The 72,089-nt window shown below is 38.0% G+C and overlaps 1 protein-coding gene across 1 annotated transcript; it reads left to right on the top strand.

The window, feature by feature from the left end:
* The first annotated feature begins 15,701 nt into the window (after positions 1 to 15,701).
* On the top strand, positions 15,702 to 56,845 carry PCSK1 (proprotein convertase subtilisin/kexin type 1). The gene is made up of 14 exons (XM_041753894.1): positions 15,702 to 16,105; positions 18,939 to 19,043; positions 22,239 to 22,349; positions 24,839 to 24,985; positions 26,249 to 26,325; positions 31,734 to 31,822; positions 34,741 to 34,913; positions 35,911 to 36,123; positions 38,805 to 38,905; positions 47,462 to 47,695; positions 50,337 to 50,494; positions 51,786 to 51,919; positions 54,202 to 54,363; positions 56,038 to 56,845. The coding sequence occupies exons 1-14, from the start codon at positions 15,926 to 15,928 to the stop codon at positions 56,413 to 56,415; spliced, it is 2,262 nt and encodes a 753-aa protein (XP_041609828.1). The 5' UTR covers positions 15,702 to 15,925; the 3' UTR covers positions 56,416 to 56,845.
* Positions 56,846 to 72,089: the final 15,244 nt, after the last annotated feature.

Consider the following 72,089-nt stretch of genomic DNA (forward strand, 5'->3'; position numbering starts at 1 on the left):
TCTTTTTTATGGCTAAATAATATTCTAATGTAGACATACCACAATTTCTTTATCCATTCATCCACTGGTGGGCACTTAGACTATTGGGCCCAGTATTACAATATTGTAAATTGTAAATAATTGTACATAATGCTATTGTAAATAATACCACAATAAACATGGGGATGCATATAGATTTTCAAGTTAGTATTTTTATTTTCTTTGGATAAATATCCAGAAGTGGAATTACTAGATCATATGGTTCTATATTTAATTTTTTGAGGAAATTTTCACAACGGTTGCATCAATATAGTTCCAATGAACAGTGTGCATGAGGGTTCCCTTTTTTCCACATTATTGCCAACACTTGTTATTTCTTCTCAGTTTGATAACAGCCATTCTAACAGGTATGAGGCAATCTCTCATTGTGGTTTTGATTTACATTTCCCTGATGATTATTATGTCAAGCAAGTGTTTGTATATATGTCTTCTTTGGAAAAATGTCCTTTTAATTTAAATTTTTTACAAAATGTCTTTTTAGATCCTCTGCCCGTTTTTCAATCAGATTGGTTTTTGCTGTCGTTTGGTTTTGTTATTGAATTGTATTAGTTCTTTACATATTTTGGCTATAAGCCACTTATGAGATATATGATTTGCAAATATCTTCTCCCATTTTGCAGATTGCCTTTTTTATTTTGTTAATGGTTTTCATTGGCTATGCAGAAGCTTTTTAATATGATGTAGTCCCACTTATTTATTTTTGTTTATGTTGCTTTTGCTTTCGGTGTCAGATTCAAAATATCTTCACTAAGATCTATGTCAAGGAGCTGATTGCCTAAATCTTTATCTAGGAATTTTAAAGTCTCAGGTTTTACATTCATGTCCTTAATCCTTTATTTTTTAAAAGATGGTATTGGATTTATTCAATGATTCATGAATCAAGCAGCATCTCATCTAATAGAAAAGAGTGCTGATGAAGAATATAAAATGAAAGAATTTTATAGGTAGAAGGGATAAGTCTTTAATTCATTTTGATTAATTTCTGTGTATAGTATAAGATAGTGGTCAAGTTTCATTCTTTTGGATGTGGCCATTCAGTTTTCCAAACATCATTTATTAAAGAGATTGTCCTTTCTCCATTGTGTATTCTTGACTTCTAGGTTGTAAGTTAATTGACCATATATGTATGGGTTTACTCCTGTGGTCTCTATTCTGTTCCACTAATCTTTGTTTCTGTTTTTATTTCAATACCATAGTGTTTTAACTACTATAGCTTTGTAATATGGTGTGAAGTCAAGATGTGTGATGCCTCTAGCGCTATTTTTCTTTATCAAGATTGCTATGGCTATTTGGATTTTTTTGATAGTGCCATACAAATTTTTGGATTCTTCAATTTCCTTGAAAAATTACATTGGAAATTTGATAAAGATTGCACTGAATCTGTAGATTGCTTTCGGTAGTAGGGGATATTTTAACAATATTGATTCAATCCATGAGCATGGAGTATCTTTCCATGTATTTAGGTCTTCTTCAATTTTATTCATTGATGTCTTGTAGTTTCTTTTTTATTCTTTTTTTTTTGTAGTTTTCAATAGACAAGTTTTTCATCTCCTTGGTTAAACTTATTCTTAAAATATTTTTCGACACAATTATAAATGGAATTTATTACTCTAATAGTTCATTATTGGTATATAAAAATGCAACAGATTTTTGTGTGTTGATTTTGTATCAACTTTACTGGATTCATATATTAATCCTAATAGTTTTTTGATGGAGTCTTTAGGGCTTTCCATTATTATTATAAGTAATTTCTGCAAGTAGTAATAGTTTAACTTCTTCCTTTCCAAAAGAATTCTCTCTCTCTCTCTCTCTCTCTCTCTCTCTCTCTCTCTCTCTCTCCCTTCTGCCTAATTCCTCTGGCTAGAACTTCCAAAACCATGTTGAATTAAAGTTGTGAGAGCGGGTATTCTTGTGTTGTTCCCAATCTTAGAGGAAAGGCTTTAACCTTTCCCCATTGAGAATGATATTAGCTATGGATTTGTCATATATGGCTTTTTTCTCATGTTGAGGTACCTTCCCTCTATATCCACTTTGTTTAGAGATTTTATCATAAATTAATGCTGAATTCTGTCAAATGCTTTTTCTGCATCTATTGAGATGATCATATGATTTTTATTCTTAATGTTAATATGGCATCATTGGAATAAATCCCACTTGATCATGGTGTATAATCTTTTTCATCTATTGTTAAATTTGATTTGCTAATATTTTGTTGAGGACTTTTGCATGGATATTCACCTATCACTTTCTTATGATATCCTTATCTGATTTTGGTATCAAGATCATGTTGATCTCCTAAAATGACTTTGAAAGAGTTCCCTTCTATTCTACTGTTTGGAAGAGTATAAGAAAGACTGGTATTAATCATTCTTTGAATGTTTTGTAGAATTCACCAGTGAAGTCATCTGGCCCTGGACTTTTTTTGTCAGGTGATTTTTGATTACTGATTCAATCTCCTTACTAGTAATTAGTCTGTCCAGATGGTGTATTTTGTTATGATTTAGTCTTAGAAGATTGTATGTTTCCAGGAATGTATTCATTTCTTCTACGTTATTCAATTTGTTGGCATGTAATTGTTCATAGTAGTATTATTATGATCCTTTGTATTTTTGTTGTGTCAGTTGTAACATCTCTCCTTTTATTTCTGACTTAATTTATTGGAATTTTTCTTTTGACCAGTCTGATTAAAGGTTTGTCAATTTCATTTATTTTTGCAAAGAGCCAGCTATTAGTTTCATTGAGTTTTTTTGTCTCTACTTCATTTATTTCCACTTGGATTTTTTTATTTCCTTCCTTCTACTTACTTTGAACTTTGTTTTTTCTTTTTCTAGTTCCTTAAGCTATAAAGTTAGGTTGTTATTTGAGACTTTTGTTATTTCTTCAGGTAGGCATTTATTACCACAAACTTCCCTTTTAGAACTACATTTCCCTGCATCCCACAAATTTTGGTATATTTCCATCAAGGTATTTTTTTATTTCTTTTGGTTTCTCCTTTGACTCACTGTTTTTTTTAGTAACATTTTGTTTAATCTACACGTATTTGTGAATTTTCCAGTTTTGTTCATGTAATTAATTCCTTTTTTTTAAGGATTTTATTTATTTACTTATTTTTAGAGAGAGTGAGAGCATGCAGGAGCAAGCATGGGAGGACCAGAGGGAGAGGGAGAGAGAGACTCTCAAGCAGGCTCCACACTGAGTAAAGAGACCAATGCAGGGTTCAATCTCATGACCCTGAGATCATGATCTGAGCTGAAATCCAGAGGCAATTGTCCAATTGACTAAATCACCCAGGTGCCCCCATATAGTTATTTTCTAATTTCATACAATTATGGTAAAAAAAAATGCTTGATATGATTTCAGTCCTCTTAAATTTATTGAGATTTGTTTTGTGGCCTAACAAATGATCTACCCTGAAAAATCTTTCATGTGCACTTGAGAAGAATGTGTATTCTGTTGGTTTTGGATGCAATGTTCTGCATATATCTGGTAAGTCCATCTGGTCTAATGTGTCATTTCAGGCTGATGTCTCCTTGTTGATTTCTGTCTGGATAATCTATCTATTGATACAAGTGTGATATTAAAATCCTCTATTATTCGGTTTATTTCTCCTAAATCTGTTAATATTGTTTTATATATTTAGGTCTTCCTATGTTGGATGCATAAATATTTACAAATGTTATAGCCTTTTGTTGGACTGACCTCTTTATTATTATGTAACATCCATCTTTGTCTCTTTTTCTGATCTCTGCTTTAAAGTCTGTCTTGTGTGTATAGGTTACTCCAGCTTTCTTCTTCCTTCTGCATGGAATATCTTTTCCCGTCCCTTTACTTTCAGTCTGTATGTGTCCTTATATCTGAATCAAGTCTCTTATAGGCAGCATATAGATGGATCTTTTGGGATGCCTGGGTAGCTCAGCAGTTTATCATTTGCCTTGGGCTCAGCGCGTGATCCCAGGATGCGGGATCGAGTCCCACATCAGGCTCCCCTTAGGGAGCCTGCTTCTCCCTCTGCCTATGTTTCTGCATCTCTCCCTATGTCTTTGATGAATAAATAAATAAATCTCAAAAAAAAGACGGATTTTTTAAATCTATTCACCCACTTTATGCCTTTTGATTGGAGAATTTACTCCCATTTACATTTAAAGTAACTAATGATAGATATGCACTTACTGCCATTTTGTTAACTGTTTACTGGCTGTTTTTGTAGTTCCTCTGTTCTTTTCTTTTTCTCTTGCTCTGTCTCCTGTGCTTTAATGACTTTCTTTAGTGATATGTTTATATTCCTTTCTCCTTATCTTTTGTGTTTTTACCATAGGTTTTTGCTTTGTGATTACATAGATTATACTTAACAATTTATAACAGTCTAAATTGGAAGCTGGAACAAAAGAAGATACTAAAATGAAAAGGATTACTTGAAAGTCTGTTTTAGAAGCAACCAGACCCCTACCTCATCAGTCTCCACTGCCAGGAAACCAATAACTCGTTACCCCAGCCAAAGACAGGTTTTTTTCCCCAAAGAAAGTGAAACAGGGATTCACAGGCACAGCTAAAGGTGGAGGTTTCATATGGAACTAAGTGAGGTATAATGAATCCTGAGTTCTCCATGGTTTTTTTCCCTCTGGCAGCCAATTCCTCTCCCTTCAGATGGAAGATTTTCAAGTCTCTATAGAACCTGACTGACCCATGAGGAAATAATTAAAGTCTATGACTTCCAAATTTTCTCAATTCAATTATTTGGCTAGACTATTCTATAGCAAAGCTTTCCATTGTCAGTTCTCATGAAAATAATCACAACTTTTTTTTTTTTAAAGATTTTATTTATTTGAGAGAGAAAAACAGCATGAGCAGGGTGGGACAAAGGGCAGAGGGAGAGAGAGAAGCAGACTCCCCACTGAGTAGGGAGCCTGATCCTAGGACCTGATCTAAAGGCAGACGCTTAACCAACTGAGCCACCCAAATGCCCCTGAAATTATCACAATTTCTATTTGGCCTAAGCTTACCTTATTCTTAAACAAGGCCCAGCAACCAAAGATCACCAGAGATCAGAGGAATAACTTTGTTATGATAGAGGGAGCTGAAATCAAACAGAAAAACTTCAAAACAAAACAAAAACCCCAAAACAAGACAATCCCCCCCAAGAAACCTGGTATGAATATTTGCAAAGACATGGAAAAAAATATTGCAATCATAAGAGAAAAACAGGGACAAATACAAAAGAACATTTCTAAAACAAACAAAAAGACTTCTTGGGAATAAACAGTATGATGACAAAAATGAAAATGAAAAAGTCAGGAGAGAATGGAATATAAATTAAACAAAATTTCCCAGAAATAACTGCAAAAGAAAAAGAACTGTATATGAGAATGAAAAGAGAATTTTTAAGTATTATAGACAATGATTTGATGAACAATATTAGAAAGAAAAAAATTTTAATTACATAATCCAGCAGGTTTTGTAGCATGAGATAAGATCAGAAACGAACTTAATTTCTAAAAGGTCTTAAAAATACAGAAAAGCAAGTACTAGAACTCTATTAACAATCTTTCTAAATTAAACAAATTTTATGCCTGACAACAGCAAAATTTAAAAAAAAAATCTGTTACATAAGGCTTATTGGCAAATCATGACCTCGATGCACCTATTGTTGATGAGAACTGAAAAGGCCTAAGCCAGAAAAGCAGACTAGTACAAAATATATCCTCTTTATGTAACCCCCAACCCCCCCTAGTCTTTACAAGCTTCTGAAAAGGTTGGGGGAGCAATAGTGAATAAATTCATAATTCCTCTGGCTTCTCCTATGACTGCTGTGATTCAGCCAAGAGAAATTATTAACCAACAGACTTAACTTTTTTTACTTTCATTTATTATATTGTTAAGATTCATCTGGAATGTCTGTGAGGTTCTGTATGTTATTAGGTGCTGAGAGTATTTTGACAAGATCAAGTATATTCTAGCAAAATAAAATGGAGAACTGAGGCAATTAGGAAGAAATCCTAGGGGGCACCTGTGTAGTCCTAATCAATGTCTATACGTTGCAGAGGGGTGCAGAGAGCAGTAAGAATTGACAACCATTGATAATTGAATCTATAATGGAAGCTAAAAAAACACTTGGAAGCTTGTGCTTTGGAATGGCTATGTATATTTCGTTAAAAGCTGGTTACTGTCAAATATCTACTTTATTTTGGAATTTACAGATGTAATGCCCAAATGGGTGACCGTACTCTGGTAAAATGGTTTCATATTTGACACTTGGCCCTCTTCCCTACTTCCCTAGCACTTAAGTACAATTAGGTGGGGGTTGGAGTAGGATGTGGGAACTGATAACGTCTTTCCTGGGGTGACTGATGTAAAGCTAAAGATCTATATATGTAAGATTTCTGTTGAATTGCATGAATAATGATCCTAAATCTAGCTATGCATCTTTATAGGAAAGGCTTTAAAACTTATGGTCAGGGCATTATCTTCGGGTCTAACATTAATAAGCTCTAGAAACAAACGTGGATATTTTCTTCCTTGTGAGAGGGCTGGAGCCCTACAGTGAAGTGTGAGCAAATGATCACTTCAACCTAATGATTGTCTTTCTAATTGGTTCCAGGGAAGTTATATATATATTTTTCCTTTGAGTAATTACTCTGTATTTTTCCCCAGGTTCAGTGGCATTTTCTCTAAAGAGATAATAATAGAGCTAGCCTAATAGTGGAAAATAACCTCAGGCAGTCTATTTCAAATGGAAAGAAAGAAAAGAAAGAAAGAAAAGAAAGAAAGAAAGAAAGAAAGAAAGAAAGAAAGAAAGAAAGAAAGAAAGAAAGAAAGAAAAGAAAAGAAGGAGGATGAAGAGGTTATGATGACAAGACCACAACAGAAGAGGGGGGCAGGCAACACCAGTTCAGAGCCTTTCACTAGTTTCTCATGACCTCTCAGGGTATTTGCTAAAGTCTGCAGATTCTTAGGCCTGACATCATCCCAAAATCATGGTGGAAAGAGGGGTGCATTTTAAACAAACTCCCCAGGTGACTTTTATGCATTATAAGCTGATAATTATTGGCTGACCATAAGCTAGGTACTAATGTCAGGGATGCTATCCAATAGAATCCGTTTATCTTTTAAGCTTCCACCCTTCCAAAGCAACAAAGGGCAATAAAATTTCGAGATAATATAAACCCAGGGACATAGTGGTTCTGGGACTAATTTCAGACCATGGGCAGTTCTCTTTGATGTAAAGCCAATAAAGTAAGTAACAAGAGAAGACAGACCAGTAATCATGACAATTACCTCTACTGAGAACGTGACATGTGCCCAACCCTGTCCTAAGTGACTTACATGAGTTAGTCACCTTCAGTTCTCATAAGCGGTACTCAGCAATATTTTCCCAACTGTGCAGAGGAGGATGCCGAAGCTTCAGGGTAAGTAAATTATGCTACTTAACAATGCTAGTAAGAAACAGGACTCACACCCTCCACTGCTCGAACTATTACACATCAAACTAGTCCATGCAAATGGACAGAGAAGCAACGCAGACTAGAGTTGTAGCTTGAGCTGTGTCAGAAGAATTACGCAAACTTGGGTGGCCTCCCTGCCTGTGACTTTCGTTATTTGTCTGTGAAATGAGAATAGAAATGATGATGGAGTGAGAACCTAGTCGCTGTGAAATCTTTGTGAAAAGTATAAGGAGCCATATAAATGCCTGTTATCATTATATTCCTGTAATCAGGCTCATGTGAGCTAGATCTAAACCTTCCCACAAAAGTTAGAAAATAAAAATGAAGTAACTGTGTGACTGTTCAATCACACAGATAGAATCACAGGCTGGTTCTAATATCAGGAAGACAAGGTGGTGGGGGTAAATATTTTAAGAAGGTCCCCCCTTTGTCAATTTTCTTTGTGTGCCTCGAGGTCTGCTGACCGCTCTTAATGTTGACTGTTGGACACGCTGACTCATGTTTTCACACAATACATTTCCAGCATACTTCACCATATTGAGTCTTCTTTTTTTTCAGGTGCCATTTTCACAGAACGTGTTTAGAAGGAGCAAGTCTCTATGTCTTCCCATTACCTCTAACTCAGTCACTGTTTATCTTCCGCCATGAAATCAAATGCCAAATGTTCAAAGAGGAAGGATCTGTTACCCAAAGTCGGCTGTGTGAGCTGTGGGCAAATTACCTCACTCTTCTGCATTTCAGTGAACTGGAGCTAATCAAATCTGTCCTGCTTCTCTCAGCAGGCTTATGAGAAAAATGAACTGAGAATATGTAAGACTATGATAGAAGGAAATAAAAGAGGAAGGGAAGTGTACTGGAAACTAGTGAGTAGGAAAAGAGAGAGACAGAGGTGGTGCCAGAGTTAGGCAGGTTTAAGCTCTGAAATCATCTCCCTATCAAATGTCCCTTCACAACCCTACAACCTCCTCCTCTCCATTTGAAAAACAGTTTTGTTTTGTTTTTTAAACAAACAGATGTTTTCAGGGTGCTGTTTTCTAAGTAAAAATAACTATTATTTATTTGTACTCGAAAATATTGTAGGTATGTTATACATAATAACTGCATCAAGAAAGTTACTATTGTAGCTCCATTTTACAAATGAGGAAACTAAAGCAAAGGAGGATCAAAAACACATCAAAACATCCCCAGCTCTTAAATGGCAGAACTGGGATTCAAACCCAGGCAGTCTGGCTCTAGGGTCTGCTCTCATTTCTGTGCTTACTGTTTTTTGAAATAGTGTCCATCTAGATTTGGGGTCCAGTTTGTCAAATGCCAGTTTTTCCAGTCAACTCTCAACTAACCTTGCAAATAAAATTAAAGCCACTGCTTCTGCTGTGTCCAGCAACAGAGGACAAGGAGAAGAGAGAGTGGATCTCCAGCCAGGATACCCTACAAAACATTTTCTCAAACCCATTTGCCACCAGCTTTCCCACTGCCAAATTACCACCTTTACCCCTGTGTAGGTGTGGCCTCACCCTAAATCCCTGATTAGTCTGGACTGGAGAGTCAGAAGACTGTAAATAGCCTTAAATTGACCTCTTTGTCTTGCTAACATCCTTCACACCCCCACGTACAAGCTCATCTTTTTCCTAAATTCACAGCCTGGGAAGGAACTCTTGCCACCAGTTAGTTTCTCCCTAGGATTTAACAACCCAGATCTGGCGAATTCAGGTTTGCTTAAGATATTGGACCCACTGATCTTTGCCTCCTTGCTATGATATGGATACAGTATGGCCAAGTCTGGTATAGGAGAGTCTGTATGTGGCTCTGGGGAAAGAGAGGCAGACACAAATGTTCAGAGACAGGCAAATACCGCAAATACCGTAACAATGGAGTAAGTCAGACTTAAGAGAATATTGTCTTCAAACACTTGGTTCCCTCTGTTGTGTGTGTGTGTGTGTGTGTGTTTCCCCCCCTACTTTTGATAGAGTTAAGGATACCTAAACTCCACCATAAGAAAAAAATGTGGTGAATAAACGTAACTGCAGAAATTGACACTTTTTCTCTTCTCTTCAGGAACTGGGAAGTTCCTGTTCCCAGAGACATCATTAGTCAGGTAATCACCGTGTGGAAGAGCCTTAGAAATGAGAGCTACAGAGATGCAGGAACTGAGAAGTGAGGAAGAGAAAGAGAGAATGGAAGAAGGAAAGAGAGAGAGATACTTGCTATTGCTATTTAAGTCTCTGGGTACAGTGTCCTTGACCAGCTCTTTTTTCATTCTTCAATTATGCAAGCCAATAAATTTCTTTTTTCTTGTTTAAGTTAGTTTCAATTAGAATGTATGCCTTTGCCTTTTGAAACCAAAATAATTTTGATTCATACAAAGTGACTTTTGTTTTGATAGATGAAATTTTTTATGTATCAGATGATACTGTTTATACCAGTACTACCTGGGGCTGATTCAAGAGGAGGAGATGGGCAATATGGGTAAATTTCAATACAAGAATAAATTCACTATAAAAGGGAGGCACCTGAACTCAGTGTCAGAGATCATCACTGAGGAATATTAGAAAGCAGAAGAAGGACCACTGAAAGACTGGAGTTGGTCAAAAATTCTGTTTCAAGAATAATAAGGTAAATTCCATGAACCAGATCAGTGGACTACTATTAATTTCAGAACGAATCATTAAAATTTTGGTTTCATTACTAACAAAATAAATAATTGATCAGTGGCACCTAGCATGACGTAGAGCAAGTCATACTAATGCTAGCGAAAGTTAGTCCTATAGTCTCTATGTATCTAGACTTCAGCATGTCATGTGACAAGGTCTTTCTGCTATCCTTTTGAACAGTTACTAGAAAGGTAAATTGGTAACTGTTTTTAATGCATAGTAATTATTAAGTCAGTTAACTTGTATGGAAGTTTCTTGTGGCTCTGTCTTCTGTCCTGTTTTTGCAAATCTTTTTGTTAATCGTCTGAATGAAGACACCAATGGAAAACTGACTACATTTGTATATAGCATAAAGCTAGCTAGGGAGAATAATTGGATGATGAGATCAAGATTCAAAATATCTTGAGAGGCTGAAATGAGTCTTACACTTCGACCCCTGCCGGTATATACATAGATAACAAAAAACTGTACAAGTCTGGGTGAAAATGTGACTTAACAGCACCTGTGACTATAAATAGAGATTCTAGTGGACTCTAAGTTGAATAAGAAAAAAATTAAGCTAACTCAATTTTAGGCTATAGTGGCAGAAAGATAGTTTCCAAAAAGAGGTGAAATTCTTGCCCTAATCAGCTGGATTTAGCCAACAATACTATATTACATTTTATATGACATATTTTTAGAAGTATATACTAAGAGATCCTGTCCAGACAAGACCAATCAGCATGCAAAATCATTAAAAAGACTGAGGATGTTTAACCTAGAGTAGAAAAATGTTAGGTGAGATGTAATAACCTATCTTCAAAGTCTGAAGAGCTATCATATATAAAAGAGATTGAGACTTATCAGTGTGGTGCTCTAGGGCAATAATAGCATGCTTGAGTGGAAGTACGTAATGAGGGAAGATTTATGTCATTATAAGGAAGGACTCTGTAACCACTGGACCCAATTCAAGCTAAAGAAAGGACTGTTTTGGGAGACCATAAATTACCTCACTCTTGACAAGAATATTCCCAAGAAATGCTATATATTTGGGGACGTGGGGGTTGGGGGGCTTAACTAGATCAATGCTTCTCAAACTTTAATTGTATATGAATCACCAGGGACTTTTAAAAATGCAAATTCTGAATCAGTAGTTCTGGAATGGGGGCTCAGGGACTGACTTTCTAACAAGCTCCAAGTAACAGCTATCACACTGGTATGTAGACCACACTGACAATCAAGGAACTAGATAACTTTTAAGATCACTTTTCACTACTGAGAGTCTACAATTCTCATAGAAAAATGCACTTCAGGAACCTAGAAAGCAGTTATATCTTAAACTTTCCATATGAAAATGTCAGTGTTTGAGAGCATAAAGGAAGCAGGAGCATGCTTGGAAACAGAAGCAGGAATACTCCAAAACTCTCTCAGTAAATGCATGTGTTCAAAGAACTTGCTCTAAAGAAAGAAAAATTGTTAATAAATACTTGTATAAGACTACATTTAATTATCTACTTTCATAAGAAACGACCAATCATTTGGTCATTACAAAGCAATTGGAATTAATAGCACTTATTTCAATTTTAATAATTCAATTCAATATTAAAGCTGAAATTTTGCCTAGTTTATTCAACAAAGTCCTACATAATTATTCATCCACCTCAAAGTCTTTCAATGTACAGACTTTACTTTATTATCTCTTACTTCCATTTCTGTAGATCAGAGCTTTCCAAATGGTGGGATTATAGATGTCCCTTTAGATATTTGTCTTCTCAACCATTGGGAAGGCCAAGCAAATAGCTTTATCTTAGGCTCATGAGAAGAAGATCCAACTAGATTGGCATTTAAGCATTTATGATTATCACTCATTGGCCTGGCCTCAAGGCAGTGAGCTCAACCTAGCTGAATGTCTATCACCTTGATATCTACTTCAGCAACTTGCTGCAAGCATATCCCTTTTTGTCTCTACTTGTGCAAATAAAATTTTGTGTTGACAGCAGCTATAAATAAATTTGAAAAGATCATTGTTTAAAATTGTTGATTAGCAATGATATATAAGCTTTCAAACACAAAAACTGAGACAAAAGGTTATATCGATGGAAATATATTCGTATTTCTAAACTTAAATTTATCTGAATTCAATATTATATCTTTCCTTAAATATTGTATTTTATTTTCTTATCAAAGTTGTATCATATAAAGGCAATGTGATGAATCTCTTGCCATATGATCTCAAATCCCATACATATGTCCCCAAATTTCTTCCAGTTTACACCAGTTTGCCATACAAATACTGATATTTTCTTTTTTGAGAAATATTACAATAGGTAGATTCACTACTCTAATATGTTCTTTTACCAAATATTTTCTACTTAAATTACAGACTAGTTATTTACAGATTTTTCTTAATATATAGTTACTGTTACTCAAAGGAAACAAGTAAGCTTACATGACCACTTAAAAATCTTAAACCTAAGTTATTTCCTTACTCCTCCTATGCCTCTTGAAAATATTGAGATATGGTTCTGAAAGGCTAGCAATGTTCTTTTTCTTGACCTGAATGGTTACATAGTGTTTACCCTGTCATAAATCATTGCACACATGGTTTTGTGCACTATACTGTACATATTTTATGTCACAGTAACAAAAATTTTTTTAAAATTTGTTTTCTAAGACTAAGAGATATGGTGCTTATAGATCTCTGAGTATATTCTTACTTCCTGCTTATACTAGCCTTGCTTTTATTACTTGCCAAGAAAACTTAATAAATGATTAACTGTATCGCTCGGCAGTTGCAAGCAGTCAAGAAAGGCATAACACTCACTTGATAATTCATAATAGAAACACTGTTCTCTTTAGTTTCTAGATTATCCTGTTTTCTATATAAATTAATCAGATGAATCAAATGCTGTTCAAAGCAACTTAAGTGTGATAATTGGCTCTTTTAATTCATGGTATAAAATACAACACTGATGGGCCTGGAGGTTATTACCATTATGCACATAACAGAATAGGGCTAGCCCTTGATATGACAAAGACGAATTCTATACTTATTTGCATCTTTTGCTTTGGCAAACGTTCATTTCTTCTGCATCCCAGAAATTGTAGTAAATCAGGCCCATAAGATAAATTGAGACAATTTCCAAATAAGTTACTGAGATTATATATATATATATATATACATATATATATATATATATATATATATATAGTTTGGATGGCAATATTCTGCTTTTGCTATGAGAATTTAGTTTATCCTAGGAGGCATATCAATCAAATATTTCCTCCAGGTTTGTACAGTGCGCCATTTAACACAAATGCTTCACTAATGAGACACTCATTGCCCTACACTCTGCCAACCCTATTTACTTGAACAATAATAAGAAAGAGGCAAATATATTCCTTCTCTAACCAAACTTACCTTTATTAAATATGTGCCAGGAGTTTCTTTTGCCTTGCCAGCACACAGTTAGCTGTGAGAATAAATATCCTAGAGAGCTTGAGAGCTTGAGGCCACAACTCAAGCTGAAACATGAAGGGGAAAAAAAAGAAAGCTCACCCAGCCATCAACACTCACACATGTGAATCTACAGGATAGAAGAGCTATTAATCTGAGCCCATTCCACAACACCTTAAGTGAGAGTTAAAATTATTATTATTATTATTATTATTATTATTATTATACACTTAACTGGATCACATGCCTTATTAACATTAACATTTATTTTTTAAGAAGTTTTATGTTTAAAGAAATTATTGATCTAGTCTACATTTCTGAAAACATGAAAGCAAATGAAGAATTAGCACTACTCAGTCTCATCCTCCACCTAGTCTTATTGCTTCCTTTCTCCTCAGTCTCATATGCCCTCTTTCCAATCTTATGCTTTTTCTTCTTTCTCTTATAATAGGCTGCGCCCCCCGGTGGTTGGGAGCTTAAAAAAAAAAAAAAAGAAGAAGAAGAGAAAAGAAAAGAGAAGAGAAGAAAAGAGAAGAGAAGAAAAACCTTTCACAGACAAGACATTTAACGCTTCACAATTCTACTTTTGGGATGAGTCCATCACGCTCCTGGGAGCTTGAGGTAAGTAGTCACGATCAGGAACCGAACCACACTTCCCCCCTGCAGTCAGTTTCCTATTTTTTTCTATTTAAAGAGGGGAAGACAGATCAAATGAGAAACAGCTTGGTTCTGGAGAGCTGCACAAGGACCTCAAATTTGTTGAGGCTCAGCAGGAAGGGCCGCCCTGGCCGCAGCCGCGCGGGGCGCTGTCCACTCCGCGGTGCTGAACACTACGCCCGGGGCTTTGCCAGGCAGGTTAAATCCCTCAGGACCCAGAGAGGCTCAGCCAGCCAAGGCAGACTGAATTCATTTCTGGGGTCCATGTGGGGGTGGGTAAGAGGTGCGGGGGGGTGTGGTATTTAGATTCTCGCTTATTCTCTTTCCATGGGGGAAAAAAAACCTCTCCCACAAAGTGACACTGAGCATTTTATGGAAAAGTAATGGCACAACTTCAGTTTAAAACCAAAGTGAAGAGCCCTACTGAGAAAAAATAGAAAGTTCAGAGTTCACCTGCTCTTTCTCTCCCTGAGTTAACACAACAGTGTATGGGTCCCTAGACCCCACTGTTGACAGTTAAAGAAAATAACTTTCTATTAAAAATTATGTGATTAATCATTTTCCTGATAAGCACAGCAAAGGGGGGGGTGATACTAGGTTTTGCAATATCTAGAATAGAATTTTAGATATTGTTTTACTGAGTGGAGAAACTGAGGAGAGAATGAACTAAACTTGTTTTCTTTAAGGTGGTTTCTTTTTTTTAAGATTTATTTATTCATGAGAGACACAGAGAGAGAGAGAGAGAGAGAGAAAGAGAGAGGCAGAGTCACAGGCAGAGGGAGAAGCAAGCTCCATGCAGGGAGCCCGACGTGGGACTCAATCCTGGGTCTCCAGGATCATGCCCTGGGCTGAAGGCAGGCGCTAAACCGCTGAGGCAACCAGGAATCCCCTTTAAGGTGGTTTCAAATGTTAGTTAAGAATACATTTTTAAAAGTATGGCTTTAACAATGCCTTCCTGATGTGCTTATGTTCTTAGGCAATTTAGATCAGAATCTGGTCAACAGAAGCTTCCCTCCTCTCTGCTCTACCAACCTCTGTCCGATTTCAGACTTAAGACCCCTGTTCTTCATAGCAGGTGCTGATATCCACAGGGCTCTTATAAGAACTCACCTCCTTCCTTTCCTGCCCCCCCCAACCCGTGAGATAATTAAGTAAATATTTTTTTAAAAAACGGACAGAAGGGAGGCAAAGTGTACTGTAACTCCCAGCCTTTGCTTCTTGGTAGTAACATTCAAATAGGGGCACTTCTCTTTGAGAAGTGAAGGTGTTTCTCATGGCTACAGAATTTACAGTCAGGGAACAGACTTAACTGATCCCAGCAAACGGTTCCTTCCTTTCCCTAATCCTTCCCTGCTTATTTTAGCCGATTCTCCAACCCCCCCGGGAATACCATCCAGATCTTAGTCCAGGTAGATCTGACGTCAAGAGATGGCTTTCGTCGATTTGACGTGTAAACACTCATTTCCATTCCGGCTTGGAAGGGCTGGGGCTCCACTCAGCCGCGAGACCAAAGAGCGCTCGCCACCGCCCAGCCTCTCCTCGCGCGCCTCCTATCTCTTTGCAGAGCCACCGGGAGCGAGAAGTGGTCCAGAGTCCGAGGGGGAAGAGGGCTAGTGTTTCTAGCTTTTCTCCTTGCTTGCTTCTTTCTCTTGCTTCTTTTCCCTCATCTCCTTCTGACTTGTGTGCAAGCGAGCGTGAGAGCCATGGAGCGAAGAGCCTGGACTCTGCAGTGTACTGCTTTCGCTCTCTTTTGCGCTTGGTGTGCATTGAACAGTGTAAAAGCCAAGAGGCAGTTTGTGAATGAATGGGCGGCAGAGATCCCCGGGGGACCGGAGGCAGCTTCGGCCATAGCCGAGGAGCTGGGCTATGACCTTTTGGGTCAGGTAAGAGTTTGCACTTTCCAGAAACTTTCTGGGGCCCACGGGGACCGGCGGGACTGAAGTGCGATCTCCCAAGTGGGAGCCCCAGGTCGCACTCTCCTGAGCCCAGTGGGCGAAGAGCAGGAGCTTCTGCAGCTCTCGCCCCTGGCGCGCTTGGAGAAAGAAGGCTTGCATTATTTATTGTTTGGGCTGGAAGCAGCCAGGCAGAACGAAGCCGCTGCAGCTGGGGAGAGCTTATTCTTGCTGTCGTCCGCTTTGGCATTTAAATCCATTCCCGCGTGGTTTGGGAGGAAAAAAAAAAAATCCCTCCACGCTTGTTCACCTAACTTGAGATGCACGCAGCTCTTACCAACCGAGCGCCCCCGGGAGAGGCATTGCGCTCTGTCCCCTGGGACTCAGCTGGGCTCTGCGTCAGGAGCCGGCTGTTTCTTTTTTTTTTTTTTTTTTTTTTCAATATGGCAGCATCAGATCCAAGTCCTGATGCAAAGGGGTCAAACGGGCTTGGCGATGTGCGCCCGCAGCCTTTCGGGCACGCCCAGGGCATGGGAAGAGCGCCCGAGGCCGGGACTCGGGACCCAGAGGCTGGGGGCCCGCGGAGCAGCCTGGGGAGCCGGCGGGAGCAGAGGTGGGTGAGACACGCGGGACCAACTCTGCTCACCTCAGCGGGGAGGTTTGGGTCTTCCCGGGGAACTTGCAAAGTCTGAGCTTCCCAACTTCGCTGGGTCAGTCCGCCTGAAGGGTCAAGCTGCAGAAATGACTGTGGGGGCAAGGTTTTCTTTCTTTCCTATCCTTCAGCCAAATGCCTAATAGCTTCCTCAAGGCGAGGGTTTCAGTTTCTGATAAGAACTTGCCCATGCTAGGGAGAGCTGGTTTAATAGATAGTTGGGGGGAGGGGGGAAGGGGGGTAAGGCATTACTAGAGTGACAGCTTAGGTGTGCGATTCCGGGAGAAACCCCAGGGGGTGTGATTTTTAATCTAAGCTTTCCTTTCCCTTGGCTCAGAATCAAGCCCTCGCCCCTTGCCTTGGAAGTGTGCCTCAAAGCGGGGGAGGAGGGAGTTGTAAAACATTTTGGCGCGTTTTTTTTTTTTTTTTCTGGAGGTGGTTGGAGAGATGCCGCTGAAGTCACGGATGAGTAATCGGCGTGGGCGTTGGCGATTCCATAGATCGAATCCGCTTGGGGAATACGCCTCTCCTTGCCAGAGGCTTCATTCTCTAATTTTATGAGCCAAATTGTCTTTAAAATGCCCAGCAGAAAAGCCGGTCCCCGCGTCCCAGTAGCAGACCAAGACTTTTTGCTTTTGCCTAGATTTTGTTCTGTACCAAGGCTCTGTTTTGGGGGCTGAGGAATAATAGGAGGAAAAGAAACTTTCAAGGAATCAAGAAGCTAAAGGAGAGATTTTTAGTAACAAATAACTGGAATTGCATGTAATTGGTGTAATAGAAGTTGTACCTGGATCTCAGTATTTGTTGATTGAGGGATTTAAGAGGGACAAGAATTGGAGAGGAGTGAAAAAAGAGCGAAGTGGAGGAAACATTTGTACAGGGTTCAGGAAGAAAAGTCAAAGGTTGCCAGGAGAACACTGTGAGAGGTAGAAGGCACTCAGGGCATAGAAAACAGACTGTGGGACAGGTGGAAGATTCAAAGAGAGCAGCTTAGAAGAAACTGCAGCGAACTGTTGGGATCTAAGGAGAGTGTGAGCAGTAGGTGGAATTGTACTGGTAGCTACTGTGGGCAACATGGAAATCTTGCCCATCCTATACAGGAATAACTGGGGACTTGATCCTATGTCTTTTGGGCAGCTGAATGGCACTGGTAACTGTGTGGAAAAAGACTGGGTAAGAGAGCAAAAATATCCCTTTTTCCTCTTCTCACCTGTTAGCCCCAGACATATATCCAAACCTGCACCATTCGTTATGGGAATTACTTTCAAAATCACACATCCCAAACCAAAAAACAAATCAGTATTCTTGGTAGGCTCTTCAAAGAAGGGATGGAATGATCACAGGAATCTTTAAGAAATAATGGGGGGAAATCTATATCTACATATGATTTGCACGTGATAGATTTTTTTCTAGCCATTTCCAGCTAAAATGACATTACTAACAAACATTTTTAAAATAAAAATTCTTTGGAAAATACTGATAGTGCTTTCTTGATTCTGTTTATCTCTCCCGTTGTTTACAGTAATTTAGCATCATTACCCTGAGCTCCCAAAGGCCTCGGGATAAAGATAGAATTAGAGAAGTGACCAGAAGCAAAACCAGTTGATAACAGAGAAAGAGCTAAGCATTGGTGATATTTTCTTATGGCTACTCTTCCCTCTCCCCAACTCCATGTATATACAGAACGCCTTGAACTAGTGGAAAGTCAAATGGTCTCTACTGGTAGCTTATAACAATTGTCACTATATTTCAGTGACTATATTTTATAACAACAAGAAGTTATTTTAGCTGAAGGTAACACTGACCATATATAGTACCCAAAGGGTTTGCCAGCTTTCCACAAATTATTCTCTGATAGGATAAATTTGATAAAGAGAGTTTTTTAAAGAAATGTACCTACACAGTATTGTTACACAGGAAAACCAATGTAGTTCCTCTGAAATGTGTGAAAAAGAGGTATCACTAATCCCCAAGTATACCATTAGCAAAAGTGATGATATTGTAAGCTCATCTCACACAACACAGTCACGAGAGAGTGAAGGCGTCTATCAGTGTCTTCCTCCTAAAGAATGGGCTTAATAAAAATTGCCTGTCTCTAAGTTACTCGGGTTACAATCTAATCCATATATACTTATTTTGGAAAGTTTTTATTTTAATATTTTTCTTTTATAGATTGGATCACTTGAAAATCACTACTTATTCAAACATAAAAACCATCCCCGAAGGTCTCGAAGGAGTGCCCTTCATATTACTAAGAGGTTATCTGATGATGATCGTGTAAGTGTTGTGCATTTGTTTTCAAACATCTACTTTATGATTTCCAACAAGAGCAAAAAGTTTGCAAATATGATTATTTTTTAGCGGTCACAATTATCTGTAGTGTTTGTTATTTCTACAGGGTTATCACTGCACATAATAACTGGATTGGATTGGATAGGCTGAGTTAAACGTTTTATATATATTATATATATATATAATATGTTTAAAATACTAGCTCACAAATCCAGTCTAAAAGCATGAAAATGAATATTGAAAACTAATGGCAGCTCTAATAAAATGTTTACCAATATAATCAATTAACAACCTTTTATTATATGCCTGTTATTTACTGAGCACTTTAATGTCCAATGGAGGGTGCCAAAGAAATTTTACATATGAACATGGATTTTAAAAACATTTCAGAATAACTGAAAACATATCTTGCCATTTCGGTTTGGTTTCATTATATGGGGAATTAGTGTTTATGAGCAAGTTTTAAATCCATGTCTTCATGAGCCAAGTGTCTCTATAAGTATTGTATTGCTTCACTGAAAGCATATGATATCTTTTTATCCTGGTTTGTATATATATTCAATGATTAGGCAAGAGCAGGAAATGTCTAGAATGAATATAGCTAAATAGTGTGAGGACAATTTGAACGTACATCTAGCGTACCTATTGATTTTTGAAGTCTGTTTTCAAGATCAGCATACATAACAATAGAAATGGTGACCATATTGGGAGTATTGAAATTTGTGTATGCATGTTGCCTTTTCTCAAGAATGTGCCATACTGGTAGAAATTTATCCTGGCTGGCCTGTTTTCTGTTATCATGATTTCTGTTGCCTAGGACACTCCAGAGAATTATGAGAGATAGAATACATCCTTTCAACTTGCTATAAAGAAACTATAAGTGACAGAAAGGTGATAAAACTATTGAAAGGACATGGAATTTACAAACCCTGTGAAATAATTTGCAATTTTCTTTGTTCTGAAACTGATGGAATTTTAAATGAAAGAATAAAAAGGCAAAGTATCAGGGTAGGGAATGACCGGACCTGGGTAAACAACAACCACACCTAGGCAAAGAAGGCTGAGTCAGGACCACGGACAGCGAACCAGAGCTGCTATGCACCCAGGGCTTTTACTCAAGTTCATGGCTAGATACGTGAGACTGAATCAGAGGCTCAACATTGGTTGAAAAGTTCCTGTCCAGTGAAGTCTTCCTTTTGCCATCCCAAAGCAGATGACTCATTGCATGGGCTCTGAAAAAGTAGGACAACTTCCAAGATTCTGGCTAGGCTTAGTCCTTGAGCAAAACAAGAAAGAGATTTCCTTGTCTGCCTAAATGTATGCCTGACATTGATGCACAAGGAAGTCAAACTGACCTCCCTTCTCATCTTCACAGAAGAAAATTGGTCACAGTGGAGCCATACCTGTGATTATTACTACAAATATCTCACTAAAGTGAACAGATGGCCCAGTTCTATTCTTTAGCTATTTCTTTAATAGTTGATTTTGGGGCAAAAATCTCAAATGATAATGAAGAAAGACTAAGAATTTAATCTCCAAATTAACTTCATAAAAAAAGGAGTCTATACAATCTTATGAAAAATTATCCCCACGATAACTTTTTTTTAAGGAAAAATCCTAGAACCCATAGAAGCTAGCAATTGAAAGTTGGACTAGATGATCTTTACTGCTCTTCCCAAATTGAAAGAATTATTTACAATTAAGAACATGGTACCTATTTTATATATAATAGAAAGATACCACTAATTTCCTCTATTCCATTTGGTCTGCTCTTATAGAGATTAGCATGGGATTTGGAGTTAATGACATGAATCAGAACACTGTTTCCAACAACTGAATGTTTATCTGATCAGATGGAAGAGTGCCTCTTCTTCTATTCCATTTTTTAAAAATTGCTTTTGATTTTCACTTTATTGCTCTTTTTTAAATGGGGGATAATATTCTTTCAAAATAGCCTTCTGAAATGCAGCAATAGGCTATCTTTACAAGTCTGTTAATGAAATCTCCAACTGTAAAAGACTCTCTATCAAAGATTAGTACTTGTTCCCTAGCAGCCAGTTTCCAAAGACTAACTCAGATGACAGGCAGTATATTCCAAACATTGAGGTATTTTAAGCCAAAACAATTAAGCTTGAACATATAGGTTCTTTAAAAGTAAATTATAGCAATTAATGTCTAGCTTTCAAGTCCCTCCCAATATTTATATTAGGTTTGCCATAGATATTCTGATTCAAAATTCAGGACAGTCTTAGTGGATGGTTTTATCCTTTAGCAACAAATTATTTTTTAGTTTTTATTTTTGGATCTGACTCATGAGTATTCTCACAATTAACTAACCCCACCAGACACTGAACTGTCATGAAGTGTACAACAGAGAGGATATGTTTTGGGTAGGAAACAGTCATGTTGCCCAGCAAAATGAGAGCATGGTATTGTTTCATAATGAATATAACGACAAGGTAGTCCCTCACCCTCTCAGGATCTCGAGTATAATAGGATTATGCCATAAATGTTGGAAAGGTAATTTTTGTACTGTCAGATCTCTTTGCATAATACATAAGACTAAATTAATGGTAAGTGTGCATGGTCAGTAGTACTCATTCATCACCCTGGATCTGTTTCTTATATTAAATACTCTTAAGCAGGAGCTTGAAGCACAGAGGAGCAGGTTTTCCGATCTGCAAAGACACAGCACCTTTCTTGTCTTGCATAACATTTGCAATTTTTACCTTTTGCAAGTGAATAAAAAGAAATTAAACTGTAAGAGCACCATAACAGCAGTCTCTTGAATCTCTTAGCTTGTTGACTCATTCCATGAAAATGGACAAATTTTCAGCTACAAAACCCTAAGACCTCAATAAAAAATCAGTATTATGGTCCATTTGCTGATGAAAGGAGGCTAACTTTTACTTCTACTGGAATCATAGTGTAAATAATTTGAGGGAATCATCACTTCACTGACTCCTTCTCCTCCCCCTAAAGGTACAGTTTACTCTAATAGACGGAATATTCATCTCCCCAGTGAGCAATCCCTTCTCACTGAGCTGCCAGCTTGTCTGCAAACGAAAACATTTTTGAGCTGCCTCAACTCTGATGGGGAGGGTACTAGAGTCAGTTAGAGGGAAGACGGTTACACAGAAGTGACTATTGCTGATTTTCTGGCCATAAAATTCCTTGTAGGTGATATGGGCTGAACAACAGTATGAAAAGGAGAGAAGTAAACGTTCAGTTTTAAGAGACTCAGCACTAAATCTTTTCAATGATCCAATGTGGAATCAGCAGTGGTACTTGGTAAGTACTTACAGAAGGACTGTATACGACCTGAGCTATTTATTTTGTTATATCTGGAAAATAGATTTTTTTAATGATAAGCAATTTAATAGAGGGCTATGTTACCTGGAGATTAGGGCTGATGGGAACTTCCATGATCTGGAACTGTTTTACTAGGTGGAAGTGTCTGAACCACAGTTCTTTAGTTGCTATGAGAGGAAAGATTGTTAATTTCTTCTCTTAAGCTTATCTGAGGTAAATGCAGAAGAATCATGTCTTGCAAGTTAAGAGTTCCACAACAGCAATCATGGAAAAAATCACATTTGGTCAAAGTTACTCTTGAGAACCTTTAAATCACCCAAAGGGTACAGTGAACATGATTCAGTATGTCTGTGTGTGTGTATTCATGAATATATATATAATGAATGGCAATTTTTACATGCCAAGAAGTGAGAATTTCTGAACTAAGCTAAAGGAAGGAACACAAGGAGAGACAAAAGACATCTACATGCAGATATCTAGACTTGCAAACTACTTTACTTTTAAGATACCAAATCCTCATTGGTCTGTGGGCATTGAGTAGAGAAATTTTAAGTGCTCTTTCTGGCCTGCAGAGTGTTTTCCCTTCCATTTTAATATTAAGCCTCATGGCAGTAATACCTGTTGATAGAAGTGGGTTTTGTCCAGAACATAACAAAAGATAAGTTTTCATGACAATCCTAAGCTAAGGCTTAGACATCTTTGTTGTATAAAGGATGGGAAAAGGGATCAATTCCTCTTGATATTCTCTTAACCTAGGCAATACTTGCTCATTGCAGTGGAAGAGACTCATTAACATTTGTGTATTGACTATATGCCAAATACTATTCTACGTGTTTGACATAAATTAACTCCTTTATTTCTCACATTATATTGTAGATACAATAATTATACCCATTTAGAAGCTGAAGAAACAGAGACATAGGCAAGTTTAGTAACTTGCCAGAGTTATCTGTTTACCAGTGGTGGGGCCATTATTTATGGCTCTGGAGGTCATACTCTTAACCATCACACTGTGTGATTGATTGTTCTTGCAATTGACATGGGAATCTTCTCTGGCTTTGTCCAAATATCTATGTGTAGTTCCAACCTCCTGTGATTTAGCTTCATGGTGCGCTAGTAAGTTTTTTTTAAGAGTTTTCCCCTACTGGGGCACCTTGATAGCTCAGTAGGTTGAGCATCCAACTTTTGATTTCAGCTGAGGTCAAGATCTTATGGGTTGTGGAATGGGCCCCAGGTTGGGCTCTGCATTCAGTGGGGAGTCTGCTTGGAGATTCTCGGTCTCTGCATCTTCCCCTACTCACATGTACACACTCTCTCTCTCTCTCTCTCTCTCCATATATATATATATATATATATATATATATATATAGTGAATAAATACATCTTTTTTTTAAACTTTTTTTAAAAGTTTTATTTCTTTGAGAGTGTGAGCAGGAGCAGGGGGAGGGGCAGAGGGAAAGGAAGAAGCAGGCTCCCTGCTGCTCAGGGAGCCTGACTTGGGGACATGGGGCTCCATCCCAGGACCCTGGGATCTTGACCCGAGACCAAGGTAGAGGCTCAACTGACTGAGCCACCTAGGGGCCCCGAATGAAGACATCTTAAAAAAAAAAAAAAAAAAGAAAAAAAACCAAGAACAGTTTCCCCCTACTTCTTTCTGAGGAGAATCAGCCATGGGGAAATTTATTCATTGACACTTTTGACTGTTATTATTTATAAATTTCTTACTGTTCCTTTCTCCAGAAACCTGACAATTTTCTAAGGCATCTCTTTCACATGCTTGGAAATGTGTTCATCTCTCTATTCCCTTGCTATCCAGCTCTTCTTCCTTATAGTCCCATACACTTTAACTATCAGAAAATTCATCTGAAAAAAGAAACCTCCAGGTCTCCTCTCATAGATACCTGCTCTCTAAATCACCCATACTTGAAAAAAAAATCACTCATACTTAGAAATAGGCAATTAAATTTCAAGTTCTAGTGAGACAGCAGCCTCCTGGGCATTCTAGTTTCTGCATTTTTTTTAGAAAAGTTATTAAAACATCCATGAATGACTGGGAACCAGATATTATTAAGTGAGTTCAGTATGGCAAGGGAGGCTCAGGATTTGGGGAAAGATGGGAACATGGAACATCAAATAGAACTTTGGTAGATAAAAAGCTTGAGCATGTCATTACAAATGAATGAAACTTAGGGATAAACTTCTTAGAAGCTATGTAGCTCAATGAGAAGGGGCACAGAGTGATTCATCCTTTCAAGTGATTTTCCAGTGGAACAACTGGGAAAAGAACAGTACTTTGATGATTCACTTGGCCCTACAATCAACTTTGTTTTTTATTTCACCTAATCACCTTCTTCTAAAAAGTAGAGTGACCTAGGGGGAAAAAAAGATGGGTCTTCAGACTAGAGTTTCAGTTCTCATTTTGCACAAGTAAATCATGATTTTGTCAATTCTTTGTTTTCCTTTACCAGCAAGATACTAGGGTAACTGCAGCCCTGCCCAAGCTGGATCTTCACGTGATACCTGTTTGGCAAAAAGGCATCACAGGCAAAGGAGTTGTTATCACAGTACTGGATGATGGCTTGGAGTGGAATCACACAGACATCTATGCCAATTATGTGAGTCTGGGCCCTCCCATGACTGCAACTTAGGGAGATGTCTACACAGACACGTAGACAAGGATTTTCTTTGCTCAAATGGAACAGTGCTCTAATTCCGGCCCTGAGAATCAGGGCTAAGGTTTTGCTCTTCCCTCACCTTCCTGCCAGCATATATGAGCTTTTTTGTATCAGTGGGTACTGAAAGCATTCAGTGGAGCCAAGGATTTTACAAAAGCATTTGTGTTGAGGAAATGGGGAGGCACCTATACCATCTGAATTATTAAAAGCCATTCAGACTGTACATCATTCAGTATTTGGGGCATTAAAGCCATCAAATCAGGAATAATGCCTGAGATCATTTTTACAGTTTTCTTCCTCACATCCTTTATAGGTGAATATCTCTGACATCGTGCAAATTCAAAATGTATACCACATAGTGCAACAATGGCAAGCTGAGAAAAGAAAACAAGTAAATGAAAACTACTTACTTGTCTGTTAATTTGCACATGATTATCTTAGGTCTTTAGATCAGTGTTTCATCTTTAAGATTGTCCCTTGTCTTTCATCCTTTCCATTCATTCAAAGTTCCCCAGCTAAAGAGCAAAGGAAAAGGGAAGAAAAAAAAAAAGATTATCTTTCAATAATCTTACTGAAAGATATGGAAAATGTAGAGAGGAGGCAATAGCGGTAATAGAATTCCTAAGTGGGAAATGTTTAAGTGTAGCAATCTGTTTGGAAAAGGAGGTGGGACCTAGAAACTTGTCTTAAATTTCAAGCACACTCTCTTTAATAAAATTACATGTTTATTTAGTGTGACTGGGAAGGCTGAAGGAGATCACTGTGGATCTGAGCCCCACCCCACAGTCACCTATTTGCTCCTATAATCATACGAGAGTTGAGTATCTGTCAGTAACTATCTCTATATCTTAGTTAAGTCATTCAACCTCTCTGAGTCTGTTTTCTCACTTAAAAAATAACATTGTTGAACTAAGTAGACTCTGATTCCTTCTGGTTCTAATATCCTATGAGTTTCAAAGAGTTATATAGGTTTTGGTAACATTAGCATCCAGAATTGGATGCTTGCTAACTTTTCTTTGTACATCATTTATGCCTGGTTTATAGGTATAATAAATGATCAGCAACTGGGCCAGACACTCTGAAATGCAGACTTTTGAGCTATAATCCAGGATAGAGGGGGTAGGGGTAGAAGGCTTGGGAAGTGCTACTTTTTAAAAAAAAAAAAAAAATGATGCTACAGGGTTATTTCTATTGTCTCTTTAGGATCCAGAGGCTAGTTATGATTTTAACGATAATGACCATGATCCATTTCCCCGTTATGATCCCACAAATGAGAACAAGTGAGTAAATGTGGATTTGGGGGGAATATGTACTTTAAAATGCTTTTATCTTATTTGAGAAAATTACACTATAAATATGATCCGCATTTCAGCTCTTAGAAAAGTTTTCATGCACACCATCCATACCACAATATTTTGTTGCTTTTAAAACAGAATCCAATGCTTCTCTTTTTGTTTCTTTTGGCTTATGGAGCCATATTTCAATTAAACTTTCTTCTTATATTAAGAAATGCTCTCCTCAAATGATACTGAATAGTTATAGCTTTAGAAAGAATGCTTAGGTCATAAAGAGTAAAATCTCCAGCCCATCCTCTCTAACCCCAATTCCTCTATGAATCCTTACTATTAGCACTTATTTGATGTTAGTTATGAAAATAAAAATAGATGACGATGACAAATCCTCATGACTTCTTTTGGTGGCCACAGCCATGCTTACCAGTTCCCTCAGAAAAATATAGCCAGATACCAGACAACAGAGATGTACTCTGAGGCCCGGTCCTCAAATCCAAAACATTTTCTGGGCACAATGGACTAGTCAGCAATCTCTCTCAGAGTTTCTGCTGAGTATTGTAAGGCTAAAGGGAGGAGAAAAAGAATATCTTCTGACTCCTAAAATAATTCTCCCTAGCAACCACAATGTGATGAGGAAGCCCAAGAGCCAGAACTGGCAAAGCAAAAGGCCAAATAAAGAGCCAGAAGCAAGAGACTTTAACCTTTTTTTTCCCAGCCACATGTTCTCAAGTGCCCATATCCAGGTGAGAAGTCATCTTTTGCGATGTGTCTCATAACTTCAAGAAGACTTTCATATTTTCTTCTTCATTTGCTCAACCCAGAGGAGACTTGCACCAAAATAGATCAAAGCCCAGGCAAAATTAGGGCTTGTTGCTACAATTGGGATGGGAAGATTGTATATGAAATGCTTTCATTTTCTCTCTATATGGTTTTCTCTCTTGGACTATTATCCAACTTGGATTAATTGATTTTTTTTTTCATTTGCTCTCTTTCCCCCTCTTTCCCTCTTCCTTCTCACTATTCTCACTCAAAATTCCCATGTGGCTGGTACAGTAATGTTGACCTAACATTTGTGTCTTTGGATGGTTCACTCCACCAAAGGTCCAACAAACACCAGAAAGAGGGCTGAAGCTCATACACTTAGCCTCAACTTCTGGGTGTATATTTCCTCCTTGGGGAGATAGGGAGGCTTGAGGAGGATTCCAAGATACTGCTTATTTCAGTGCCATTTACTTCTCAGGCTTGTTTCTTAAAGGGGTTGACTACAAACACTGCTTAGGAGTTAGAATATTCTAGTAACAATACAATGGAAACCACTTGGCGGGCCCTTGGAGGAAAGTGGGAAGTCTCAGGAATTTATGGCAGGAAACCCAGACACATTTTCAGCCCTATTTCTGAGTCAGTGCACTGCAGGACCAGGAGCAATATATGCTCTTTTGGAGCATGACCCTGTAATGTTAGCCTGGCTCGTGGTCATAGCCTTGTCAATTATCAGTATAGAAGCTGACCTTGAGGAAATCACTTACCTCTCTCCGCCTCTATTTTTCATTTTGTCTCCTAAAATGGGTGACGAGGCACTTGCCCTTCTGAACAGAACTTCCTGGGGATCCCTGGGTGGCGCAGCGGTTTGGCGCCTGCCTTTGGCCCAGGGCGCGATCCTGGAGACCCGGGATCGAATCCCACGTCGGGCTCCCGGTGCATGGAGCCTGCTTCTCCCTCTGCCTATGTCTCTGCTTCTCTCCCTCTCACTGTGTGCCTATCATAAATAAATAAAATTAAAAAAAAAAAAAAAGAACAGAACTTCCTAAGGAAATGGGCAATAAGTTCTTGGAAGAAAAGGGCCTTTATTCTAAGAAGTTAGAATAAAGTAAAAATGACAACTCTCATTCCACACCCTTGGTCAAGACCAAAAGGGAAATCTGCTCTCAGTTGTATGGGTGCATGTGAGGAGACTGTTAGCTGGAGGTGTCAGTCTTCCTCCTAGGCAGTGTCCTCTAGGTCTGGCCCCAGGATCCAGTGTAGGTGTTAAATTGTGTTGTGGTTGCATAATAGCTGAATACTTGGTGAAATTATATTCTCTAGAGTTTCTGCACTCATGAGATGAAGGACTCAGATATCCCTTTTCCTTCCCTCCAAAGGGAACAGTCTTTTTTTATCCTGTATTCATAATACTGGATAGCCAATTGAATAGCCACATTTCCCCCCATTCACAGAGCTCCAAAGCCTTCAAAGAAGTAGCCCATATAATAGTACTTATTTTGTGCCTGCCATAGACCTCCCACATAGCAGAGAGTTAGTGTGAAGAGCCAAACAGTTAAGAGGATGGGCTTTGCAGTTAGATTTAGATTAAATATTAGATCTGCCACTTAATAGTTGGGTGACCTTGAACAAATTATTTAACTTCTTTTGTGCCTCAGTTTTATCATCTATTAAAAAGGTAATAGTAGCTACTTTGTTAGGTTATTATGGGGATTAAATGAGTTTATATATGTAATTAGCTTGTATGGTGTCTGGTACATAGAAAAAGTTGTGTTTGCTATGATGATGATGATGATGATGATGATGATGAACAACTAAGACTTCCTTTCAGTAAGAAATCAACATGACAAGAATAATATCATCAGAGAGGAGCAGAGTCAGAGACAAGTCCATTTTCTAAGCCAATTTAGAACCTGCTTTTTGAAAATTACACAATAAGTAACTACCTCTCTGGGTCCTCTTGACTATCAACCAAAAAGTTAGCACCCCTATCATTTATCAAAAGGCATAATAAAGAGTAGTTACTCTTCTAGCATGTTGTCAGAAATAAACACCTTAGGTTTAGAAAATGAATGGCTCCATTTTGTTTTGGACTTTATAGCAGTTAGAGACCTATTATCTCCCAATTCCAAGGGCATTATCTCTCCAAACTATCTGTGTTGCTGCTGTTCTTTATTACTATGTAAATGAGATTATTAGAGCTGCATTTGAATTCTCCTCTGCAAATCAAAAGAGGAATCGCTAAATAATAAAATCTCAAAAGTGCAGGTAACTCTTACTATTAAGCTGGCATGAATCTATATTCAGAATTTCAATACCACTTACAGATTATTTTTCTAGTTAAATAACATGTGTCACAAGAATATTTTAACCAGGATAATAGTAGTCTTTAAACTATCTTGTAGAATAATTTTTTAAAAAATCAATTTGTTTAAACGCCAGTTACTACCATTGTTCTAAGATAATAAAGGGTTCTTTTATCTCAGAGCCTAATTTAAGGAAAGAAAAAAAACTGCAGGTCTACAAAGAATGACATAGTACCACTTTGATAAAGCCTTCTGTTTTTCTCAAGGTGTGGAGGTGGGAAGTGAGGGTAAGAGGAGGGAAAAATATCAATCCTTTTTTTTTTTTTTTTGTACCGTGATCCTACTGCACCTTTCAAGAAAATAATTTTCAGTATGTAAGGAGAGATAAATAATAGGTGGTGTCACATTGCATCATTTTTAGGACAGAGGTGCTGTGCTGGGGATGTCTGCCAACAGTTTGATTCTGTTGGCTCAGGCTGCAGATTCTGCTATCCTGGCCCTATCTCCTATCCTGTGTAAAAGGAAATACTGGTAGTGGAGACTTCTAGGAACTACTTCCCAGAGGGTGACATCTCAGTTTCTCCTTCTACAAAAGCAAAGAGGGCTAATCTATCAAAGAAGTATAAGAGTCCTTTTATGCGTTCCATGTGCACCCATTTCTCAAGAGAATGAGTCTGTTGGTCAGGGTAGCTTCAGTTTCAAATGAGAAAATCCTAACTCAAAGATTCTGTAAAATGAGGATTTAAAAAAAAATTACCTAAAATATAGTCTAGCTTCAGGCATTCCAATATCAGGCACTCAAATATGCTACTAGGACCCCAATCATTCTCTATCTCTTAGCTGCTTGCTTCCAATTAGCTTTATTCTAAAAAACAAAACAAAACAAAAAAAAAACAAAAAAAACCTTGCCTGGCAGCAAGATCCACATGGCTCATATGGAGCTTAAAACCGAAGATTCTAGAGAAAGAATAGAATTCTCTTCCCCAGAATATGCAACAATCCTTGAAAGCTGTCTGGGAAGAGGAGCCTCATGATAGAATCACAAGGAGTGAGGGAGAGCTACTACCCTAAAAGAGAAAATGCTAGGAGAAAAAAAAAAGGCGGCAGATGTCTGCTGCATTAGGAAAGACCATGAATTAAAGATAATAATATTGTTTTGACTTAGGATTCCTCTCCAGTATTAACATGAAGAAACAGAAACATCATTTAGTAAAAGGAGACCAAAAAATCATCTTTGGTACTTTAGGAAAAAAAAAAAGTGAAACAGGATTATTTTGGATAGTCAATTTAGAATATTTATTCTAGATTGGGCTAGAGTAATAGAGGTCCAGTGTAGTAATGCCTAAAAGTAGCTGGCTGATCATGTTGCTCAGAACTAACTCTTCCCCCTTCCTATGTGAGCTCCACCAAAGCACCAACAGCTTTTACCCTGCTCCCAGGTACTTCTACAATGGAATGAACTCATGAAATAAATTCAAACTAAAGTTCTTTTGACTTATTGACTCTCCTGAGGTCGGGGGAGGGGGGTGTGGGGGTGGTGGTGTGGGAAAAGATGCTTATTATTCCCAGATTTTCAGAATTGATGCTTTAATGGTGGACTCTGCTCTGTTTTAGAGATGGACTTTTCCCTCCAGATACTCTGAAATCATAAATTGCTCTCTTTGCCTGATTGCACAACCAGTCTTATTCAGGCTTCTGGCCCTGATCAGAGTTGCAGGAGGGCCTGGTTTCCCAATTAGCCAGTAGTGTCCTGTTAAAATCTCAAACTCCCCTTGGCATCAGAAAACTTCAGTCGCTTTAGTTTGGTGGAGTATGGTTAGAGGGGAGGAAGAGGGCTTGAGAGGAGAATTCTGTTCTACTTATCCTACTAGGACTGGTCCAGGATAACCTACTCCAAAGGAAGTCACTAGACAGGGAGTGAGGAGCCACTTCACTGAAAAGTATGGAGCAGAAGCCATTTCAAAGAAAAGTGTCAGAGTTGCTCATGATAGTATCCATAGCTAGCACTTCCTGAGTTCTTACATTATGCCAGCCACTATTCTAAATGCTCTACATGCAATATCTAATGGTTTTGCCACAAAATCCCTGAGGACAAATAACTTACTCAAGGTCATACCGCTAGTCAGTGGCAGAAGGTAGAATTTGAATCACGTACTTTGGCTCCAGTACCTGTATCATCTGATACATACACTTCATCTAATACTGATGGGAAGGAAACGGCAACAGGCTAACAAAAAGTTAGTATGGCCATGTACCATGTACCATGGGTTCATGTGCAAACAACAGTTTGCCCTCATTTATGTTTTATAATTCCTATTTTTAAATCTTCAGACATGGGACCAGATGTGCAGGAGAAATTGCCATGCAAGCAAATAATCACAAGTGTGGGGTCGGAGTTGCATACAATTCCAAAGTTGGAGGTAAAGCAGAGAGTTGTTCCCAGAGTTTTGCACTTCAATTTGAGTCTTGCATCACTTGGTGTGAATGAGGGGGGAAGGGGGCTTTCAATAATCAGAGGAAGAAATGAATTCCATGTAAAATATGCTGTAGGATTTAAGTGTGATTTGCAAACGAATCAATGAATCTGGATTTCTAAAAAGTGATAGCTGAATATAGCCTACACATTTTTTGTGGGGAGAAAAACAGTAATGTTGAAAGACTTTTTTTTTTTTTTTTTGGTTGAAAGACTTTTGAACCAAATCTAATTTTCCTGTGTGCTAATTTACAAGGATTTGTTATTGAGTGCTTGCTAAGGGAACAGAAGGAGGAGGTAAATTTAGGCAAAGACTTTCCCTGCCTCTCAATTCTGTCCTTTTTCATTTCATAGCAAATAACTGTCTTAAAAAAAAAAAAAAAAAAGAATACATACTTGTTACATGAAGAAGTGAAAGGTTGTCTCTAACAGCACGGATTTAGAATTTCTAGTTGTTTCAGTCAGTGTCTTTGTGGGGAAACATGGTAAGTTCCATCGGGGCAATCTAATAAAGGAACTAGTTACAAGACTTAAGGGAAATCATCACTAGATTGCACACCTGGATAATAGAACACTGTAGGTTAACTAACAGGAAGTAAAATAAAAGCTTAAAAAAAAGAGTAAAGGAAAACAAATAAAGGTTAACTAATGAAAACAGATATTACCACCTCAGGCCTAAAGGAGCAAGGGGAAGGAGAGGGTCAGTGGCAACTAGAGCAAGTTGTGGTCCTAGGAGAGAACCACTGGACAGGAGATGTGGCTCCGAATCCAACAACAGGGCTTCTTCTAGGCAGAGGATCCCAGGGAATGAGTACCTCACTTTCCTCTCATCCCCCAACTCTTGCTACTATTCTCCCTGACTGATTTCCAACGGGAAGGCAAGAGAACCCACTGATGCATTCCATGTGAAGATGGGTGGACAGTGGACATGCAGGGACTCCCAGAGAACATAATTGTGTCTCCTCCTTTCATATCTCTCTACCTTGGGTTTTCACAGTTAGGCTATAAGCTTTGAGTTTAGTTTGTTTTTGAAACTACATAAAAAAGATCAACTGTAGAATATGCCAATGACGGAAAAACTCCTTTAAACTCCGCATAAGTACACCTTGAATTTGATTATGACTTCCTTTTAAGAAATCAAGTAAACACACGTCGTGGTACATATAATGAATCTCTAATACAACAGACTATCAAATTGTGTGTCATTCCCAATCCCTTTGATACCAGCATTGTCAAAATGCTCTTCGTTTTTCCCTTTTACAAGTACTGTTAATTAAAAAAAAAAAAAAATGAAAGCAGAAGCACAAATTGGATAACCACCTAGAGAAATAATTCACTTTTTAAGTCATGATGAAGTGTCTATAGTTTGTGAGAGAATCTTCTGATCCCTTCATTTTAGAGAGGAGTAATCAGAAGTTAAGATTCTCAAGGTGACAGCTAGTTTGCGGCGATGCAGAACTAAAACACAAGACTTCTGATTCCAAGTCTACTGAGATTTTTTTTTTTTCATTATTCCACCTTTGACGGTCTAGCCCAAGATGTATTTTCAATAATACTTTTCACTTATAAGGCACCACTTCAACACATTAGAGGTGCTGTACTCCGTAAGTTCACAGGTCGGATTTGGGTGCTAAATTTCTGGGAATCAAGTCCCAACTCCCCAGTTTCAAGTTGTGTGGCCCTGAACAAGTCATTGTCCCTCTCTGGACTTAGAATCCACCTGTAAAATGGGGAAAATTATGGCATCCCCTCATATGGGCCTCATAAAGATAAAGGAGTCCATACGTTTAGACCTGTATGGTAGCTGCATAGAGTATATCCTCAATGCACATAGCTGTTATCATCCCCATTTTAAAATTGAGGAAACTGAGGCACAGGAGGTTAAGTGGCTTGCCCAAGATCACACAACTAGTAAGTAGAGCTGGGAATTTCTTTTCCTCAAATAAATTTTTAACCAATTTTATTTTAATCAATACAACTTTCACTAATTGTGTTAATTACATGTTCTTTTACCTATGCTCCATAGTAAATAGCAGTGTGCAAATATAAGGCTGTGCACTTCATTATCAGCCTGAAGCCAGGAATAACCAGGTAGCTAGCTGCCTGTATCTGTCTAAATTGCCTTTGCCTTCCTGGCTCTTGAATGCATGAGTCTGACGACGGGTGACAGCCTGTTAGAAAGTACAAAGAGCTACTACATCTGCCTTCTCCTAATGAAAAATGATTCCCCCTCAGGAGCAAAATCCATGGCAATGATTTCATCCTTGAGATTATTCACAAGAAAATGAAGCATGTTCCTTGAAAATGTTTCTTGACAAACACATAAAAGAATGGCCTCTGGGTTATTTTTAATCAGTGCTTAGAAACAAGAGTTCTTTCCCTATTTGTTAGTTTCCTATTGTGGGTAGATCTTTTCAAGCTACACAGTGTCCCATATAGAATCCTTCGTATGGCACACGCTGGGCAATAGTCATTCGTGGTATAGTCATGGACAAGTCAGGGGACGGCTGTTTGATGCCTCTTTCTGAAACCTGTCCTGTCATTTTCAGGTTATTGGGGTAGCAAAGGAGGGGACACATTTTGCAATCATTAACAATCATAGCCACTGCTTAGTGCATACAGTTATCTCTAAAGGGCAGATAACAAAGTGTATGGAGGCAGTGACTTGTATCTTCCTTCTGTGCTCGTAGCAGCCTGGTCACGGGCACTTGAGGCATCCAGTGGTTACCTGGTTTTTAACTCTTTTGAGTGTCTTTTATAAAATGAACATTAAAAAATAAAAATAAAATGAATATTAAGAGCATGATACCATTCTACATGTACATGCTCACATCAACTTCTGTGTTTTTTTGGTTTGCTATTCAGGCATAAGAATGCTGGATGGCATTGTGACTGATGCTATTGAAGCCAGTTCAATTGGATTCAATCCCGGACATGTGGATATTTACAGTGCCAGCTGGGGCCCAAATGATGATGGAAAAACTGTGGAGGGGCCTGGCCGACTAGCCCAGAAGGCTTTTGAATATGGTGTCAAGCAGGTAAGATGTTTAATATAGACCCACCTGAAATAAAACCTGACCATTTGGATAGGAAGGACCTGGAAGGACATGTAATTTATATGTAAAGAAATGGCTTTGAATTTCTTGTCATTGCTTACAATTTGAAATGCATTTAGAAAGCCAAATCATTCTTCAGAGGGATGGAAGTTAAGGGTTAAGAGTTTTTCCCCATTTGGGTCTGACATCCAACAGAGATTCTTTACTCTTAGAATATTTACCTTAAAAATACTCTGAATATGTCCTTTCTCATTTTACTGCTGCTTTTGGATTTTTTATACTAGGTAAACAACTACCCAGATTTCTTTCAAATCTCTGGAAACACATCCTTAAATATAGCTACGTGCTACTTCCCATTTTGTAAAGGCCTGCTGCAGACTTGTGCCTTGATGGTGTTGCTCTGTTTATACTGCATTCCTACCAGGATTCTAAGGCCTTGTTCTGCCTGGGATAAAACAAAAGTAGAAACTTTGCAAAGCACAAATTCAGAAGTCATAGGCTGAGTAGCCTTGGCTCTTCATTCAATTGAAGAATCTCTTTTAATGCAGCTGCAAAACAGATCTGAATAATGCCTGATTTTGTCATTCTATCAGTCAGCCAGAAGATTCAAGCAGAAAGAAAGAGAGGAAGTTCAAAGATTCAAACACAGTGACATAAGCCAAGGGACGAGTGCAAAAATATGAGCAAGTGCTAAAGGCCAAATTATGAATCTGCACAGTAACGAAAAGAAAGAAAAGCACTCACACAGACCATCCCAGGAGGGTCCAGGTGAAGGAAGACTATCAGAGTCACAGCTCAGGGGCTTCTAATATGCAGTCTTGTGAGATTTCCAACCAGATGCTGGAGGACTTAGAGTGGAAACAGACTCCAAATAACTATCTCTGAGAACTTACATGCATGTATTTGTGGGGGATTTCACTGGGATGTGACAGCGGTCCCAGTACATGATAGATCTGATATGGTCTGGCTTTTCCTTTAGGGGAGACAAGGAAAGGGCTCCATCTTCGTGTGGGCTTCTGGGAACGGGGGGCGTCAAGGAGATGACTGTGACTGCGATGGCTACACAGACAGCATCTACACCATCTCCATCAGCAGCGCCTCGCAGCAAGGCCTGTCGCCCTGGTATGCCGAGAAGTGCTCCTCCACCCTGGCTACCTCATACAGCAGCGGGGATTACACCGACCAGCGAATCGTATGTTGCTTTTGTCTAACTCCTCTGCTTGGGTAGGAGAGCGTGGCTTGTGTTCAACAAGATCCTTTGGTCAGTATCTTTGGTAAAATTGATTTGCTTAAGCTTGATGACTCAGAAAGGCTCACACTGTACTCAACCTGAAAGGCTGGCATACGTTGGGAAGGCTTCTCTCTCAAGGATAATGACGCCTCTGCCAAGAAGATGTTGCGCCTCTGTCATTTTTAAACTCAGCCCTGAGAAGCCACTAAGTTGTCATTACACACAGCCAAGAATCCAAATGTCTCTCCTGCTTGTGTGATGCCTCCCTGAAAATATCCTTAACGGAGATTTCAGGGTTTACCACCCTTGTAACTTGTTGATCCTTTAATAGCAGGGATATGGTCTGACTTGCCCTTTAGCAGATGATAAAAATACAGAGCATATACTAGCTACATCTCCTAAGAACGGATGACCTGCAGGAAAATAACCATCTCAATTTCCCCTGAGATGGACTTCTCAGCGTCTGAATAAACAGCTCAGGAAGGTTATGTGCTCACAGAGAATCTCCAGCCCACACTTGGCTGTGCCTTCACATACGTGAGTCAGACTGCCAAGGGCAATTATTGGATTTCCCTTCAAGGGCACAATGATGAAGGGCCATTCGGGGCCCCTGAGAACAAAGAGAGGTACTCTTAATTTTAAAACATATAGCCCCCAATTTAACTCCTGATACAGAAAGAACCAACTGGCTAAAGTATGCAGACTGTAATCTCAGCAGAATAATAATAGGTCATGATCCAATTAGAGTGTGGGTGAACCCCATAATAGATATTGGGATGTGTGTAAAATTCCTATTAATGGCACGTCAAAACAAAAAAAAAAAAGGTCAGTACTCCTTTTTGTACGAGATCACTATTCTGGAACACTGCCTGTTTCTGCAACTACCACTAGTTTAGACGTTAAAACCCTAGGCTCAGGGATCCCTGGGTGGCGCAGCGGTTTGGCGCCTGCCTTTGGCCCAGGGCGCGATCCTGGAGACTCGGGATCGAATCCCACGTCGGGCTCCTGGTGCATGGAGCCTGCTTCTCCCTCTGCCTGTGTCTCTGCCTCTCTCTCTCTCACTGTGTGCCTATCATAAATAAATAAAATAAAATTTAAAAAACAAAAACAAAAACAAAAAAAAAACCCTAGGCTCAGCTTAAAAGCACTGGCCTCCCTCTCAGGCCCTTATATGCAATTACTCAAATAATAGTGTTCCCCCAGGAATTCTTTAGGGCAGGCTTATTTGAGAGCCTTTGAAAGAGGCCTATCAGGCATGTGTCCCCCTTGCATTCAGAGTCCCAGGCTGCTCTTGTCCCTGGGGGTATCCAGAGTCGCCTTCCAGAAAAAGGCCCGTTTGGCATCTCCATCAGCATTTCTGTCCCTCTTGTGAGCTGCTGTGGAGGAAGAGTTTCCATCCTTGTGAAGATCCCTCCCTAGGTACACCAGCCACAGGAGAGCCAGCTGGCGGATTCTATTTGAGACGTTTGCAATAACATAGCTTTTGTCTTACGCAAACCTCGGCTCTGGCAGCTCTGGGGCCTATTGCGTCAGTAGGGAGAAAGGGCAGCCTGGCTTCCGCAACCCTCTAAGGAGCCGTGCCACCGTAACTTGCGAAATTCAGCGACTCCAAGTGGGAAGCCAAAGGAGGTGATAATAGAACAAATTATTTTTTTACACCTCCCTCCCACACATTGAAATCTCTAGCTAAAAATGATCATGCGGGAACCTGGGTGGGTGTCTTGTTAGAAATCCTCTGGCCCCACTGCTTGCTCAACCAGCACCGTGGGGGTCCTTAAGGCAGCCGATGGGAAGTCTTTTTGGTTTCCTCCCTTCAGTCTTGGCAACCTCCTCATTAAGCTAAAATTAGCCTGGGTAATTCCTTATGTGCAGTAATATTGCATAAGAATGCTTTTTCACAGATAGGATCTCATTTTGGCCTCAGAATGCGAGTCAGGAAACGTCAACCTCATTCTACAGATGGGGAAACCAAGTGGCATGTCCATGGGACACATTTACCGAGGAGTTTTTACAATTTAAAACCAGATCAGAATCTAGCACACTTTTTATTTGAAAACAAAAAACAAAAAAAAACACCATTCTCACCCAAGTGCAAATATGGACAGTAACCCATAGCCATCAAATTATGTCAACAGCAAGCGCAAAATACACACTGAACACATTTTGTGCGAGTACCCCTCATCAGATGGTGTTACATCCTTGTGCTGAGGAGGCAGTCAAATGTTAATCCGAAGGTGAAAGGGAATTTTGCATGAGGCAGGATTTCTAAATATGCCAGACTAAACACAATGGACCTGATGATTAATGGGCCAGCATGATTCACAGTGATTTTGAAACTGTCCCTTCTTCAGAGACAGCATTTCGTTTGGGAATCTCAGAAGAGAAAATATTCATAGTGGGAGTACTTCATCCCCAGAAAAGGCAGCCTGATGCCAGAATTATAGACAAGTTGCATGTAGAGGAGAGTGAACTAAAATATCAGCAGATGGCAAACATCCGCCTGGGTTTTAGAGGAGGAAGTAGGGAAGGGAATCAGCTGAGATTCCTGACCGTAGCAGATGCGGCCCCTAGTTAACCCCCAGGGACAGGGGCACACTCCTCACATGTTCTCCTGCATTTCTTTCCTTCCGTTTGCCACCCAGACAAGCGCCGACCTGCACAATGACTGCACCGAGACCCACACGGGCACGTCGGCCTCCGCACCCCTGGCTGCTGGCATCTTCGCCCTGGCTCTGGAAGCAAAGTAAGGCCCAGGAAATTTCTAATCACCTTGACTGCCTCTCCTGCTTCTTAATAACATCTATTGTCTTCTGAATTGTGGTTACAATAGAAAACTTAGGAAACTACAAAAAAAAAAAAAAAACAATAAAAATAAGCTCTCTTCCTATTAACATCTCAATGTAGATCTAACACACATGCAAAATTTTACAAAATTGGAAACTTAGCATAACCATTACCTTGCAATTTTTAAAATATACCCTATAATCTATTAAGAGCACTTTCTCTTGGCTAAATCAATGTTCCCTGACCTTTACAAATTCATGCTTTCCTCCCAACTTCCCTCCCACTCAGCTGCAAGGCCTTTTCACTTCTGTTTATTCCCAGCAGGAAAGACTTCATCCAGATAACTTCCTGTGGGTAGTATTGGGAACAAGTTTATAGAACTTCCTTCTTTTCCCCACCCCCCTCAGATTATATAAACCCAGTCCCAGAGCTGATCTAACATATCAGAGGCCATGAGAACTAAAAAGAGAATTTTTATCCTTTTGTAGTATCCCATTATATAAATGCAAATTATATTAAAGTCATTGAATCATGTTTAAATACCCATTCTGTCCATAAATATCAATTGTCATCTCTCATAATTTCCTGAGGATAAACACCCCTGATTAGAATTTCTAAGTCAAAGAGTGTGCATGTTTTAATGATTTTGGTACATATTGACAAGTTACTGTTTAGCAAGATTATATCATTTTCCCATCAACACTAAATGTGTGAAAGTGCCAGTTTCCTTACCAAAGTTACTTTTATCATCTTCTAAATGTTTGCTATTTTGATAGGGGAAAATGGCATCTCAATTTTATATGCTTTCATTTCACTACTAATGAAGCTCAGTATCTGATATTCTTTGGCCATTTGTCATCTATGATTGCTCGTTTATGACCTTGATTTTGTTTTATGGCCTTAGTATAGAGAAGCTATTAATGCTTGGTTAGTTTGACATTTACCTTTTCATTTTATTTATACGTAATTTTTATTGCGGTGAAGTTAGTACGTATATGGTTATATTCGTTGTGCTTTTCTTTAAGGCGTTTTCCTTTGCTTTCACACTCAGAATAATATTTACAACCCCAAATTCGATAAACACTTATTTTTATGCCTTTTGTTATGTTTACTTTACGATGTTTAAGTTCTAAATCCCCCTGGAATTTTAGTGTATAATGTTAAAAAGGGTTTTAACAATATTTTTCCCTCATATGGGTTACCCAATAGTCTCTTAACACAGAGGAAAAAAATCTAACTGCTGCGCATTGTGTATCCACAGCTTTTTATTTGTCCTGCTTTTTATTTGTTTCTGCTTTCTGGTGGTAAGACTTTAAACATCAAGTCAGGTGCTGTAGTTGCGCGATAGAGAAGGTGGTTAAATTTGTAAGTTACTATTATCTTTCTTAAGAAGAAGATTATCCTAGAAGACCATCTATATTCTCTAGAGAGAGAGAAAACAAAGCATTCCCCTCATGCAATATTCAGTAGACAAGGTTCATGATAGCAGAAAAGTAGAACACCTTGGCCTGTGCCACCACTGGAAAACCCCTGAAGTTGCTAAGTCTTTGTTCTGGAGAGTCCAATGTAGGTCCAAGAGTCCCTGGGGTTGCCTGTGGAGTTGTAGTTTGGTCCTGGTATTTCAGCTATGGGATGGCCACAGTGGCTAAGAAAGATAGGCCCAGAGGTTTGTACCAAGAATTTACCTACTTGGAGGGGCTGGGAGGATATCTGGTAAGCCCTGGGGCTCAGCAAAAGAGCTATGTTCAGAATCTGAGTTCACCTGTAACAGGAAGAGAATGGACAGGGGGCAGAGTCTAGGAACAAAAGGTAAGAATGGCATCAGCAGATCCTTGATTTTGGATTAGAAAATTGCTTTTAAAAGTGCTTAGAAAAATAATCTAAACACTCAAAAGTGCAAGGAACATAGGGCTCCAAGTTCTAGGCATATTACTAGCTATGTGACCTTAGGCAAATTAATCTCCAACTGAGGGCTTAATTTACCATCTATAAAATTGAGGGGTCAGATCAGACCATTTTTTTCCCCAAACTTCTTCCCTTTATAAGACTCTGATTGGAAATTGAAGGTATCAGCAAATAAAAGTAATCCAAGATGAATTGTTGAGTTTGGTGGTGCAAAGTCCAGAAGTAGAAGAAAATAAGGTTCAACGAAGGCAAGCAGTTTCACACAAGTAGTACAACAGTCCTATGATATTTATGATTTGAGGATATAACTCTTAGTTCTAGGAAGCTGAAAAAAATCCTTAAAATTTTAAGTTTTGTCTACCCAACACCTATCAGATGCACGTAAATAAAACTAGTCAGGCCTAAGCCATCCTTGTCTAGTGACCAGTATAATAGAAAAACCTGTCTCACTGAATAGATGTGATATCAACTTCATGTAAGAGCTGAAAATTTAAAATTGTAACCTCTGATTTCTAAAATTTCAAGCTTTTTTCTGTGCAAGGAGAAAATGACAGAAGAATGATCTAGCCTCATCAATGTCAGTTAATTTTTAATAGGTTAGTTTTAAAGCAGGAGCTTCACGGATTGCTATGAAATAACATAGATGAGTTTCCAGCAGTTTGTGAACATCATTGAAACTAGATGCAGAATTGCTGGTGTTTGTGTGACATTTTTCTGAAGGAATGTTTTGTTGGGTCTCTCAGATTCTCACACTGTTCATGATTTAAGAGATACCAAGAATCCATGATCTCCCTAGTACATATAAAAAGAATTTAATTCCTTTCCTTTTGATTCAATCATCAGTAAGATAGACATAATCTAGCTTACATTTTATATACTTCCTGCCAAAGTACATGGAAATTCTTGAAGTGTCTGTTCTCAAAGAGACAGTTTTTTGAACTCTATTCAATTGTCTATACCGAGATGATTATTTCAAACTCTGAATGCCAGTATTTCTAAAAGTGCCCCTAGATAATCAAGATTGGGAGAAATCATTGAACCAAATGCTGCTCAAAAAACAACTATGGAGACTGAAGAACAACTGTGGGCTAAATTTATCAAGAATAATAACATTCAGTATTTGTCAGGTTCTTACTATGACTGACATTGCACTAACCTCTTTGTGTACAATACTAATTCAAACCCTTACAGCAGGGATCCCTGGGTGGCGCAGCGGTTTGGCGCCTGCCTTTGGCCCAGGGCGCGATCCTGGAGACCCGGGATCGAATCCCACATCAGGCTCCCGGTGCATGGAGCCTGCTTCTCCCTCCGCCTGTGTCTCTGCCTCTCTCTCTCTCTCTGTGACTATCATAAATAAATAAAAAATTAAAAAAAAAAAAAACCCTTACAGCAGTCTTGTGACAAAGAAATTTCTAGTTGCATTTTACAAAAGAAAGTGAGGCTTAGAGAGGTTGAGAAATGTAACCAAGATCCCACAAAGAGATGCAAATTCAGATCCATCTGACCTCAAAGCTGTGCTATCAGCTACTCTACTCTACTCTACTCTACTATACTATACCATACCGCCTCCCGCAGCCCTGCAAGGGAGAGGAGATGTTCAGTGGCAGTCTATCATCCCCTCCAAGACAGGGGCGTTAAGAAGATTGATGCTGATAGAGGACCACCATAATTCATGTGCCCCTGAGTTTTTCATAAAAGGTTCCTTGTACAGCAGGTTACTTATTATGCTACGTTAAATAAGACATAGCTGGGGGATGCCTGGGTAGCTCAGCGGTTGAGCATCTGCCTTTGGCTCAGGGCTTGATCCTACATCGGGCTTCCTGCATGGAGTCTGCTTCTCCATCTGCCTTTATCTCTGCCCTCCCCCCTCTGTCTCTCATGAATAAACAAATAATAATAATAATAATAATAATAATGATGATAATAATAATAAAAAGACATAGCTGGAATACCAGGGAATGGGAAGAGGAGAAGGAAAGAGAAAGAATGGTTTCTGGCTCAAATATGTATAGAGGAATACTTTCCCTTCCCCTGATTATGCATAATGACCTTAGGAGTTTAATTAGTAGACAGATTCCCAAATTCTAATGTCAGCAACTCAGATTCATAAGTATCTGGTATTTGGCCTAGAAAACCCCGTTTTTAATAAGTAGCCCAGCCAGTACCTTTAAATTTTGAGAAACAACTGCCATAAAGAGGTTTTCCTATAACCTCATCCAGTTGTGTTTGTAAAGATACTCAATAGTATCAATAGATACTTAATAGGCATTAAACACACACACACACACACACACATATATATATATATATATGTATGTATGTATGTATATATAATAATGAGAGACAGGAATTCCTTGGACTAATGCCTCTGGCACCATTATTGTCAAGCAGTCAGTATACCTAAGAAAGATAGCAAGCAATTACCTCAGTCTTCTGAGGAGGAGAAAAAGAATTAGAGTACATACTAAGAGAACAAAATATCTGACGTAAAACATTGAATTCCTTTACATCTCTTGAAGTATTAAACATACAGATGAACCAATCTTCTGTTTTCATGAAAGGCTAGAGGAAGGGAAATAGGACTTCAATGCTGCATAAAACCTTTGGATAAAGCATATCAAAGAAATCCCTGACTCAGAGTTGGAAAGTGAAATGTTGGAAAGTCTCCTGGTTACAAAGTCTTTAATATCTAGGCTTACTTACATATATTTAGAGGCCGAACCAGATAGCCTATAAAGTTTTTCACTTTAGAATTTTGTCTCCAGTTTACTTTACCTTCACTAATTAGAAGCAATGCTTAATTTCAACGTTTAATTCCATAACCCTTATTTTCTATAAACATATCCTTGATTAGCAACCTAATGCAGTTTTTAAAAATTTAATTATTGTGAATGCTGTTGAGCACTAATTAACAAAGGAAGGCTGTCAGGAATGAGATGCGCTATTGTTAGCGGCTCCTTTTCATTTATGAAATGCAATCTCACAAATGAAGAATAACTCTGTTAGGAAAACAAGCTTAATTTTCCTAATTGCATGACAATGAAGCTCCATTGAATATTTTGCAAAGAATAGGTAAAAGAAAATAAAAATAATAAAACCTACAACTAAATATAAATGTTCTGCTATAGAAAATCTATGCTTAGTGTTTATTATAACCCTGAGTTATACCACTTCCTCTTTCCAGCTTCCATATATACACCTGCTTACAGTGATGGTTCAAATGGGAAATTGGTGTATTTCCCATTGGCTACATCAATAAGAGGCTTTTACCTAAAACTTGATTTAAAAAACTAGAAGGAAGCAAGGATTTCAGTAAAATGCTTAATAGAACAGAATTAGTTTCTGCAATGAGAAAATAGCCATTTCTGCTAAGCTAATTATTCCCTAATGTGGGTTGGCCAATATAGAAACACAATCTAAATGAGGTATTTATGATATTGGGCAGATAGAAGGTCTGAATTGTAAAGAATTCTGAAGATTATCATAATCAACCCTTTCAACTTACAGAGGAGTTACCCCAGGCCCAGGGAAATGAAGTGACTTGCTGAAGATCACATAGGTCTTTGGTAGTAGAATAGGGTTTGTTGTGCTTTCTGTTTATTACTCCCTATTCTGACTTCATGATCTGAAATAACTTCTAATTATCTGAATTGGTTATATGCTTGGATGCCTTATTCCAACTTCTACTATTTTTTTTAAAGATTTATTTATTTATTTATTTATCTATTTACTTACTTACTTATTTACTTACTTATTTTAGAGAGAGAGAGAGGCAGAGACACAGGCAGAGGGAGAAGCAGGCTTCATGCTGGGAGCCCGATGCGGGACTCGATCCTGGGACTCAGTTCTGGGACTCCAGGATCGCGCTCTGGGCCAAAGGCAGGCGCTAAACTGCTGAGACACCCAGGGATCCCCAACTCCTACTATTTTAGCTATGGCAAAGAATTGGCTAGACAGTCTGTTGAAATATAAATATAAAATTCATGTCCCACCCTCATTTTGATACAATAGATTTAGGGTGGGATTTAGGAATTTTCACTATTTACAAGTGTAAATATGTAAATTATGAGGCAGGCTGTCTGGGACCCATAAGAATCACTGACTTATAGTCTTTCTGTGCACTCCATCAGTCACTCACCAGAGTTAATTGTTATGTTTGTCAGGAGCTGAGATGAAAGAGAGAACTAAGCTGCCAGATATCAGAATAGCTACTTAAAGCAATAAATTAAAAAATCAATTTAATTGTTTACTACAATGTTTTAAGCAAGAGTCAAAAATCAGAGAAAATGCGATTTCTCCATTCCACTTTCCCCCATGGAAGAGTGCACCAGTTGAAGGGGAGTGAAGTAGCACAGACATGGGGCGTCACATCACTGTTGAAGGAAACTCAACCTAAGGCCCTGCTAGTTTTATTGACTCTGGGGTGGGGGTGGGGCAAGAATTTAGGTTGAGAGGAAGGTACTCTGTACTGACAGGGAAAACTGTCTTCAAGGTTTCCTCCTTTTCCCCCTATAAGGAAGACATGGGCAGAGGCCAGAGGCTTAAAGAAGACCTCTGCCCACCATCTCAGATAGGAGACCTAGGAATGAAAGCACAAGGGGTGGGAACAGAAACATGGGAAAAGCTTGCCCAGGTAGGGGACCCGAGACCTTAATGATAACTCCTTCCAGAGATCACAATGTATGTGCTCGGCACCCAGGTTGGTGTGGGGAGGGCAGTTTCCGTTATGGGAAACTACTTGCCTGCCAGGTAGACACTTTGTCATGCCTCTAAAGAGATCTGAAAATCACATGTGGGATTTTAACCAGGGACCAGATTCCTCAATGTTTAAGAATGTATGCTGCCTCTTTCTTGTCACAAGGGGATTGTTTAACCAGTACATTCTGGGCTCTGGGGAAAGATAGCAAATTGAGCCAGATTCCCCTGATGGTTGTTACACAACTTAGTGCTAAGATGGAAAACCCGAAGACTAAACACTTGAGTATTTATCTATTAAAAAAATGCTTGATTGGCTTGATAGAAACAATACATGTCTCAAAGCTAAGGGAAAACTTGTGATCTTGAAAGAATCTAATGACTAATAGCAGTAAGTTTTAAAATTATTGGGGCCATTTAGTACTTAGGCACATTCAATTATTCAACCAACCAGTGTTTAACTTAGCATATACCCTGTGCCTGGCATTCTTCTCAATGGTACACATCAGAGAATTAGATAAATAACAATCTCAGGCCATCTTACAGCTAATTCTAGCAGGGGAGGCAGACATTGATAATATACAAAACAAGTGAGTTGCCCAGTATGTTAGAAGGTGATAAGGACTATAAAAGAAAAAAGCAAAACAGGATAAGGGAGCTCAGGAGTTCGCAAGGAGAATTGAAATTTTAAATAGAGTGATCTGGGAAGGCTGCATCTTCATTTTAATAGACCCAACAATCCCATGTATCTCTGATATATCTTACATTGCTGATAAATTAATCTTACCAAGACTTCTGATTGTACCATTTCTTTGCTCAAAAATCCTTGATTCCCTATTTGCCAAGGGATAAAGTATAAGCTCCTTTCCCTGGTGTGCCAAGTCCTCACCATCTGGCTCAGTACGCTCTCACCTTTTCCCTGCTCCCACAAACTAGACGCCTCACTGTACTCTCTTGCTACATCCTATCCTTTCCCCCTTGTAGGTTTTGTTCTCTTGCCCCCTCCTTTTTCCATCTCTCTCTACTTCCTGACATTCAACCCAATCTTGAAAGTTCAGACAGAAATTTCCTTCCAGCAAAGCTTTCTTCCTACATCTTCCATCTCCAGAGTTCTCCTTCCTCTAAATTCCTGTAATACATTATTCCCTGAATGTAGCATTCAACAGATACACCGTAGTTATAAAAAGCTTTAGTTCCTTTGCTGGATTGTAAGCCTCTTAAAGACAAGAACCATTTCCTTCCATGTCCCCAAAGTATTCAGCATTGTACCTTGCAAGAGTGATCTCAAGTAGCTAAGAGCTTCTTGATAAGTTGTTTGCTTCAAATTTTAATTCCAGTGTTGTTAACATACAATGTTACATGAGCTTCCGGGGTAAAATGATTCAATCATTTCATATATTGCTCATGTTCATCAAGATAAGTGTACTCTTAATTTTTATTTATAAGGAAAAGAGGCAAAAGTATTTAAGAATAGGCAACCAGATTGTGTCTTTAAAATCTGAGTCTCTCTAAGAAAAATTGAAAGCCTCATCTGTGGGCACATAATGTTCAAAGTGCCAAGGCTGTTAACAGACAGTTGGAAGACTAAAGACACAAAGGAAGTGTTATCATTTAAACTTTTTGTTCCACTTAAATTTAAATAATTAAAAATCAGGGACCAACTCTCACATTTCTACAATATTGAAGACCAAATTTTACTCAGAGTAGGAGCTTACATGGGAGAAGTTTTCAGTACTGTATTTTAAATTCTGAATAAAAAGACATTCTGAAAGAAATACATACCAGAATTACATAAGTCTACTTACAAAAGGCACTGCATAATCTATAAATAGAAGATGCTTGTTTTTATCACTTACTTTTACAAGGAAACATCATTTTGTCTCTGAAAAAACATTTTGGGCCACTTCCCCTCCAGTCCAAATCTCACGTGGCGAGACATGCAGCACTTGGTTGTCTGGACCTCTGAGTATGATCCGTTGGCCAATAACCCTGGATGGAAAAAGAATGGAGCAGGCTTGATGGTGAATAGTCGATTTGGATTTGGGTTGCTAAATGCCAAAGCTCTGGTGGATTTAGCTGATCCCAGGACCTGGACCAGTGTGCCTGAGAAGAAAGAGTGTGTTGTTAAGGACAATAACTTTGAGCCCAGGTAAGTGTCTTCAGGAATTTTAAAGGTGTGTGTGTGTGCCCATGGCAGTATTTGATCATAACATGTGTCACTCTGCCTTATTTTTTTCTTAATTGCCCTTCTGAAGTAGATGGAATAGCATTTACCATCGTTCCCTGTGAGTCCATGGGAATCACTGAGAGATCAAAAATCTGCAAATCATGTTAGCATATTTCCATTTTTCCATTTCCTAGCCTACCTGTATTCACTTTAAGATGTATCATTTTTTTATATGTTAGTAAGAAAATCACTGCCAACTACACTATTACCATCAGTTTTAAGATTAATCCCAAATTCAAAGATGTTATTTTTTAAAATGCATCTTAGAATTGATTAAATGTAGTACTTGCCAACCAGTATTATCCAAAATCTATTTCTAGAAGGGCCTCACTGGGGCAGCCCAGGTGGTTCAGCAGTTTAGCACCGCCTTCAGTCCAGGGTGTGATCCTGGAGACCCGGGATCGAGTCCCACGTCGGGCTCCCTGCATTGAGCCTGCTTCTCCCTCTGCCTGTGTCTCTGCCTCTCTCTGTGTCTCTCATGAATAAATAAATAAAATCTTTTTTTAAAAATAGAAAGGCCTCACTTCATGCTACAGTACTATGTGATTCATGATTTCTCTTCTGTGAAGTACCCTCTGCATATTGCTTTTACATAGACCACATCCAGCCTACCAGATCGGGCCACAGAAGCAGAATCTGGTATAACTATTTTGTCATTCTATCAAGGCAACCATGATTTTACTAAAGACCCTCTCACAAAATATCTAAGGGTGGGAGCCCTGGGGAATATTCATTATGGAGATAATATCATTTCTTAAGAGATTTGATTGGAGTAATGGACCATTTTTTAATGGGTCCAAGGCCAACCTGCTTGAATTCAATTCCATAGCAATAAGCATTATATTCTTATATCTGGGTTCCTTACCATTTTCTTTTCTATTTTATTTTATTGTGGTAAAAATACTTAACATGAGATCTATCCTCTTTAATATTTAAGTGTGCAATACATTATTGTTGATTCTAAGTATAGTTGTTGTACAGCTGATTTTCAGAATTTATTCATCTTGCTTAACTGACATTTTATGCCCATTGATTAGTAACTCTCCATATGCCCTTTCCTCTAGCCCCACATAATTCTTCTTTTTGAATCTATGAATTTGACTATTTTAGATATCTTTTGTAAGTGGAATTATGCAGTATTTCTCTCTGTGATTTATTTATTTCACTTAGCATGTCTTCAAGGTTTATCCATATTGTTGCATATTTCAGAATATCCTTTTTTTAAAAAAAAAAGAAAAAGAAGCTAATATTCCATCATGTGTATATACATTTTCTTTTATCCTTTCATCTGTTGATAGACATTTAGGTTGCTTCCCCATCTTGGCTATTGTGAATAGTGTTGCAATGAACATGAGATCTCTTCAAGATCCTGTTTTCAATTATTTTGGATAAATATCTGAAGGTGGGATTGCTAGATCATATGGTAGTTCTCTTATTAATTTTTTGAAAAACCTCTATACTGTTTTCCATAGTGGCTGCACCACTTTGCATTCCTACCAATTGTGCAAGGGTTCAAGTTTCTCCACGTCTTCTCCAACACTTGTCTTTTGCTTCTTTGGTAACAGCCATCCTGACAGGTGTTTGGATTTGCATTTTCCTGATGATTAGTGAAGTTGAACATTTTTTCATATACCTGTTGGCCATGGGTATGTCTTTTTTAGAGAAATGTCTATTTAAGTATTTGGCTCATTTTTTAGTCGTTCTTAATTTTTTGTTGTTGTTACTGAGTTGTAGAAGTTCCTTACGTATTTTATAGATTAACCCTTTATCAGATACATGGTTTGCAATATTTTCTCCTGTTTTGTAGGTTGTCTTTTCATTTGATTGATGGTTTTCTTTGCTATGCTGAAGATTTTTAGCTTGATGTATTCCCATTTGTTTTGGTTACCTATGCTTTTGGTGTCTTAACCATAAAATCACTGCCAAGACCAATGTCATGAAGCTTCTTCTCTATGTTTTCTTGTAGACTTACAATTTCAGGTCTTATATTTAAGTCTTTACTCCATTTTGAGTTGATTTTCATGTATGGCATTAGATATGCATCCAGTTTCATTATTTTGAATGTGGATATCCAGTTTTCCCAGCACTCTTTGCTAAAGAGACTCCTCTTCCCCTATTGAGTACTGTTAGCATCCTTGTTGAAAATCAGTTGATCATATATGCATGAGTTTAATTCTGAGTTCTCTATTCTGTTGCATTGGTCTATATGTCTCTTTATACCAGTACCATACGGTTTTGATTACTGTAGTTTTGAAAAATATTTTGAAATGAAGAAGTATAATACCTCCAGCTTTGTTTCTCTTTCTCAGGGTTGCTGCGGCTATTTGTAGTATTTTTGTGATCCATAAATATTGTAGAACTTTTTATTTGTATTTCTATGAAAGTCTTACCATTTTTTACACTTTAAGATTTATTTATAGCTTCTGAATTGGGTTCTACTCATTAAGAGGGAGCGACAACAAGCTTACTTAAGTATCTAGTCAAGACTAATGTGTGTATATTTGCATAAAATGCAAAGAAAAAAAGACATACTTTATCCAGTGATTTTTAAAAATGTATTTAGAGCCCTGAAAGGTAATGGAGAAGTTATCATTGAAATTCCAACAAGAGCTTGTGAAGGACAAGAAAATGCCATCAAGTCCCTGGAACATGTGCAATTTGAAGCAACAATTGAATACTCCCGAAGAGGAGACCTTCATGTTACACTCACTTCTGCTGCTGGTAAGCTTTTCACAAACTTCAAAAGTTTATTTTAAATCATTTGTTTAAATTTTTAAGAGTATATTGACTGACTTTAAATCAATGATTTTTTAAAAAAATTTATGACTGAGTTTCCCAATAGATGTTTTCAGGACTTAAAAGACTTATTTTTTTCTTGGCCCACTCATTCCCATTGGTTCTTAGATAAGCAGAGAATGAAGTCTATTTAAATAATATCAATTAAGAAACCTTTCTGGAGATACACAGTTTCAAACTGTGTTCATTTTCCCAGATCACTGATCTATCATTGATTTCTTAAGTAACGCATTAGTGAAAGTTACTCTGATAATAACACTGACAGATATATCAGACACATCCAGGGAATCAATGAAAAATTAGAATTCTGATCCATGAAAGAGGATTGGGAAAACTTAACAAATATTCCATGATGATATTATGAAGTCCATATGGTATGATAGACAGTCAATTGGCCTTTCCTGAGAAAGCACTAACTCAGATGAGATCATGCATGGGGAAGGGCTTGTGAACCATAAACTATAATCCAACCAGGAAATGATTCCTAATACTCCTTCATGTTTTAGTAGGATTCACCTGACTAAATTCAATTTTTATAGGTGATCATGAGGAAAGATGAGCTCTCTCTATCATCTTCCAGGATATAAACTTCCTAGAGGTTTGGACTGAACTCTGTTAATTTTGGAGTTATGCTTTCTAGATATCTTGGAGTTGGCCTGAAATAAGGGGGGAATGTTTTCTCATTGGTGGCCCTAGTGTTCACCTGACCCTTTCACTTAGATCTATAGAGAGCTTGAATTTGAAACTTTAGAGTTAACAACTACTACTAGTATCTATATGACAAAAGATTATTAAATTGATATAGCTTTATTTTTTTTTTATGTCTACACTAAATTATAGGCTCAGGCACCAGTTAAATTGTAAAGACTTCCACTTAAATTTCAAATGATAGTTGCACTAAAATGTATTTTAGGTTTTTGACTCTATAGTTTGTAAATGTGGTTCTAGGAGTTCTCCTTATTCAGCTAAACCTTAATATATTCATCTAATATTTTGCCAAAATATTTAGTGAGGAATTATATGCCAGGCAATATGCTAATTACTATGGGTAACAACATTTTTTTATGAATGTCTCTATCCTGGTCTTATATAAAAATTGTAAATTAGAAAGGCTAATCTCTCTCATTTTTCATTTTCAGTTAGTAGATGCTAGAGTATATCATATTCTCAGAGTTGTTAGGACATTAATTAACTGGTATGTTTCGCATGAAAATAGGGACCAGCACTGTACTGTTGGCTGAAAGAGAGAGGGATACATCTCCTAATGGCTTCAAAAACTGGGATTTTATGTCCGTTCACACCTGGGGAGAGAATCCCATAGGCACCTGGACCTTGCGAATTACAGACGTGGTAAGTATAAATGAAAAGATATAGGAACAAAAAACAAAAAAAAAGAAAAGAAAAAGAAAAGATATAGGAACACAGGCTCACTTTTAAGCATTTTGAAGCACTTTTAAGGTATATGGTATGGTATGGTATGGTATGGTATGGTATGGTATGGTATCATATGGTATCATCATTAATAAAGGACCTAAGGAACTCTGGTTATCCCTAGTAAAAGTAAGGAAAAAATGTAGTGTTTCAATCTCTGCCCACTTGGCTTTATAAATTAATTGAATTGACTGAATGAATAAATAAATAAGCCATACTATAAGAAAACCAGGAAATGGTACTAGTAAACCAAGAAATGGTACTAGTAAACTAGAAAACTAGTAACCAAGACACACTGGTTAATAATATTATAGTGTGGCAAGTCCAAGTGTTCTAATGTCAGAATGTAGCCAGCCACATGACCTGCTTAGCCACCAGAATCCCCTGTAGCCACAAAGATAAATACTACAACAGCTTTGCTATGACCTTCTGATGGGGTCACACAAACTCTTACCAATGTTTACTGCAGTGGCTATTTACTTATTAGACAAGCTATCTCCTTTAACATGACTTTTTTGTTTTGTTTCAGTTATGCAACAAACTGAAAAGCATTTTTCATTTCTCTTTCACTCTGTTTACTAACACTCTTTGATATCTTTCTAAAATTGTAACTCACAGTCATAAAAATAGAGTAGGGAGTGTCTGAACAAAAAGCCAAAAGCATCTGAATTATCTACTTTTTCATCTTTTCTCCAGCATTTTCTCCAGGCTGAGCACATAAATGAATAGGGCTCTGGGTTTGAGCTTTCCCAAGATAGAAATGTTACAAATATCAGCACCAGATTCAAAGTCTGGATAACTATTCTAAAAGAATTTAAATTCCTGAAGATTTCTATTGAGTTAATACAAACTGTTTAGTCATTGTTCCCTTTTTTCTTTGAGAATAGCTTTCTCCTAAAGACTACTAAAATTGGGGATCCCTGGGTGGCTCATCAGTTTAGTGCCTGCCTTCAGCCCAGAGAGTGATCCTGGAGTCCCAGGATCGAGTCCCATGTCGGGCTTCCTGCATGGAGCCTGCTTCTCCTTCTGCCTATGTCTCTGCTTCTCTCTCTCTCTCTCTCTCTCTCTCTCTCTCTGTGTGTCTCTAATGAATAAATAAATAAAATCTTATATACATATAAAAAAAGACTACTAAAATTGTGATTTAGAACCAGAATCTAAAATTCCAACTTCCATAGGGAAACAAGAAAATATTCTTAGGAAGTCGTTCTATTCTTGAACTTGGCCTCTGATCTTTAACTCGGATTTTTAAAGGTTTATTTATTCATTTGAGAGAGAGAGAGAAAGAACAAGCAGGAACAGGAGGGGCAGAGGGAGAGGAAAGAATCTCAAGCACACTCCTCACAGAGTGTGGAGCCCATCACAGAGCTCAATCTCACCACCCTGAGATCATGACCTAAGCCCAAACCAAGAGTCAAATGCTTAACTGTGCCACCCAGGCACCCTAACTCAATTTTTAAAGAAACTAAGAAAATCTGTTTATCAAGATGAGACTATTTTATATCAGGTTCATAAAATCTGACTCTACACTTTATATATTTTTTAGATATTTTAATTTCAGCATAATATTTTCAGCATAATTGTTGAGCCTTTAAAAATTATTGCTCTTTCCATAAATACTAGGTTTTAAGGGCTGATTAATACTGAAGGCTATTCATAATACTCAACAGAGGCTTTTCTCCTCCCCTACTGGAATGTTTCTATAACTTGATAATTATTAAGTATAATTCTGTTTGTAGAAAGTTCAGTCAACTTTCCAAGAACATTCTTTTTTTTTTAAAGATTTTATTTATTCATGAGAGACACAGAGAGAGAGAGAGAGAGGCAGAGACACAGGCAGAGGGAGAAGCAGGCTCCATGCAGGGAGCCCAATGTGGGACTCGATCCCAGGACTCCAGGATCATGCCCTGGGCTGAAGGCGGATGCTCAACTGCTGAGCCACCCAGGCTGCCCAGAAAAGAACATTCTTATAAAGAGTTTTCCTTTTTTAATCAAATGAAGCAAATATTCAGTCTTTAAATCCTTGAACCTATAAAATGTCCATTTTCATGGCCACAGTGACTCCAGTGATTTGCTTCTTTGTACATGGTGCTCTACTCATGGAATGCACTAGATTTTTAAGTTAAATTTTATAGATATTTCTAAGGAGCTTGATGTTTCTCAAAACACACCCTAAAATTATGTGTATGCTTATTCATCAGTCTGGAAGAATGCAAAATGAAGGAAGAATTGTTAACTGGAAGCTGATTTTGCATGGGACTTCTTCTCAGCCAGAACATATGAAACAGCCTCGTGTATACACATCCTACAACACCGTTCAGAATGACAGAAGAGGAGTGGAGAAGATGGTGGATCCGGGGGAGGTCTGTGTGGCTCTGTTTTTGATGCACCTTTCTTTGAACCTTAGTAGACAATGTAGTGAGGGGAACTATATCTAACTTTCAGGCAGGGACAGAGTCAAACATGGTTGGGGAAGACAGGGAAGGGGAGTGCTAAACTGTTTTCTGTAAAATAAAACGCTATTATTTTTTAAGTTATTCTTTTGTCCAGAATTTAGAAGCTGAAATTAATGAATTCAAAATTGTGAAATTCTCTAACATGACTTTTCACCATTTATGACATAACAAATTGTAAAGACAGCTCTTTATGCATGATCACACATGCCTAACGTCTGTAATACACTGAGTTTTTAAGTGTTTTTCTTCCTTGTCTCATTTAATCAGTAATTCTTGTAACCTAGAGAGGACAGACATTAGTATGTTTGCTTTCCAGAAAGAAAACCAAAGCTCAAATGACCAAGTCCTCTAGGTTTCTCTTTACTAATTCCTTAACTGACGTTTTTTTGGCAGCTCCAAGGGAAGCTACTGAATCACGATTCCTCTGAGAAAATTTCATAGGATACTAGTCAGTCATTCCCATTCCTGTGTCTCAGCCTACTGAGGCTGCTGGCTTCTCCCTTATCGGACAGAGGACAGGCACCCCATTTTCTTTATCTCTTAATTCCCCAGCATTAGGACAGTGCCTCAGATGTAATAGGTTATCAGAATTCCCAGAATGAGCTTTCCTGAAGTCTGGCTCAGTGATAGATATTTTAGAAGATACAAAGACATAATATTTGTTTAAGAAATTTATTTTTTAAAAAAAGAAATTTATAAACTAGCTGTGTGAAGTCGTCAGCTCAGATTCTGACTCCATTTATATTCTGCAAAGTAGCTTCCCCCCAGGTCACCACCTCAAGGGCCTTCTCTTCACAATCCCAGAGGCAAGTTGACTTTGGGTATTTCTCCCTCCAAAATTCCTTAGGGGGTATTAATAAGCCCTGGTAATTGTGAAAATGTTGAGATACTTCCACAATGGTTGACAAAGAGCTGCCTCTCTGATATCTCTGGTTCTGCTCTACCCAGTTCATCCATCTCTCCCAAGACCTCTTTCAAAACCTCAGTGGCTGAAAGAGTAGCTCCTGACAGAACAAGGGGCTTCCAGAAAACCTCTTCCACATGAAGCATTGTTTCTGCCTTCTATAGGAGTTATTAAATATTTTAACATCAGCTTCTTCCCAAAACATGGGCAGGGAGAAAAGGAGTAGGAGTTGGAAACTATTTACTTTCCATAGGACAAAACCATATTATTTTAATTTTTTTCTTTTTTTTCAGAATTTATAAATTAAAATTAATGAATTTAAGTTTATTAAAGTCCCTAAAATGAACTCTTCTGTAGTAGGCTGACAAGTGAAGGAGAGCAATAGGTATGAGCACTTATAACCATCATCTCATTCAGTCTTCAGAACCACCAGAAATATAGATTTCTTGCTGCCATTTTACAGGTGAAGTTCAGGGAGATTAAACAGGTGTCAGGGGTACATCAGTTAGTACAAAAATGAAGACTGAAACCCAAATTAGTATGTTTTCTAAGCCCCATGCTCTCTCTGCTTCTCAAACCATCTCCTTAGGAGTAAGCAGTAGGCATGTGCTGCAGCTGACTTGCTTGGCTCTAAATACAAATCTCCTTCCTTTTGTCGGTGGCATTTTGTGTTTTAGGAGCAGCCCACACAAGATAACCTGAAAAAGAACCCCCTCGAGTCAAAAAACCCCAGTGGCAGCAGTTCAGGGGGCAGAAGGGATGAGCTGGTGGAGGCAGCCCCATCTGAGGCTATGCTCAGACTCCTACAAAGTGCTTTCAGCAAAAACTCACCCCCAAAGCAATCACCAAAGAAGTCTCCCAGTGCAAAGCTCAACATCCCTTATGAAAATTTCTATGAAGCCCTGGAAAAGCTGAACAAGCCTTCCCAGCTTAAAGACTCTGAGGACAATCTATATAGCGACTATGTTGATGTTTTCTATAACACGAAACCTTATAAGCACAGAGACGACCGGCTGCTGCAAGCTCTGGTGGACATTCTGAGGGAAGAAAATTGAAATAAGTGTGTGGTCCTGAGTTGGAAATATTCATGCTTCCTCCTTCCCCTTAGATTTTGCCTGTGTCTGAAGTGGTTGTTTTTGCCATTGGTTCTTATGCTTCTAATATCCTTTGTGGTACTTTTGCTTTTCCTCCCCAAACTAGACATATGAAAGGGATGAGCTCAAGTAGAGAACCCAACTTCCTGAATTGATCGTGACTCTTTCAAATCACATCTTCCCTGCCTGCACAAGTGACATGTTTAGTTCTTTCTGGAGCCGTACTTCATTTTGCTTGTGGTCCTCACACCATATTAAAATGCCTCCTTGAGCCCTCCCATTTCATTTCTCAAAAGAAAAGCATCACCTGGACAAGAGATTCATTCCAAGAAGTAATCTGCAAATGGAACCGCTCCTCTAACTTTAACCCTGTGTTTGCCATGGTTCTCTGAACTGTGATGCCCAAAACGGTTTGGAAAGTTTCTAATGAAAGAGTTCAGAAAAGAAAAGAAAAGAAAAGAAAAGAAAAGAAAAGAAAAGAAAAGAAAAAGAGTTCACAATTAGACCCATACACTTGGCTATCCTACCCCACCATACTACTCATTCAGGGAGTGGCCATTTGGTCCTTTAGGGGAGAAGCTGAGTAATTTAGATCCAGAAACAGTCCTTGCAATCTGTGTTACCTGGTTTGAGTAGTTTTAGAACATTTTTCTTTGCTTGGTGTGCCATGCAGAGGCCTCCATGGCTCTAAAGGTGCCCAGGACTTGTGTATGTTCTGATCTTCCTCTGTTTCCCCTAATGAAAGTTCTCATTACCTATGTCCTTTCTCAGTCACAAACTGAATTCTGAGAACTAATTCATATTACTTTCTTAGAATAAAACTTAGACTTGGGACTTGGCAAATTCCTAGTCATATTTTTTTTTTAACAATACTAACAGGAAACCACTCATGACACAGAGAACCAATATAAACAGGAAAATAATTATAATGGGAAGAGCCAAGGGGAGGTTTTGTTTGTTTTTAAAATTGTATTCATTCAAACAGGTTTTTCTGGATCTTTAAAACTGAGTGTTCATTCCTTGCCACTAAAGGTTTTTCTCCAATCTCACAGCTGATAGTATTCAAATATTTACCAAATTGCTTCCAATAGTCAGTTCAAGAGGACACAGACTGGCAGTTCCCAGGCCTCATATGTCCCTCAGGTAGACTTTGTTTGGCATGTCAAATGATTTAAAAATGTGAGTGATAACTGAAAATATGAAATTTCACGTAAAACTTGATTCTCAGACCCTTTTTCCCTCATGGCAATAGTTGGCTGGAGTTGAATAGTAGCTGCCCAGCTAGATTTGAGTCCCAAGCCCCTGAGGTACCCTGTTCCATGTTGCTTACAGAGGCCACCTTATTGATCAGCACCCAACAAGCATTTATTTTTCCCACTGCTGCATTAAACAAACACATACAAAGTGTAACTGCATTGAGAAAAAAAAATCCTCTACTTCTTCCAGGTAGGATATGATCAATAACTATGAGGACTTGCAATGATCTGGTTAACTTATGGGTTGGGAAAAATGATATTTTAGACCCTTGAAAGTACCTCTGAAATCTTGATATATTCATTTAATCTCATCTCCCCGGATGCTCATTTATATTAAATTTTTTAACTGCCAACCCCCAGCTTCCCATTTTCTATGTGCTCACAAAGGCTCCAGTCACCCACCTATAATGCTGGCATTTCCCCATTTCATTTGCTGTTTGTCAAGTTAGAACTTCATAATGCCACACATGAACTAGACCAAGAGGATAACTCCACTGAACTAGACCAGAAAGGAACACTGGAGTCTTTCACTTGCTAAGGTTTGAAATATGGTGGGTAAGTTTCACCAAGTTTCACCTCCTAGCCTACCATTTGTATTTGTGCACAATGAAAGTATTTGCAGAGCAATCCCCATGATTCTTCAAGAATGTTCTCTAAAAGAGCTGTAGTATCACTCTACCCTTGAAAGTTTCACATGTTGTTTGATACAGAGTGTTGGACGGAATTTTGAAAATTGTAGCGCATCAAAAAGTATTAAAGCCAAAAAGGACCAGAGAATTATTAGGTAAGTTTTCAATTAAATAACAAAGGTAAGGCCCAAAGAGGCCAAGAAATAGTAATGAACAAAAACTCATCTTTTCCCCTTTCCTACTTTCATGTTCACTGTAAGAAGCTTTCTTTTTTTAATGCTTCTAACAGTATCTTTTCCTGGGTAAAACCCCAACCAATTCATTGGATTGTAGCCAAAGGTTCACTCTAGAAAAGCTTTAATATTTAAATAAGTAATGTTTGAATGTTTCCAACCTGGAGTATATTGTTCAGGCATAAAATATTTTTGTCAGTCTTTCTTAGTGCCTGTGTGGATTTTTGTGAAAATGTAAAAGAGGAAACTTATATAATATTTCCCTCGGAATTTTAAACTCTATTTTCTTTACAGGTATTTATAATGTACCAATGCTTTTATCAGAATTTTAAAAAGCATAATAAATTATATTAAAGAACCAAAAATTTCCTGAGAATAAGAAAGTTTCATCCAATAAAATATTTTTGAAAGGCATGTTCCTCTGTCAGTGAAAAAAAAAAGTACAATATGTATGTGTTGTGATATTAAAAGTGACATTTGTCTAATAGCTTACTACAATGCATAGCTGAGTTTAACATGTGTGGTCTTAGCATTTTTAAGGGAATTCCCACATTATACACTTGATGTATTAACCAGAATATGTAAAATATGCTTATACTTCAGAAGAATAAATGGTTTCTCACTAAGTCAAAAAGGAAAAAAGCTCATGTTTCCAACAAAAACAAGATCTCCTTCTCTTACCATGTTTCCCAAATGAACTGTAAAAAAAGATAAGTTGAAGGTTTATATTAAGATGCTAATTCCTTTTGAGAAAAATGGGCTTTCTCAAAGGTAATTTAAAAATTTACTTAAGTATGTTTCATTTTCCTCTATAGCTCAATCTTTTACTTTTTTCACAACATCCAAAGTTGTATGACTAAGCCCTCACTGAAGTGTTGAGGGAAAAAAGAAAAACAAAAGCTAAAGGGACTATGTGTGAGAGAAAGGACTTGCAACAGTTCATCAAAAAGGACTTCTTCATAGGCCAGATATAGTAGCTTGACCTTCAACTCTCCCCAGAGACCACTTCATTAGAAATTTCCAGCTTCCAACTTTGATCCCCCATCCTCAGGCCCACATTCCTCTCCTGCTTCAAACCTCCATTGCTGGAATGTCCACCCCGCCACTTCAGAATCTGACTTCTTCCTTGTAGAGGGGTTGGTTTTTCCCCAGACTCCTTTCCTTTCTCCTGAGTCATAAATGATGATATTATTATCTCCACTAGGAGGGCCTTGTGATAATTAGGAGGTAGTTAGGGAGACATTACTTTTATTCCTTATGGATTTGAAATTCTTACATTAAATGTAAGAATTAATGTTTATCCTAATATGTATTTGGATTTATATTTGCAGCCTGCACATGGTTAATCTAAAAGTTACCAAATGGGCATTTAAAAAAAAATAGAGAGCTATCTTCAGCTCTCCTAGTGGGTAGACTTTGAAGATGGCTGGATTTCAAGGACAAAAGCCAGATAGAACAGTTCTTCTGGAATTCTTGAAAAATTATTTTAGTTTGACCATTTATGATGATATCATTTACCCCACTCCCTCAGCCCCTGCGGACCGAGTGTAGTTTCTTGGGCCATATATGTTGAGCTTGACCCTGTGATTTGTTTTGGCCAATGGATGTGAGGCAAACAAAGACCTTCAATGTGCTTGTACAGTTTGGCTTGGCTCTTGCTTCACAGTGATGTAGTGCTAGGAGAAGAGTATGCCCCAGGGAACTATTGCCCTTACAGCCTGTTTTCAGAACAAATTATATGAAACAGATCTACTTCTGAAACCCAATCCAGCCAACTCATAGCATGAAACAGAGCTGTCCAGATGAGGGCTGCCTAAATAAGTTGAACTTGTCACCATGGCAACTTAGGAAAAAGAGAATAAGTACTTGTAAGCAACTGAGTCTTGAGGTAGTTTGTCATGCAGCCTTACTGTGCCAACAAAGCTGACCAATACAATAAATTTCCATTTGTTCATTCCACTACCAATACGATCCATCCCTTTCATATTGTGCCTTCTTGAGCCTAAAGCACACACACAAAAAAGAGCTAATATTAAATCATAACCTCTTAATGCTGATCCCATAGCTAAACAAAGACCTTGCCCAAACTTTGATATTTTCATTTTTAAAGATATGCCTTAGCTTAGTTCTTCCTGAAATCAGAACTAAGATAATGAATGACTTTTATACAGGTAATTTATTCAGTAGGTAATAGTAGAGAGCAGAACCAACTCACACATGCCTAAGAGTAGCATGGACTGACACTGATCAGAGCAAGACTTCCCAAAGACTAGAATTGATGTTTCAGTTGATAATGGCATTGGTAGAAGATAATTCACAACAGACATCTATGCTCCCCTCATTTTCCCCATCCCTACCCCATCCAATGTCTTGATACTTCCAATATCCTCTCTCAGAAGTTCGATGCAATCTTAGGGCAAGGAAAGAAAACTTGATTGGCTCAGATCAAGTTCACACTACATATCGGAAACACAACCCTTAATAGAAACAAAGTTCTTCAAAAAAAATGAAGTGATTTTTGCTCACCTGGGTTTGGGCAATCTGCGTATTTGTACAGTCTGCATTACCTGTATATTGGTACATATAGATATTATGAAAGCATTACTCTATCATCAGTGTACGACGAGGAAGTGAGTATAGTTATTAGTCATGGCATGTTGAGAGAAGCAGAAATCACTTTCCTGGTTTCTGTGCTGAGCCTCTACTAGGTGTGCTACTTGCATGCAATCTGCAGCCTGTAACTCCACAAAGCACTTTCACTCTCCTCCATACCTGCATACCCTCCATGCCACCTAAGCCAATATTGCAAGTATCTTCACTGAATATTTATCTGAGGAGGAGCACACAAGCTCATAAGGAGTTCTTGTTCATTGAAAAGGATAGGGGACATTCCCAGATTTCTTTCTGCAGGGTTGTTGTGATTGCTCCCTTCCACCCTCTGTTCCTTTATCCCTGTACCTAGGAGCCCCAATGACAGGTGATTTAGAAATCCAGAAGATGTTTTGAAGTGTGCAAAGTAGTCTTTAGGCTTTTCCTTAAATACTTTACTGTTACTTCTTTAAAAAAAAAAAACCCAAAAACATTTGGGCAGCTGCAGCGGTTTAGCATCGCCTGCAGCCTGGGTTGTGATCCTGGAGACCCAGGATCGAGTCCCACATCGGGCTTTCTGCATGGAGCCTGCTTCTCCCTCTGCCTGTGTCTCTGCCTCTCTCTCACTCTCTCTGAATGAATAAATAAATAAATCTTTTAAAAAATATTTTACTTATTTATTCATGAGAGATACACAGAGAGAGGCAGAGACATAGGTAGAGAGATACACAGAGAGAGGCAGAGACATAGGCTCCCCCGGGGAGCCTGATGTGGGATTCGATCCCAGGACCCCAGGATCATGCCCTGAGCCAAAGGCAGATGCTCAACTACTGAGCCACCCAGGTACCCCCTTTACTGTTACTTCTTGCATCATCACTTCTCCTTTTCCAGACACAACCAGGGAGGGCCTAGCCCAAAACTCATTCTTGGAGAGGGTCAACACTCTCCTATTTCATGCACAGTTTTCAGTTTATAGTAAGTGTCACTTGGGCGTTCCACAGTAGCATGCCAGTTTGTTTTTGAAAGATGTACCACTACACTTCTTGGATAGTACAAATTTCAAACCAAAATTTTTTAAGAGTGGCTTCAAGTGAAAAAGAAATGTATGGGCTATTTTCAAGTTATCTTGCCAGAACCAAGATAAAGAAAATCCACCTGGGAGATTGTATCTTTTCCAACAGAGCTCTCATAAGTAGATCAAGCCCATCTTGTTTATCTGACCATCCACCCCATGGCTCTGGTCATTCCTTACCAGCATCTACTAAAACATAAATAAATGGTCCTGGATCTGCTGCCACTTTGTTAACTATTTTTACTTACAGAAACCAAAAGGCCATAAGCCTTAAGCTTATCAGTTAGTCTCTATAAATGATAGTGTTCTAATCATTAAAGGGGCCCCAAAAAGTCTGAAAATGATGCCAACACAAAGTGGCTATGGGTGTGGGCTCTAGAGCCAGCCTCAAGTGAATCTGAATCCTGACTCTCCTATCTCCTACTTGTGTGCCCTTGAGCAGGAATAGGAGATAAATAATGTTATCGTCCCTACATTGTAAATAAGAAAGTTGAGGCAGTGAGAGGTAATGTGGTTTGTTCAAGTCGCACAGATACTCGGTGGTAGAGCTGAGATTTTTAACCTGGCAGTTATTTCAGAATCCAGGTTATATACCTTACATTAGCAAGATAAAAAAAGTGACATATTCTTTAAAAGACGATGTATCTTATACTATCAATTCTGCTGTTTGAAATAATAGTATTTATTACTACATTACTATATTAAATACATACATTGTATATTTTCATAAGAATAAGTTAATTCATGAGAATAAGATATACTATTTCTAATGTTTGCATTATTCTGCAAATGAAGTGCTTTTACAGATAAAGAAACTGAGATACAGGGAGGTTAAGTCACCAGCCCAAAGTCACACAGCTATGCCAGGATCTTAAAACTAGTCCATCTGGCCCTATCATTTCACTATGCTAATCTGTTTTACTTTTTAACTTTATGTCTAAATTGTTTATTTTTTAAAAATTTTTTTAAATTGTTTAAATTGATGTCTTAATAGGCAATCTTGTACCTCCAGAAATAACTAGATAGATTTTATATGGCTTCTTTACTTCCAATTTTAGAAACCCCAAAAAATTTGAAAGTGATACAGGGAGTTGTCCTTGACAGTCATTACTTCTTGACCTATCTGGAAATAAACCAAAGCTCTTCTCTTAGGGGAGCAAGAGGCCAGCCCAATAGCTTAGGCATCCTTTGAATAAAAAAAAAAAAATCAACCTCATATGAATTTATGTGTAGTATAGACCCAGAGCTACAAAACTATATTGGAATTAGGACATTAAAGTCTGGGCACAAACTCTCATAGTTTTCTACTATGTTGGGGTATTTTATTTCCCTTCCCATTCCTTGGCCTTCCTACACTGATGATAATTTACGCCTCCCCCCCCCCTTTTTTTTTTACCCTAAAGTATGTTTTGTACCATATTGATCAGCAGAGTCTGTGCGCGTGTATGTGTGAGTGTGTGTGTGTATGTGTGTGTTGAAAAAGGACTTCCTGGTCATGTACATTTGTCAAACACTGAGTTAAAAACTGAGATTTTTCTATTTTTTTCATTGCAATTTTCAGAAGTCTTTTAATATACTAGAGTGCATTGTAACTCTCCAAGATGTGGATGCATTTCTCCAGACAGAGTCCCTTCTTCCTGGACCATCTTCCAGGATCAGTATTAGCTCACCTGGGTAGGCATTATCTTCTAGCTTCCTTTAGTTAACAGTTTCCCAGTTTGATTAGGGGTTCTATCAGGAGTAAGGCTTCTGATCACCACGTGCCTCATCATTTCTGAGAGCTTACAGCTCATGCCTTCTCTTCTCCTCAAAGCAGAATGCTGCAGTGACAGTCAGCTGACAGAAAACAGGTGCCAACTGTTGGAAAGAAATGAGTCAGAGCCCATCAACTGGTAACTGAGGGACAGCTGGAACTCATCTTCTTGAGGGAAGACTATTGAGACGTAGGGGGCGGGGGAGAGGGAAACTACCATTTACTCATGTCCATAATACATAGAGTGGCCACTGTCCCAAATTTGTTGAGGACAGCTCTCTGTGCCTGAGCATAAATTAGTATTCCAAAAGTGTCTTGTTGGACAATGATATATCCTGTTAGCAGTGCATAGGTATGGATGGCCTTCCTGACTTGTAAATGATAATGGATTTATCTAAATTGTTTTCTACTCACCATAATCAGAGAGTCTCCAAAACTAGCAAGCAGTTACCTATTTTTCTACTTAATGTCCTACACTTGAGAGTGAATACTGGGAAGAATTCTAGACAAAGTATTGCCCCTTTGTAAAAAGAGATGCAGACAAGGAAGCCTTTCCTTCTTCATCCAGACCTCGTGCATTCTGCATGCATTGTCCTGGATCTCACCAGCTATCTAGTAACCTTCCCTTATACAGTAAATCATTTCTAGAGGAGCTCCCTAATTCCACAAGCTTCAGGTCTCATAAAACCTGAATCTATCTCCTGCTCACCTTCCTGATCTAAGTCACTAAGTCTATAAACCCTATATTTACCCACTTGTCTCCACCTCCAATGCCACTATCCTGGTCTACACTACCAGCTTCTTTCAACAAAGTTTTCACTGGTCTCCTTTCGTGCTGTGTTGTTTCTAAATTGTGTATCTTACCACATCACTCTCTTCTTTAAAACCCATTGCACTTAGGAAAAGACCAAATTGACCTGGTTTGTAAGCCCTGGAGTGTTAGTCCTACCTTAATCTATAGTTTCTTGTCATTTTACCACCTAAGTCACTCTTTGGGTATAGCATACTGGCCCTTCTTCTTTTACTGCAATCCCCCAAAGGAGTCTTGGGAACATGCTATTCTGTAAGAAAGGATTTTTCTCCACATCCTTTCTAGTTATTCCTTTTTGATGTGCCCTTAAGAGCTCAATTTTAAAAATCCCTTCATTGGGGAAGCCTTCCTGACCAGTGTGCCAGATTAAGTCAGAACCTCTGACATATGCTCCTGTATAGCATTCATCACAAGGCTGATCACATATCTAATTATTTAGTGTCTGTCCTTCTGGTAGGAATTTAAGTTCTACTAACGCTTCTCATGTTAACTGCTATATCCTTAAAGTGTCTTAAAGAAGAAGATGGATACTCAAATACTTAGGGTAAGTTTTACTGAACATTTGGTTTTTCTGCAGGGCAATGATATGTTTTGAAAATTAGCAACTAAGGAGCCAAATTCACACTTCTCAAGCCTCATGGATAACTAGCATTAGCATTCCCTTTTTGGAGATGCAGCAGATAGTAGCTCCAACGTGAATCAAACAGAGATGGTTTCAGTTGTGATTCTGTCACTTACTACCAGGGGAACACTGGATCATTCTTCCTTCCCAAGTCTCAGTCTATTCATCCATAAGATGGTGAGAGTAATTACACCCCATAATATTGGTTGTTTGCTTATTGGCACATATGTGTTAAACATCTACCATATGGCAGGCACTCTGAGAGAGACTAGAAATAGAGTAATGTGCTGCATAGCCTCCACCCTCGTGGACTTTTATCCATCCTTGTGTCCTAAGCACTATTAGCACAGTGCCTGGTATTTAGTAGTTTGATATGCATTTGATGAATTATCCTACTGGGTTCTTTATTTCCCATCTATTTAATGTACAGTTGGAATGAAATTGCCAGTGAGTAAAAGTAGAGAAGAATCATAGCTGATATTCATGGAGGACTAAATAGGTAACAGGCAGAGTACTGAGTGTGGTTCATGCACTGTTTCACTTAATCATCATTCAGTGAAATAGATCCACTTCTTATCCTCATTTTATAGAAAGGGAACTAGAGCACAAACAGCTGAAGTCACTTGATCAAGGTCGAGTAAGTGGTGAAGTCACATTTGAGTACAGGTAACTCTACTATATTGATAGGACCCTTCAGTTATATTAAACTCTAGCTGAGAATCCAGAGTCCCAGGGAGAAAGGAAATGAAAAGAGAAGTTTAAAGCTCACAAAGGGAACACTGACATCAGAAAAGCAGCAGGGAGATAGCTTTCTTTTCTTTCTGTGACTATTTTCATCCAGCTGCTTACTTAATCAAGATCTTGTACAACTTTTCACCTCTTTTGTTTTTATGTTCTACGTTAGGTAATAATAGACTTAACTATGTTAGATTATGTTTTATCCAACTTTACATTTTGGATTCAGTGCTTCAACTGATGACATAAGAATGCTTCATAATTCCAAGTGTTTTGATAAGGAAATGCACTTAAAACCAAATTATAGTCTGGTGATCACTCCTCATACTGATTTCAAAGAATCCTGATGAAATAACATAACAAAAGGTAGAAAAGAAACAAGTCCTATGTCAGAGGCATTAAACACAAGGAAGCCAGATAGATGATGAGTATCTGGGATCAAAAAAGTATGCATGATATGTTGGCAAATTGAATTTAAATTTTAAAAAAAGTGTGCATGTGACAGAGCAAAGCAAACAGCCTCCTTAGGAGACCGAGAGCTGCATTCACTGTCAGAGGTCAGCAACCAAGTCCAGCAGTCATCTGTGCACACGAACAAAGTATTAAACAGGCTTTTAAAGCTTTGGTTTTCTTTTTTATTCTCTTAACCAATTATTTATGTGACTGTTACTGGTCATTACATTCAATTTTACATTCAAATCAGGAGGTCATCCTCATGTGCTGAATATATTAACTCGCCTGGTAAAGCCTCCATGGTATTCACATGCAAAATTCCCTAGAATAAGGTTTTTTGAAATCAAGTTCCTTCTATATTCAATATTATTAAGAATCTCAGAGTTTTTGTTGGTGTTGTTTTATCTATTGGAAAAAATTAAAATTGAGAAAATCTATTAATTTTTAAGCTACAATAGTAAACCCGTTGCAAATTAATGTAAATAATGTTTTTATGAAAAACATTTCCAAAACAAAAAGTTTAAAAAATGGCATTGTATATTTTTGCAAATCTCTTTAATGTCTGGCTAAATAAAAGAAAGTTAGACTTTGTTATCTACTTAAAAATTCAGTCTGCTGCAAAATGATGTTTTGGATGAAGTATGTGAAGAAAATGTAGCCTCACACAAACACAACTGAAAAAGGAAGGAGTATAGTTGTAGACATTCTTTCTTGTTTGATACTATAGCAAGACTCAACCAGTAGTTTCCTAAAGAATGGATATAATGAAGACTCTGAAATCATATCAATAAACCTTTTACAATCTTTTCAACTGAAATCTAATGGTCTATATTGAACTTTGAATAGTATTTTTACCCAGGCATAATTCTATAACACCATGATTATTTGGAAAATATTGAATCGATGAGTAATGCAGATATTCCAAATGTTGACACATTTCATCACAGTATGATATTTTTTAAAAAGCACACTAGTTAAAATCATCACCAATCTCATATAAATCTTCAAGGATTAAGAATTTGCCAAGTGAAAAAAAAAAAAGAATTTGCCAAGCACATTACAGTAGATGCAAGTTTTCTAAAATTTTAATTTCCTCTGAAAGTTTAAATTTTATAATTAGCAACAAATTCTGCCAATTGTTTTCCTTTAAAGAGAGGCTCATTGTATTCATTTGCAGCAAAGTTTCTGCCACATATCCAGGTCAGAGTAACCACAATTTGTCTGTTGGTCATTTTTTTTTAAGTAAAAATAGTATGCCACAAAAATAAAACAAAGCAAAAACCCATCTAGTGCAACTAGCATCTCAAGCAATTGCACAAATGTCTTCAAGAAACCATGATAATTTGGTATATAGCAAAGTGGTTTATATAGATCTCCCATTTGTCAACTGAATTATTAAAAATTTACATATTCAAGGGCCAAAATTCAATTTACATATTTTAGTGCTTCACCAGAGAATTCTTGAGGGCTGCTGTCTTCTGGTTTTTTGTTTTTAAACTATGAATGTCTGATGGTAAAGCATACAATGACTACTAGTATAGTTTGATGCCATTGCCTTAATTCTTGCTATTGTATGGATCATCAGTGCAAATGTCAAAAAGTGAAAAAGGCAACTATTGTAAGGATTATGATGAAAACAGTTTTGACTTTGCAGACACCCTTAAAGGGTGTCAGGTGTTTTGGGACTTCCAAGTGTCTGTAGACTATACTTTGAGAGGACTCCTAAGATTTCCAGTACTACACTGAAAAGTAGTAGTAAGAATGGGCACCCTTGTCTTGTTCCTGATCCTAAAGGAAAAGCTTTCAACCTTTCACCATTGAGGATGCTGTTAGCTGTGGGCTTTTTACAGTTGGTCTTTCTTATGTTGAGATACAGTCCTCCTGTACTCAATTTGTTGAGTTTTTTCATGAAAGGATGTTGAATTTTGTTAAGTTTTTTCTCCATCTATTGAGATCATTATAATTTTGATCTTTTGATCTTTCAGTTTATAAATGAGATATACTTTATTGATTTGTATATGTTTAACTATCCCTGCATCACAGGGATGAATTTCACTTGATCATGGTGTGTGATCTTTTTAATGTACTGTTGAGTTTAGTTTACCAGTATTTGTTGAAATATGGCAGAAACAAAGCTAAAGGCATCATACTTCCTGATTTGAAACTATACTACAAAGCCACAGTAATCAAAACAGTGTGATAGTAGCATAAAAACAGATACACAGACCAACAGAATTGAATACAGAGCTCAGAAATAAATCCACAAATATACAGCCAATTCATACTGTAGGAGGCCAAGACTACTCCTTGGGGAAAACAAAGTCTCTTCAATAAATGTTTTTGGGTAAACTGGATATTCACATGCAAAAGGACAAAAGTAGACTCTTCTACCCCTCACAAAAATTAATTTGAAATGAATTAAAGACTTCAATCTAAGATCTGAAATCATGAAACTCTTAGAAAAATAAAAGACATAAGTGAAAAGCTTTCTGACAGTGATCTCTTCAATAATTTTTAGGCTATGACACCAAAACCACAAGCAATAAAACTATAAATCAACCAGTAGGACTATATTAAACTAAAATGCTTCCATACAGCAAAATAAATGGTCAACAAAATGAAAAGGCAACCTAAAGAATGGTAGAAAATATTTGCAAATTGCCTATCTGCTAAGGGGCTAATATCCAAAATATATAAGAAACCCATACAACTCAATAGCAAAAAAACAAATATCTGAATGAAAAACAGACAAAGGAACTGCATAGGCGTTTTTCTAAAGAAGACATACAAATGGCCAACACATATATGATAAGGTGCTCAACATCACTAATCATCAGGGAAATGCAAATCAAAACCACTATGAAATATCTCTTCACACCTGTTAAAATGGGTATTACCAAAAAGAAAAGAAATGACAAGTGTTGGTGAAAACGTGGAGAAAAGAATCCTTGTATACTGTTAATGGGAATGTAAGTTGGTGTAGCCACTATAGAAAATAGTATATAGTTTCCACTAAAAAATTAAAAATAGAAATATCACATCTATCAATTCCACTTCTGGGTATATATCTGAACAAAATGAAATCACTGTATTGAGGAAATACCTGTGCCTTCATGTTCCCTGTAGCATTATTAATAATAACCAAGACATGGAAACAACATAAGCATCCACTGACAGATGAATGGGTAAAGAAAAGATGATATACATATATTCATCCAAAAGATGGGAAGTATGCATTTTTTTTGATATTGACATTTTAATAGATCTACTTGACAAATATAAAATTAGGGAATATCTATAAATATTCCCTCCTTAAAAACACAGAATATAGAAAACTCTTTATCATTAAAATTACATGTTCTATTATTTCTAGATTTCTTATGGTGTGGAATAATTCAAACACAGTTTGCATTTTACACAAATATCTGGCCTTAATCCATTATTCAGCTTCACTTTCAAATTAGGATACCAAGGAAGACCAAATTGCCAAATATTCTATGTCAACAAGATTTCTGGCATCCCTGTACTAAACTGTGATTCTTTTTTAAAGATTTTATTTATTCATAAAAGACACACAGAGAGGCAGAGATATAGGCAGAGGGAAAAGCAGGATTCCCCACAGGGGGCTTGATGCCAGACTCGATCCCAGACCCCAGGATCACAACCAGAACTAAAGGCAGATGTTCAACCACTGAGCCACCCAGGTACTCCGTAAATTGTGATTCTTGATCATTCTTAAATTACCATTGTATCTAAGCAATGTCATATCATCAACAATATAAATAATCCCTAACACTTGGAGTTATGGTTATCATCTGAACATTCTATTTCAATGATGGTTTAATGGACTGAATGTTTCTGTGTCCCACAAATTCCTATGTTGAAACTCTAAGCCCCAATGTGGATAGTATTAAGAGGCATGAGCTCCAGAGGTAATCAGGTCTTAAGAGTGGAGCCCTCATGAATTAATGCCACTATGAAAGAGACTCCAGATAGCTCCCTAATCCTCCTTCTACCATGTGAGGATACAATGAGAATTCTGCACTCTGTAGCGGGCTCTTGTTGAACCAACCATATCAACACCCTAATCTCCCAGTTTCATTCTTAAGAACTGTCAGAAATTAATTTTAATTCTTCATGAGCCACCTAGTGTATGGTTCTTTGCTATAGCAACCCCAACTGACCAAGTCAGGAACTGCTACCAATAAGTGGGGGGCTACTGTAACAAAGACCCAAAAGTGTAGAAGTAGCTGTGGAGCTGGCTATTGGGTAGAAACCGGAAGAGTTTTGAGGTGCATGTAAAAATATGGATGTTGAGGGCAATTCTGGTGACATCTCACAAAGAGAAGACCTGGGAAAAAAAGCTGTCATCTTTCGAGAAACATACATAATTCTGTAGAGAATGTTGATAGTAATATAGATGGTGAAGGTCATTCTCATGAAGTTTTCAATGAAAATGAGAAACAAGGAATAACAAGGAAATTCTGCTATTCGTGATGATATGGATGAACTTTGAGGCATTATGCTAAATGAAGTAAGTCCGAGGCAGGGGCCAGTGGAGGGTGGGGGGAGACAGTGGTTAAAGTGGTCTAGAGGTACAGGCTTCCAGTTATAAGATGGTAAGTTCTTGGAATCTAATGTACAACATGGTGACTATAGTAATACTGTATTTCTATACTTGAACTACCAAGGGTAGATATTAAAAGTTCTCAATACATGAGCATGCACACAAGCGCGAGCACACACACACACACACACACACACACACACACACACACACAAAGAGAACTATGTGAGGTGATAGATGTGTTAAATAACCCTATCGTGGTAATTATTTTACAGTATGTGCATCTATCAAGCCATCATATTGCACACCTTAAACAATTTTATGTCTCAATTTTATCCCAATAAAGCTTGGGGCAGAAAGAGCCAATATAATAAGTTATTGCAGATGATGATACAGGAATATTTTTTTCTTCTTGCTATTTAATAAACTCTTGAAAATACTCAAGAATTTTTCCCCATTGCCTTTTTTTTTTTTTTTACAACTATGGAGAAAGGGAAAGGGAGAAAATCCCACATTTTATATAAAAAAGAATCTTCCAAATTTGAAAACCTCTGAAATCTATCAGATTCTTTTATTGTATGGACACTGCAAATCTTCCATTTCCAATGCCTGTCTTATCTATTGTAGCTGAAGTTAAACTACTTCTTTATTGCCATGTTTTGTTTCCGTTGTTCTGGTCAGGAGTCTTTACTGCAAATTACAGGATAATTTCTAACTAATTTAAGCAAAAGAGGATATATCAATGTATATTAGGAACTTCACCAGAATCTCAAGGACCGCCAGAGAGCTAGACTTAAACTGCTGAATAGCTAGTAATATAATACACAAGAACAATGCTTATCCACCTGTTGGGGGGAAATGTCCAGATGAAAACACTAGACACTGAGCATACCTGGTACTGGGTGCCAGACATGC

The sequence above is a fragment of the Vulpes lagopus genome, chromosome 4 (genome assembly GCF_018345385.1).
Source record: "Vulpes lagopus strain Blue_001 chromosome 4, ASM1834538v1, whole genome shotgun sequence".
NCBI lineage: Eukaryota > Metazoa > Chordata > Mammalia > Carnivora > Canidae > Vulpes > Vulpes lagopus.

Coding starts and splice junctions, on each gene's coding strand:
- PCSK1 (XM_041753894.1), top strand. CDS start 15,926: ATGGAGCGAAGAGCCTGGACTCTGCAGTGTACTGCTTTCGCTCTCTTT. Junction 16,106..18,938: donor GCTATGACCTTTTGGGTCAG/GTAAGAGTTTGC, acceptor TTTCTTTTATAG/ATTGGATCACTTGAAAATCA. Junction 51,920..54,201: donor CCTTGCGAATTACAGACGTG/GTAAGTATAAAT, acceptor CTTATTCATCAG/TCTGGAAGAATGCAAAATGA.